General features: G+C 41.7%; 1 protein-coding gene across 1 annotated transcript; it reads right to left on the reverse strand.

Moving 5' to 3' along the window:
• Positions 1-29,047: 29,047 nt before the first annotated feature.
• Positions 29,048-33,620, reverse strand: LOC104626695 (the record flags this gene model as incomplete). Its single annotated transcript, XM_010294683.1, has 2 exons — positions 32,700-33,620; positions 29,048-29,117 (listed from the first exon to the last, which is right to left on the reverse strand). Coding segments are annotated over exons 1-2 (991 nt in total), but the record flags the coding sequence as incomplete, so codon positions are not given.
• Positions 33,621-54,064: the final 20,444 nt, after the last annotated feature.

Raw genomic sequence — 54,064 nt, forward strand, 5'->3', positions numbered from 1 at the left:
CATTCAACGGGATCTGGACAGACTGGAGAGTTGGGCAGAGGGGAACCTCATGAAATTTAACAAGGACAAGTGTACAGTTCTGCACCTGGGGAGGAACAACCCCATGCACCAGTACAGGTTAGGGGTTGACCTGCTGGAAAGCAGCTCCATGGAGAAGGACCTTGGAGTCGTGGTAGACAGTAAGTTCTCCATGGGACAGCAATGTGTCCTGGTGGCCAAGAGGGCCAATGGTATCCCGGGTTACACTAAGAGTGTGACCAGCAAGTTGAAAGGTTATCCTCCCCCTCTACTCTGTGCTGGTGAGGCCTCATCTAGAGTATTGTGTCCGGCTCTGGGCTCCCCAGTTCAAGAGAGACAGGGAAGGCTGGGAGGGCTATGAAGATGAGTAAGGGACTGGAACATCTCTCATGTGAGGAAAGGTTGAGGGAACTGGGACTGTTTAGCCTGGAGAAGAGAAGGCTGAGAGGGGACCTTATTAGTGTCTATAAATATCTGAAGGGTGACTGTCAGGAGGATGGAGCCAGTCTCTTTTCAGTAGTGCCCAGAGGTAGGACGAGGGGCAATGGGCACAAACTGCAGCCCAGGAAGTTCCACCCCAACATGAGGAAAAACTTCTTTACTGTGAGGATGACGAAGCACTGGAACAGGCTGCCTGGAAAGGTTGTGGAGTTTCCTCTCTGGAGACCTTCAAAACCCAACTAGATGCGTTCCTGTGCAACCTGCCCTAGGTGATCCTGTCTTGGCAGGGGTGTTGGACCAGATGATCTTCAGAGGTCCCTTCCAATCCCTGTCATCCTGTGATTCTGTGAAAATTGGTTCACAGATTTTAAAATTTCATAGAATCACAGAATGGTTTGGGTTGAAAGGGACCTTTAGAGGTCATCTAGTCCAACCACCCTGCAATGAGCAGGGGCATCTTCAACTAGATCAGGTTGCTCAGAGCCCACTCCAATCTGACTTGGAATGTTTCCAGGGATGGGGAATCTGCCACTTCTCTGGGCAACCTGTTCCTGTGTTTCACCGCCCTCGTTGTGAAAAATTTGTTTCTTACATCTAAGTCAGATCCAGTAATTTCCACCCGCTCACGGAATCTGAATTCAATGGCAAAAGAAATCATTTAAACACAGAATAGTTGTTGACTGTTAATATCTGGTGACTTATTTCCCGCCCTTCCCTCTGAACTTGCTCTCACTAACCAATTCCCTCTCCTCAGCAACTCACAGGCACCCTGACACCCCAGTTTCTCCCCACTCCGTTTCTGCCCCTTCATACTCTTCCCTTCCCACAGCCTGAACCTCAGACAGCATCTGCGTCTTCAAGTCTCCTTTCCTTCCCTTCCCGAAAGGGATTCAGTTTCCTCCTGGATTTCTGCTAGACTTGGAATTACACTGCCAGGTTAACACAAACTCCCTTTCCCCCACACACACTCCAGACTATGATCAAAGGTTAGAATAAAGTTCACTTTTGGTGGAGCACAGAGACACAAAACCAGGCAAAAATCAAGCTATTTGACCTACACATGCAGGTTTTTTGGCTTACGTAGAAAACAGGCACGAGCTCAGTATTTGTATAACTACCATCTTCAACATTGATTTCCCAAGACTGCTTTTGGTACCAAAGTATACATGGAGTAAACACAAAACAATTTAAATAATTTTGAGCAGTGACAACTGTAGTTGAGTCCTGCAACTCTGGAAGGCAAAAAAATATACAGAATATCAAATGTAAAAGATGTAAACATTTTTTTTCCTGGAAACTGTATCTCAAGCATACTTTGTCCAATTGACTCCCAATTTCAAAACATTCAATATTATCTCACATTCCCAAAATGGCACCAAATTCTGTTAAAAAAAATAATTTTTTTTTATTAATTTGTTTTTTAAAAACAACAAACCACAGAAAGTTTGTGGTGTTCAGAGCACCGTGCAAAGTAAATTTCTCTACAAAAACAGGTTCTCAAGCTGAACTGGAACTAAGCTGCATCTAACTGGAATAATCTCAGAGGAAGTACTTCCTCTGCTATCAAGTCATACTTTGTGTTAGCAGCCTCACAGCAGTGTAACATACTGCATTGCAAGTCACCACCTTCCAACAAAGCACTGCCCTGTGAAACACAGACTTCTGCTCCCTACGCATGTGTTACAGCCCTCACACTACCTACTTACTGCTGTGAATTGCTCCACTGCATGAAAATGAGAAGACCTTCCCTCACCTGGCACAGAAACCCAAGGAAGACAAACTGCCCCAAGGAGTCTTTACCTTTAAATATTTTCTAAGTCTTCTAAAACGGATTCTTACCCATTATGTTGCTGAGCAGTTACATTTTCACAAGTAGCATAGACCAGCTGCCCACCAGCAACCAAAGGTCCCAGGTATCCCTCTCAGATAATGACTCCATCAATACTGGAAGTGATATACTTTCATGGACCACTGTTCATTTAGACCCATCTGAAAAGTCAAAAAAAGCCAGGCAAGCAGGTTCTTATTCTAAAAATTACTTTGGTTTGCTGAGCTATTTCCCCTTTAGTGGCCTGCAAGTCTCTGTTATGGAAATGTAACATGCTTCCTTTGAAACAGTAGCTGCGTGTTCTGCTTGTGAGGAACAAAGCCTTGAAAAACTCAGATTTCCACCACAGCACAGTCATTTGTAAGTGATCAAGTCCATACAGTAGGACAATAGGGTGCAAAGCAAAGCTGCTGACTCAGGGGCACCACTTCTGCATCTATACCTACACATCATGACAGCGGTAGAGTCAACACACCAGCTGCATGTGCCCTCCAGACACAATGACAGTGGCAATTTTGACAGGCTTAATCTTGGATTTGCCCAGGGCAGGGAACAAATACAAGGCAGGTAGCTACCCACACTACATGAGGTATGGTCTGAAACAGAGGAAACGCTTAGGTGACTCACTCAAAAGTCCAATATCCTACAAACACAGTGTTTTGTAAGAGTACCTCAAAATTCTCTGTTTTCCCACCCTCACCCATCTACCAGCATTTGTACAGAATTTCTTGTAGAATTACCAACAGCTTAAAGAACATAGTAGGAAGAAAACACTAAAGAGTTGCTTGATTTCCCAGTAGGGCACTCACAAAACAATCTATCCACCTGCTTTGATTAGAAAGACTGAAGTGAACACATGAAAGGAATTAACATACAATACCTCACCTACATAGGCATATTTTCCTTATTACTGTTTCCCATAAGGCTCTTAAACCACTGAATGCTAACCAAAACATGATAGGATCCTGCAAATTTTAAGCATAATATTAGAAAAAAATACAGGAGTAGTTACAGGCATAATCAAGACAGCCCATCTAGGAAGAGTAACTTTTCTTAGTCCACAGTTTCTTTTTATGCATCTACACATACCTGTATTTTCAGGTAAAAAAAAGCAGTAGAGATAGATAGCATGGTTTCATGGAAAGAGTTCTGCCCATGGCTGTGCCAGGTGGCTTCAAGTCATGCTCTGCCTATTCTCTCATGAGCATCAATTCTACAGTGCTGCATTACACTATCACAAACGAATAACATTATTTCTTTCAGCTTCTGGGTCTCCTGTCTGTAAAAATGTAGGTAGTAACAATTGCTCCACAGGGGCTTCATTAGGCTTAATTAACATCTGTGTGAGATCTTCAGATAAAAGGATTGCTGTAATTACACAATCCAAACTACTTCTTGCATAAGAAACCTTGTATTATCCCTTTCATAATTCAACCTTTTCTTAAAAGTTAGTGCCCTTTCGTTTTTTTTACAGGACTCTGCTCCCTATAAAAGACTATTACCTCCTGGAGTCACCTCTTAATTTTCTAATTTCAAAAGCAGATAAAGCCCAGCCTCTGCCTCCTATTTGAGGAAAAGGAATCCTGGAGTTTTTTGGGTTTTTTTTTTTTAATCATTGTCTCCCTACCTTCCTCCCTTTCACACACACACTTTACTTTCTTCACATCTATGATATACTTTTCATCCTGGCTCTGCAGCTACCCCCAGCATCCCATGACAGAACTCATGGAAGTGTTTCAGGCGTAAGAATTACCCCCACAAGCATACAAGGCAGGGCTGCACAGGAGGACATCTGGCAGAAGTCAGTGGGGGGAAAAAAAACCAAAAGGCACTTGAAGCAAGCTCCACCACCCTTTAACTCCACTTGTGTCCCCATTCAGTGAAGCAGTTAGAAACAGGACAACATTCCATTGACCACCAAAGGCAGTCAGAGGCCCAGCTGGATTGCATTCGCATAGGAACAGCAGAGCCCAGCCAACGCAAGCCACTGCAAACAAGTCTGACCTCCTCCAGCACACAGATCCACAGAAAAGCCTCCCACATGTCCAAGTTGAGTGGAGCACAGCAGTGCCAAGGCACCTTCACTGGTCTCCTTGCTTCGTGCTACTATACTTGAAAATTTTAGATATGGGCTTACTGCCTTCTTTCTCCCTGAGCCCATGAAGGTGCACTGCCTCCAGCAGTCTCTCCACCTGCTCATCAGAGCCTCCTCAGGACAAAAATTAAAGCCACCAGACCAGTATCTGTGTTGACTGAGAGCCAGGTGATAATCAGAGCCAAGAGGAAAGGGGAAAGTAGAGGAGAGTGGGACTCTGATCTGATGAGACTTGGCCCACAGAGGCAAGGGCAGGAGCACCTGCTAGAAACTGAGCTCAGGGAGAGAGATCTGGCTGTTGCCACACTCTCCAGAAAAGGTTCAGAAAAGCAATTCCTCCAGAAAGGACACAGGATTTGCCATTTTAATATGACCCCACACACAAAAGACAGGGCATCTTTCAAGTGTGATCCTGTTGTAGTCCCCATAATTGCACCTCACCAGACATGACTTCTGCCTCCAGCCCTGCCACTGAGCTTTCTACACACCTCCTGCAAGCATGTAAAACAAATGTATTAAAGCCTACTCTCTTCTGTAGCATGTATTAACCACCAATGTAAACACTGCAAGAAAGAAATTTTTATTAGCATACAGCTTCACAGTAACTAATCTCTACCTTCTTCATGAGTTACAGTTAAATAGTATTGCTACAGTAGTGAATCTTCACTGGGTAAAAAACTGGATGGATGGCCAAGCCCAGGGAGTTGTGGCGAATAGAGTTAACTTGAGTTGGCAGCCAGTTACAAGCAGTGTTCCCCAGGGCTCAGTACTGGGGCCAGTTCTGTTTAATAGCTTTATCAAGGATCTAGACAAGAGGATCAAGTGCACCCTCAGCAAGTCTGCAGATGACACCAAGTTGGGCAGGAGCACTGATCTGCTTGAGGGCAGGAGGGCTCTGCAGAGGGATCGCGACAGGCTGGATCGATGGGCAGAGGTCAACTGTATGAGGTTTAACAAGGCCAAGTGCCAGGTCCTGAACTTGGGTCATAACAACCCCATACAACACTACAGGCTTGGGGGAGAGTGGCTGGAGAGCTGCCCAGAGGAAAAGAACCTGGGGGTGCTGGTTGACAGCCAGCTGAACATGAGCCGGCAGTGTGCCCAGGTGGCCAAGAAGGCCAACAGCATCCTGGCCTGTATCAGAACTAGTGTGGCCAGCAGGAGTAGGGAAGTGATCGTGCCCCTGTACTCAGCCCTGGTGAGGCCACACCACAAATACTGTGTTCAGTTTTGGGTCCCTCACTACAAGACAGCTATTGAGGTGCAAGAAGAGCAAAGCTGGTGAAGGGTCTAGAGCACAAGCATTATCAGAGGTGGCTGAGGGAACTGGGGTTTAGTCTGGAGAAGAGGAGGCTGAGGGGAGACCTTATCGCTCTCTACAACTACCTGAAAGTGGGGTGTAGTGAGGTAGGTGTCAGCCTCTTCTCCCAAGTAACAAAGAGATGCAAGAGGAAACAGCCTCAAGTTGCACTGGGGAGTTTTAGATTGGATAGTAGAAAAAAAATTTTTTTTTTACAAAAATGGTTGTCAAACATTGGAACAGGCTGCCCAGGGAAGTGGTTGAGTCACCATCCCTAGAGGTATTTAAAAGACATGTAGATGTGGCACTTCGGAACATGGTTTGGTGGTGGACTTGAAAGTGCTAGGTTAGCAGTTGGACTCTACGATCTTACAGGTCTTTTCCTTAAAGGATTCTACAATTCTTGCTATGAATTTCACTTCATGCCAATACACCCACACCACCTCAATAGTTTTACACAGATATGAAATGGTATCATAAATCTAGCAAAACAAACATTTCCATCCAGACTCCCACCTTGATTCTATCCAGTCTCATTATCCGATATCGATATAGTTTCAGTGGTATGTCTTGGAAGTGATGAGTAAGGATTAAATTAATGTGTCTAAACATCAACCTCTCTACATAATGTTTTTTTTCTTCCAGTTATCTCCTGCAAATGCATCAGAACATAGCTGCTTTCCCCTCCCACACTCATTCAGCTCCTTTTTACTTTACCTCAACTGGACAGCTTGAGAACAACTGTGGTAAAATATGTAGATGAGACAGATGGTATTTGCTGCTCTTTTATCAATCCTGCTGCTCAACAGTTTTAAAAAAGCCAAGAGAATTCATTACTTGAATAGTCTTAGATAGAACCTGGGTTCCATTACACAGCTTTGTCTTAACCACTGTGTACGTGAAATTATTCTACTTACAGGAAGCATCAGACCCTCCAACCAGGGCAGAAAGTGATACTAGATTATAACAAGACACCTGAAATAACAGACTTTTGTTCTTTGCATTTAAATTTCTCCTCAAAAACCACAATCCTCTCCCTGCTTTATTTCAACAGATTTGAAGAGCAGCTGTCCTCTGCACTTCCCAACTGGAGCAGTGGGATAGTTTAGCCTTCTTTTATGGTTGTCCTTACACTATCCACCCTTGTCCTCAGACATGCTCCTAGCTCCCCATTCCTCCTGACACCCAGAACTTCCCTCTTCCCAGAATTCTGACCAATACTTCTTTAATGTATGAATAAATAATCAAATAAGCTACATTTTTTATATATATATTTATATATAAAAGGAGATGTGTCTTCCTCACTGTATATTGAAAACTTTATCTGACTTTTATTCTTCTTCCATTTAGAAGCAAGGTTAAAATACAGAAAAACATTGTTATGTTATTATTGTTACAGAACAAAGAGGAAAAAGAGTTAAAACAATGGATTTGACTCTTAAATATCACTGTTTGACGACTGTTTTTCTAGAATCTCTGTTAATCAATGTTCAAATTGCAGTTTAGGGAGTGGTCGTTTCTAAGCAAGTTGTTCCTTAGTGATGGAAGATATGCAGATAACTTATGTTATTTACTAGAGGCTCCACATTTTCAACACATCTCTACCAAACAATAAGCTCCTGTCAAGTTAGCATTCCATCAAATCTGTCAGTTGCAACTCATTTGGTGCTACAGGACAAGCCAACACATTGCATAAAGGTCAAGTGGAAAAATGTCCCTTCCACTACATCAATGTCATAAATTGGTAAAGGTCACCCCATCCAATAACTGCTACTACAGAAAATAACTTTGTTGCAATCTACATGACAGGGGAGAAAACGCAGTTCAAGTCCATCTTTTTCCAAGATACAACAAACTAACATTACTGTCATTGTTTTTACAGCTTATACAGTCTACTGAGACCAGCTTTACCTATAAGCTCTACAGCTTTCATAAGTACATCAATTATAATACACAAAATTACACAAAGACAACTTTTCCATAAAAACATGAAAATTAAAATGTCAGCAGTTCTTGGTAGTAACACCTTACAACTCTGAAGTTCTAATCACGATAGGAGCTCAAAGGGCTTTACAGTCTTTAATTAAAACTCTGAAGACTCTGGTATGGCAAGTGATGATCTACCTATTTTACAGACAGCTCATGTGAAGTAGAGTGAAGTAGCTTGCCTACAGTTAAAATAGCAAGAAGCAAATATGATCATATAGCCTAACATAAAAACAACCAAAAGAAAATCTGTTGTACTTTTTTCTTTTATCTTCCTGTTCTTGCATAATAATTCATTCTCTCTCATCAAAACTTCTATCTATGTCTCCAAAAAACATCACTTCATTGTTTGGAACATCACAGTCTGTTGTAAAATGTAAAATTAATGTGTACAAATACAGAGGTTAGCATTAGGCCACTTTAATGCTGGAGCTGAAATAGTAAAGCTAAGTAAGGCTATAAGGATAACCTTACACAAACACATGACCCTCATCACCTGAGCAAGCTTGGGTTGTGTTGTGCAATGATGGAAGAGAAGGGGAAGGGAGACGTTCACATTCACCTCGTCTCACTACATCAATCCAAGAGATTCATATACAACTCAGAGTACTTGCAGTTTCCATTATTAATGAAAGATTAAAAATTGAACACTAGCGCTTAAGATTCAGATCAAGACAAGTTTGAAAGAAATTTTGCCGTTACTGGGAAGAATAGTAAAAAGATTTTACACACTGGACTCTAAAAGCAAAAAAAAACAAACACAAACCCAGGGCCCTTTCTCACCATGGTGTGCAATTAATGCTCTGATTGTAAGCACTGGAGTTCTGGATTTGTTGCAAAGATGCTTAAGTCTTACTACATTTCCCAGATGCTATCAGAATGTAACTAAAAACTCTGTGCATCCTAAGCAAGCTTTAGATTAAATCAAGAAGAAACAGCCTTTTGTTAAAGAAACAACACGTTAACCAGAGATGGCTACAACTCTGTCCCTAAGGTACAGAATAAACATTAACTACCTGAATGTCTCCAGAATGAGGCTAACAGAAATTATAACATTATCATTAACAACAGAATCAGGTCATCCTGCCAATAAGTACTATAAGTGATACAGCACAGATACCTGAAGCCACATACCTTTCTTTCAAAGCATTATTGCTCCATTGAAAAAGCAGCTCTGGCATAGTATAGTAATGTATAGCTCCTTTCATAAGTTTTCCCAGGGAAGGGGAGGCTGGAAGCTGGCCAAGGGACAGGGTGGCATTCTTCACTGACCTCTTCACTGCCACGTGCAAGAATGGGAGCAATGTTTGTTTTACCTTCTGGCACGTTTTCCAAGTGTGTCAAATTCAACTAGTTATTCAAAGATACCCAACAACAACAGTACCAAGACCTTAGAAAGCCATAACAGAATTGCAGGTTTCTTCAGTGATGAGCACTATGAATAATGGCAGCATCGCAATGTTAGGTACAAGCAGCTGCAGTAAAGCACATCCCAAAGAAAACAAAAATAGTCTCAAAAATATGTGTTTTCTAGCTGTTCAGTAACAGAGGACCAGAAATACTATTTTCAAGTCTTTTACTTTTAGGTTAACAAAGCACTGCGTTTGAAGAATGCCCCTGGAGATGTGGATGCTTTAACTGTAACTGCATTAACATACACACCTCACCCACCCCACCCCCTTCTGGAGAATGTTATTTATGTTTACTTAGAAACTTCATCAAATAAAGGCATTACTATGTAAATTAAATTTGCCCTTGGCCAGCTGTGTCCTACCTGAAGAGTGAAAGCTTAAAAATCCATATTTAATAATCTAAAGAATGTGATATCACTGAAGTCAGTGGGGTTCTCAGGTGTGCAGCCTATTTGCAGGCTGGAGTGGTTACACAGGCCTAAGTTGCAGAAAAAAAAGTTTTATTTTTTTCTTTATAAAGAACCAGAAAGAAAAGTTCACAGACAACACCTTATACCTTTCCTAGCACAATCCAGCAGCACATACATACATACAACACAAGATGGGCATATTACACCAGCAGAAGAAACAAAAGCAGGCTTGAAGTGACAAGAATTGCCAGACTAGATCAGACTCAGGTCCATCCACCACAGGATCCTGCCTGCAGCAATAACAACTGGATGTTTCAACATTTCAAAAGATGGAGAAAAAAGCCTACAGGGGCAGTCTGCCAGCCTCCAGAACACTGCACACACTTTTGGTGCCGGGAAATCCTACGGATCTCTTCAGCAGGCTCCAGGAATTACTAGGCTGCCATACCTTATGCTTAATGCAATTATGCTATAAGGAACATTAAGAAAGAAACCCTCAAACAAAATTCCATTGTGCTAAGTTTCCAAAACCTTTTCCAAAAATACTTTTTTAAAACAGATTTAAGCAGTCAGGTGCAATAGGTGCCAAATACATGAAAGAGTATAATAAAAAATGCAAAGTATTTACATAAAGTTTTAAAGAAAGTGTGAATGTTATTCTTTTGGAAAACTCCTGTAGCATATTTCCCTCTGTTCAACTACCTTTTCTCCTACATTATATTCCTGTTAGTGAGCTTTGCTGATGATCAAAAGCCTTTTTTATTTTTTGAAATAAATTCTACAGAAGTTCTCACTGACACTGCTAAATTTGCACTGTTATCATTCTAGTTTATATTTACCTTCTTCCTCCGCTTTTACTAGACAAGAGAACTAACATGAAACTCCCAAAAAAAGTTAGAAATAAAATCTTTTATAAGTAGCAAAAATACCTCTTGTCCAATTCAGACATTCCTGCTCACTCCATCCAGTTTCACAAATCTTTCTTTGGGAACCAAACAAACCACTGTTTGTCCTCACACTTAACCTGACCCTTTATTTCTAAGATAAGGGTTAAGGCATTTAGATATTAATATATCCTCCAGCACTACAGCTTCTTTTTCTTTCCTAGCTTAGCTTTATTTTCTTCACATACAAACAAGACTTTGGGTTATTTACCTAAATCCATTAACAATGAGCCCTAGCTGTGAAACAAATACAGATCTCCTCACGTTCTAGCAAAAAGGATTGGAATGGGATTAAAATCTTGTTGGTGGCTGGCCATGAGGCTCTCATCAGGGCAGGGTGTGAAGCTCACCCAGTGTAGTTAGGGCAAGGGGCAATTCCAGCTGAACCCCAGACCTGCAGGCTGCCAGCACACCTGCCGTCACATCAGGACTGAGGAAGCAATCAGACCACCAGCAGCTTTCACTCCAGGCAGCGACTTGGAAAAGAAGAAACAAAGATGTGCCTGAGCTTCAGGAACTAGGTCAGGAGAGATGTCCCACAATATCTCAATACTGGTGCTCCACTCCCAATACTAAAGGTAGCCTGGGAATTTCCTGGAGCTACTGAGGGCAGGAAGAGTGACTGCACGGGACTAACAGAAACAGCAGAGGAAGGAGAGAAAGGAACAGCAAAGCAAATGTTGCCAGCCAAAGTAGAAGGTATGGCAGAAAGCACAAAAGACAACTGCAGACAGTGGGCAGAGAGATTTCAAGAAACACAGTCTGAGGCGAGAGGTTAGGCTGGGAAATAACAGAAAGCAATAAGAAAGCTAGAAGCAGAGTATTTGAGGTCAAACATTTAATGCATCCTCCATCATTTCTTGGAACAAGAGAAAGCAAAAAAATATATGGTTCAATGTAAATATTTGCTTTAGAATAAAGAAATAAATCCTACTGTTCTTCCAAAACGGGAAGCTCTGACAAGACCAAGGACAAAAGGTATAGGCAAAGGGCAAGCCAGAAGCACAGCGCTGTTCTCTCACTCCCGACAGATCTGGACAGCAAAGAGGAAGCTTAACCCAGCCTCTTCGCATTACACCTCCCTACCAGAATTATTCTCCTGCAATCACACATAGAGGCCTGAAGCTTCAGGAAGGGACAGGGAACTTCATTAAGAGCCAAGGATGGCCCTGCAGAATCTGACCCAGACCATTCACAGCCAGCAGAAAAACAACATGCAGAACCACATACCACCATCACCCAAATCCTTTTTATTAGTTTCCAGAGGGCACAGATTCAAACCACCACCATCTAATTTTGATGCAAGCAGACACCCTGCATGAGGCTCCCTCCCATACTAAAGAGCACAATGGCTTGATCTCCAGCTCCTTTTATACAAGCACTGTTGTTCTTCAGGCTCCTGGGGAGCTGCTGCAAATAAAGGAATGCAGGGAAAGACCACTTGCTAAGGAAAGGTCAATAGCTTTTTCAGGCTGGTGAAAATTAACTCATTGAGAGAAAGAGACAAGGAAGATGCACCTTGCCATCATGCCCCTATCTTGTTTCAGATTACAGGGAGGCAGCAGAGTGACTATTTTGCACTGGCTCGTAGCCTGCAGCCCAGAGAACAGTTACAACCACAGAAATGCAGTACAGCGTCAGGCTGATAATATCCACTACTACCCCAACGCAACCACAATTAGCAGGTGAAGAGCAAATTCGAGCCACATTCACCAGATGACAGGCAAAGACAGGGGCAGTACAGGCTTCCAAAGCCTGCTGGCTGAATAAATACATACGGCGGCCACAGGAGGGGAAGAACCTGTATCTCAGGGGAAGAGACAAGAGACACTTACCAAGCACATTCCTAAAACACAAAGTGGAGGGAAGAAAAGTTACTAATAGGAGATATCCTAGTGTTGTAAGATGAGGGCATGGGAACAGAGGACATAAGAGGTGGAGACATAGGAAAGCAAGCTTCTTGGCTTACAGTTGCTGAAGTTCCTCACACCACCCCATGCACACAGGATACACTCCTCGTCATGCACAATTCCCATGCCTGAAAGACTGGAAATCTTATTTTTTAGAACAGCATCTGCTGGGGTTGAATTTTCATAGTAGGAGCCCCGGCAACTCTGCACAGCCAAGGTTAAGGCAGTAAAGAATAACCATTTGTTAGCCCTATTGCCAGAAAGGAACCTCAAGCCGCGTTATTTCTCAAACAAAACCACAGAGGAAAGAATCCACCTGGGGACAGCAGTTCTGACAGATCCATATTTCTCACTGGGGTTACCCTGGTAATTAACACTCTGTTTTTCATTACAGTCATTCACACAGATTTCAGTAGCAAGCAGGTGCCTATGCTTAGAAGTACCTGAGCAATAAGGACGAGGCTGTTTAAATATCACTTGAAAAACAAGCATGGCAAGAGCATCACCTGCACAAAGACCATGCACAGGCAGTAAGGCATTGAACACAACATAGTACTGCTATACATATCCCAAATCTACAGGAAGTAGACCAATTTGAAGCCACATTGGCCTCCTCACTGGTAGGAGGCAGGATAGTCATGAATTTCATGAGGGCTGGCAGTGTTGAAATACTCATTCATCTTTTTGACCTTACCCTGAGCTCCCAAGAACATTCTCTGACTAGAAATAAGCATCACTACAGCTTCATCCTAACCTTCAAAAGAGATCTGCAGCAGTTAATCAATCACAGCTAAACATAATATTAACATCAAGGAAGATCCAGTCTCTCTGGATCTCCTTCTACAAGTTGGCTTGGGTTGTTTCTTTAAACCCCTTTGCATAGAAGGGGTGATTGGTACTTTTTGTGACCTTTAGCTGGCCACGGTATCTTCCGTCTACTAAAGCTGAGATGATAGGTTTGTGCGCTATATATCACTTCAAAAAAGACCTCTAACTGTCAAGAGTCAATTGACCTGCAGATGAGAATCGGGGGCGGGGGGAATGTAGTATTTCACACGGTTTTCTTGATTTTTCCAAAGGTTACCCAGCATACTTTGGTATAGGTAGCCTTTCTGGTTGCCCACCAGGCCTGTATAAATGCTTTCTTTGCTTTCCCAAGGGTACTTCAAGAAATTCTGCACCACAGGTAACATTTCACAATATTTCTTTTAGGTAGGTATTGGAAATATTAGGAACAATGTGTACTGGTGCATTACATGACATCTTTAATATTAAAAATGGACTTTGGTAGTTTTAGTCACACATATAGCATACCTTTGTAACAGATGGGGGTAAAAAAGTTGTAATATAAAAAAGCAAGAGAAAGAAAATGTTCCTTAGAACTAATAGGCACCACCTATACATACTTAAACACCAACTCTTTAGATCTTCCTACAGACAAAGAAATATGAACCCCACAGGTATCTGCCTTAGTTAAAAAAAAAAAAAATGAAAAAGACCCACATATCTTGGCTAGGAACACCCTAGCTTTTGGGATCCCTGCTTCAGCAGTGGGGAAAGGTACACAAGCCACTGACCTGCCTGCAGCTGTTACAGAGAAAAGAAAAACTTGGGTAAGAGCAGAGAAGGCCAGGCAGCATGCTGAACTCCAGAGCAGGGAAACAGGAGCACAAAAGTTCACTTTTCTAAGAGAAGTAGAGGAAAGGCTGTCTCTTAGGAAAGGGAGAGCTGGGAAAGCTTTTAGGAGCAAGAAGGAGAAGATTCTCTGAAGAACTAATTTTCTATCCCTCCTAACTTCTGAAATAAAAATTGATTTTGTAGGCAACCATTCTGTTCATTATTAGTTGCCACTAACAGCATTCACTCTGAACAACAATTACAGGCACTTTGCAAGGAAGTTTCTATTAAGCAATTATACCCTACAAAATTAAAGTAGTAAAAAAAAGGGCTTCTAGACAAATTAAAACAGACACAGCACATGAGGCAGACTTGGCCTCTAACTCTAGAGAGACAGGAGACACAACGCTGTTGCTTATACACAAGGGAGGCCAGGAAACAATGGCTGACACCACTAATAGCACAGTCCCTACAGGAGCATACATGGAGGTACAAAAAACCTCTCACCACAGGCTTGTTGAAGTCAAAGTCCAAGTTTGCTTCCTTAAAGCTACAAGCCAGGGGATGCTTGTCCTCCAGCAGAATCAGGCCTGCTGCGTATGCCCCCCACATGACTCCAGCCCTTACACATCCTACACCTCCTGTAGCCATCACATAACTGAGCTCTGGCTTGGATAGGAACTAATTTTTTTTTTTCCTCATCCGCATAAAAGTGGCATTTTTCCTGACACTTCAGCAAGCAAAAAAAAGCTCAATTTCACATTTTTTTCACAGATTAATTTTTTTTCCTCTGTTCAACAAGTAAGTGTGCCACAGAAGAAGAAAGTCAGTCAAATACAGCTCAGCTGCCTGCACTGTTTTTGAGTAACTCTCATCCATTTACACTGGGGAGGCGTTAGCCCTTCACACACAGACACACGGCCTTGCCTCTCCTTACCTGATTTAAAAGGAAAGGGCTTTTATTTCCTTTTTTATTTTGCCCCAAGAGAAGTAACAGCAATGAAATAGTTTTGTTGAGCATGTAAAGGCTGCCCCTAAATACTCAGGCTGAATGGGTCAGTCACTACAACACCTATAGGTAAGCAGAGCCTAAGTATTTTGAAAGCAGGAAGAGGGAAGAGACACACTTGTTGCATACAGTAACATGCAGGTTCAACCAAAGTGGCACATAAATGAAAAAAAAATTAAGACATTTAATAATAGCACAAATACATGCATGGCACGGGGAACGAAGCTTAGTTGTTCCTCTGCCAGACTTCTTTCCTCCTTCTTATTTAGAACTGCATGATTGTTTTTGAGAATGTCCAAAAGAAAAAATGTAGGAGTCATTTAAATGAAATAACAGCATCCTACTGGACCCTGTGTATTCTTCATTACAAGTCCTGGGAGTTACAGGGGGGGACAAAAATGCAACTGAGACAGAAAATACAAAACTACACAAAAAACTCAGAAAACTTATCTACAGGCAGACAAGAACAGACTTGTGATGGCAGAATAATTAATATCAGAAAGCTACTCCAGTAGCAGTACTTCTATATGCACAGTGCTCTGAAACAGAATTAATTTTTATTCTAGAATAATTCTACTTCGGATTATAATTCTTTTTCTAAATATTTCTCATTCTTTCTCAGCATCTTCAATGTTTCTGTCTCTGGAAGACCTTGTCATTTTACACAACATTATGAATTTAATTTTTTGTTAAACACTGGTATATCTTGACTCTTCTCACCCTCGGTCCTGCAAGGCAGGTGACATAGCATGACTGGAATCTCTGTTCCAAACTCCTCGCTATTTTCTTGTTATTAGTTAGACAGCGCCACAATCATAGAATACTTTGGGTTCAAAGAAACCTTTAAAGGTCACCTAGTCCAACCCCCCTGCAGTGAGCAGGGACAGCTTCAATTAGATCAGGTTGCTCAGAGCCCCGTCCAACCTGACCTGGAATGTTTCCAGGGATGGGGCATCTACCACCTCCCTGGGCAACCTGTGCCAGCATTTCACCACCCTCATTGTGAAACATTTTTTCATTATATCTAGTCAAAATCTGCCACCGTTTAGTTTAAAGCCATGACCCCTTTTCCTATCGCAACAGGCCCTGCTAAAAAGTCTGTCCCCATCTTTCTTCTAAGCCCCCTTTAAGTACTGGAAGGCTGCAATAAGGTCTCCTTGGAGCCTCCTCTTCTCTGGGCTGAACAACCCCAACTCTTTCAGCCTGTCCTCATGGGAGAGGTGTTCCATCCCCCTGAACATTTTTGTGGCCTCCTCTGGACCCGCTCCAACAGGTCCAACCAGAATAACCAGCTATTGAAGCCTACCTGTGACTGGAGTGATTTCAGCTCTTGCTCACAAGTGTTTTCTCCAGCAAGGAAAGGTCACAATTAAAATATTTCAAACCAACACCCCTACACTTCAGTATGAATTTGTGTTTGATTTTAATTGCTGCTGTGCACTTAAAAGAGCTAAGCTTTTTTGTTTCATTCCTTTTGTTTCTTCTTTGAAAGGACAAGACAGCAGATTCTCTATGAACTTGGGCAACAAACATTTGGCCTATGAATATAGAAGATACTGTTTGTACACACTTTGAAAAGGTCAGGATCGGCATAGTGCCCTTAAGTCACCAGAGCTACTTTCTTAAATCTGTAAACACAAGATTTCAGCAGAATTACTGATGCACTATTGAGCTTTCTGCTTCCAGCTCACCAGTTTGACTCTTGCTCAGAGTAAGGATTGAGAAATCGTTCCCCCGAATGGTATTTGACAGATGAGGATTTTTCAGCAATAAACCCCACTAGTAGGCTTTACACGACATTCTGGTGTATAGCAGGGACCTTTTCTCACTCTATTTCTATACGCTCATCATTAAGAGTCATTTAATTTCAGCTGACTCCTACTGAGAAAGTTCTCACTGTTGCTCAGGATTCGGACTGAAAAGAACACAGCTTCAGCCCAGAGCAGAGCAGCAGCCAAAAATCATTCCGCTATAACACCAGAGTATTTGGCAGTACTAGGGGTCACCGACACCCTTAAGACTGAGCAGGTGACAATCAAAACACAAAGAGAAAAAAAAGAATTTTTTGTTAATACATTTGAATATCATTTTGGGGGCAGAACCACACCCTCAGCTATTTGAGCTCTAACAAATAGGAAGTCATGAACATCACTGTTTCTGTAGACTTGATTCATTGCAGTCTTAAAGCTCCTTGAACTCTTCTTTGCTTCCACAAAATCCAACCATACCAACAATTCCCTGCAACCCATCTTCATCCCATCCCTTCCTGAAGCCTACCTGGGATATCTCATAATATAGGCCTCATTTAGAGATGACAATAAGTTGCAACCTCCACCTAGTGCTGAGCTATATATAGGGCTTCGTGCAACCCCTAGATTTAAATTTAATGCTAAACTATGGTTCCTGGCTATAGAATTTCCTCTCCTCCTGCAATCCTAAGAGGTGCTCAAATCCTGCCATCTCTGCCAGCGCACACATGTCCACAGACCTATAGCTCTCACCTAGACCCCCCTCTCCTCTCTATTCTAACAAGGTCTTTCGTACTCAAGTCTACCCCAAGTTTGCTCAATGCCAGGCTCAACCAAAGTATGATCAAACCGCTCAGTGCAGTACCATGGCCAACAAATATTGACTGCAAAGACTGCATTGGCAGACCAATGGTTTGTATGGTTATTCTGAAGAAACCAACACAGTTTATGTTGTACCACAAGAGCCTACTACCTCTGCCATTTCTCTCCATTGTTTTAAAGCAATCATTTCATATCCTGCTCCCACAAGCTGCCATCAGCCTCACAAATGCTTTGTTACCTGCTCGCCATAGCCACTGCAATTTTTTTCCCTAAGAATTGATGTAATGGAAGAGGGAATGCATGCAGGGACTGAAATACACACAGTTCAAGTTCACAGGGACCATATACATGATATGGAAGATAGAGACACACAGCGGGAACATCAGTATGGTCAGCTGAAAAAAAGCGTTGGCTTTTTGGAAAGGATTACCATTTTTAAAAGTCTCAGCTGCTTCACCTGAGACTGAAGGCTTGTGCAAATCTTCTAATCAAACTATTCTCACTGCCTCCTTCTGAACAGTTACATTTTCATGACGTTTCTGAAATGATTCAGAACAAAGACAATTAAGGGTGAAGGACAGAAGAGAGCAATGGCTGGGCAGGCACACAGTCTCACAGCTGAAGCTGTATGTACAAAGTACAATAGTGGCACAACAGGACTTCAGGTTTGTCCCCTGTTACTCTCCTAACATGACTAGCTTTTATGACTACCACAAAGTACCAAGCTGACATTTTTAGAGAAGCAACTATCATTTTCACCATGAAGTCTCAATGGTAAGCACCGAGCCTACCGTTTTGTAAAGCAAAGCTGGAACTGTTTTTACCCCCCATCAATATATCTCTCTCACAATACCACACCATACACAACATTGCTTATAATGTATTTTATCATGACACCATGAAATTGGCAACACAAGGCTTGTCCTGCTAACTGGTCAGATAGGGCAACTAGTTAAGTTGAAACAATAAGACAAACTTCCAGGCACACAAGCTCTTCTTTGAGCTTATCTAATTATCATCAAAGATATTTCCCCTAGTGACAAACCTTGTCTGGAAGTCATAATGGCCCTGTAAAATACCACACTGAGAATCAGTGTATGTAACTCCAGGAAGCCAACACTTGTGTCCACAATGTTAGGCTAATTTTACCTGACTACTTCACAACACAACAGGAAGAAAATGAAGAAAAAGTTTCCCACATCATCTTTTGCACAATATAAATCCTAGCTCTAGGAAAAAAAAAAAAGGTTATAAAAACATTTATTCAAGAGTGCTTATTATGTATTGAAATTATATCGTTATGCATATCAAATTCAAGCCTCTGTCTCCTGTGTGTTTTCACTTAGCATGCCTCATGTATACTGGCTTTTCTGGATACATCAGTTAGTACCTCCTTGCAACATGCCTTTTGAAAGTTTGTTCAGCTAGAAGCAGAAACAGAAGACAAGATTGTCTGAAATTTAGATACTGTAATTCTAGATCTTAGGTCAGCTGCACCTATTCCAAGTTTAGGGTTGGACATTAGGACAGCATAGAAATACTTCAGGTACAGCACGCCATAAACAATCCAGTAGAGACTCTCACATTCATAAGTGGGTCTTCTTGTTGAGACCATTATCCCAGGTGCTCCAGTCTATACCACTCTTCCTGACACTTCAGTGCAGTGCAGCAAATACTCTGTATGGTACCACAGTACATACAAACCCAGTCTGGTTTTGCTCTTTACCCCTACTGACACAGTTCCTTAAGAAGCTGAACAAATCTTCGACAGCTTCTATCAACCAAAATGTTGTCATCTTTTCTCCAAGATGCTACTTCTTCAGCGAAATGTCACTAGCAAGGAGACATACAGGGGCACTCTAGAATGCCAGATTCACGCATGAATTAACAGCCACAAATAAGCCAAGTGAATAGCACGTTCTGCAACTGAATGGGCCGTACATCTTTACCCGTATTTGGTCCCACTATCATGTCTGAATTATGCCACTGATACACAGCACCTCATTTTGCTTTTTGTTCAACTTTGTCTTACATCAAACCAATCCAACTCACTTCACTTTTTCAGGCTTCAAAAATCTCAGTCAGCATGGAGATGTCCCAACCACTTCCTGTTCCTCAAATCAACAATTAACAGGAATCCTGACTAGCATTAGACTGGTAGGATGGTATCAACAGCAGAAGTTTAAAACTCACATTACCTGGCATCAGTTTGGATGCTCCCACTGCCAGCATTTCCTTCAGACTCTGTAACTCTTTGTCCAAAGCACATTATTGTGTAAGAGTGCCAGGAATTTGAAGTTTCCCCTCTTCCCCTTTTTGATTAACGCTCATAGCTACAACCCTGACACTGCCTAAGAGGACTAAAGACATCCATAAAACAGCACTTTTTACTACTTTTACCTTCCATGGGCTAAAGATAAGAAAGGAATGCACAAAAGCTTCCACGCGCCGAATGCAGGGTAGGGAAGCATCAGAGGGGGCAAACATGCCTACAGTATTACGAACATAACCAAGCACGGGCAGTTGGTCTGTGGACAGAGTGCGGACAGAGTGGATGGGAGGGAAACCTCAGGAGAAAGAAGTTAATTGACTTGAGACAATCCCACTTTGCAGAGGGGTTTGACAAGCAATGGAAGGTCCACAGAGTTCTCCAATAAAAGCATCCTACTAAGGAATTCGACCAGACACCACCCAGCAATCAGCAAGGATCATTATCAGTTCCCCACAGAGAACTCACACTGGAAGACTTTTCTGTTTGCTTTCCAATAGTAGTCACAGTCATTCGGCACCTTTTTAATCCCCAATTACACTGAGTTGCATTACCATGCCATCTAGAAGTTTCTGTCCGTGTCCAATCATTTATTAAGCAGACAATAATTAAAAAGAGCAGGTGTCCCCCCACACACACTCCCTTAAAATATTTATATCCTAAGTGTAAGACACAGCAAAATCAATTTCTAGTTGTTGGTTGAATTAATAGTCATGCTGTCTTCAGAGGTCACATTGCAAATGAAAGACAATTTTCTTATTTGGAGTTAATATTTCTAAAAAGCAAGGGAAAGATATGTCTGTCCTGAATGTAAAATTGGGCTGCATGATTTTGCAAGTGCAAAGTAAGCAGATGGGCTGGGTAGCAGGAGAGCCACGTCACTCACTCAGCGGGTACTGTCCAGATAGCACATCAACACTTCTCCCAAGTTACACCCATCAGATCTCTATGCTTCAAACTGCAATTCAGCAAGTAGGCTTTTAAATTATCCATAATTGCTTATTTTGTTCAGATTTTTTTGTTGCTTGTTTGTTTGTAAAAGACTAGCCAGGCTGTCTGGGAACAGCTTGGCTGCATCATGGACTGAGAAATAGAGCCCAACTATCATAGGAGGGGTAGCCTGCGGTGTCAGTTTTAGACAGCAGATGGCTGGGAGTTGAGAAAGCTTCCAAGCACATGGTATGCCAAAACTTCAGCAATTTACTTTTGTCAAGCGGCTTCCAGAAACACAAGATGTACCTGAACCCCTTCACACTGGCCAAGATTAAAATAAGAGAACATAGTAGAATCCCATAAAACAGTACCGCTTCCTAAAAATATTTAGGCTGCAAAGTAAGCAAGATACTGCATGACTACAGCAGCTTCTTCTCCACTGTTGGCTAAGATGCAGAAAACACAAATGCATTTTCAATTTGTGGACATAAGCCGATAGCAAAATTCTGATCTACCTCAAAGACACACCCTGACCTGATGGAAACTGAACTGGGCCAAAATGAGGGTTCGAATCAAAAATGTTTCAAACAGTTGTGTAGCCCATGCATCTTCAGCATGTAATAAGTAAACATAACAAGTGAAAGTACCCAGAAGTGTGCAATATACCAGGCCTCCCTCTCATGAAAACTGGCTGTTACTATATATATATTTTAATACTAAAACACAGACTGACATTTTTCCAGCTGTCTGCCTGACAGTAAAATAAGGAATTTCAGACCTCTGAATTGTGACTAGCTTAATTCCTGCCCCAGTTAGGTAATTAAAAAAGAAAAAAAAAATCAATAGCAACTGGATGAGCCTGACATAGCATAAAAAGAAATGGTGGTATTACTGCTGTTAGTAGACAGAAGCCAAGACCAAGCATTTGAATGACAGCATCTTAGTCCACAGTTTCAGCTAGCAAAAATAAATGGATATGGACAAAGAAGTCTTATCTTTTCATTTCAGACCAGTGTCTTAAACAGAGAAGCCCAGACAACGTAGAAGAAATGCAAGGCTTGCACTGTTTCTGTTTTGTTGCAAAGAAAATTAAGTCTAATTTATACCTCATAAGCACTTACTTTCCTTAACCACCCAATTAGTGGAGGTTATTCAAGTTTATCAGAAGACAGGATAAACAAGATCCATGCAAAAAAGATTGCGTTTTGAAAATTTGTACAAGCCCTTCCCCCCATCCTCTTAATAGCTTTACTGGAAAGTTATAAAGATGAAAATTGCAACTCAAAGAGACTTACCCCCAGATTTCAGGAAGCTTCTACAAGCTTATAACTGAACAAGGCTCTGACAACAGAGCACAACAGAAAGCCCTATTTGTCCCATCCACCCCAAAGAGGTGTTCACAAGTCCATGGGGTCTGATGGGATTCATCCCAGAGCACTAAAGTAGCTGGCAGATGCTATGGCAGGACCCCTCTCAATCATCTACCAAAGGTGTTGAGAGCCTGGGGAGGTCTCTGCTGACTGAAAGCTAGCTAATGTTATTCCAATCTACAAAAAGGGCATGAGGGAAGACCCAGGGAACTACAGACCTGTTAGTCTAACCTCAGTTCCTGGAAAAATTATGGAGAAGGTTTTACTGGATACTATTGAAAGGCATATAAAGAATAATACAATCATCAGACATAGTCAACATGGGTTCACAAAGGGCAAGTCCTGTTTAACTAATTTGATATCCTTCTATAATACGGTCACCCACCTTCCCACCCAGAGGAGGCAGTGGATGTAGTTCTTCTGGATTTTGCTAAAGCTTTTAATACTGTCCCTCATAGGATACTTTTGGACAAACTGTCCAACTGTAGGATAAGCAGGTTCACAGTATGCTGGGTGAAGAACTGACTGAAGAGCAGAGCTCAAAGGGTTGTAGTGAAAGGCAGTACATCTGGCTGGCAACCAGTCACCAGCAGTGTTCCTCAGGGTTCAATTCTAGGGCCAGTCCTGTTCAATATATATTTATCAACAACCTGGATGCAGGACTTGAATGCACCTTTAGCAAGTTTGCTGATGATACTAAACTGGGAGGTGCTGTTGACTCTCATGAGGGACAAGCTGCCTTGCAGAGGGATCCAGATAGGTTGGAGCATTGGGCAATGATTAATGGGATGAAATTTAACAAGTCTAAATGCCAGATTCCGCACCTGGAATGGAGTAACACTGGGCACAAGTATAAACTGGGAGAGGAGTGGCTGGAAAGCAGCCCTGCAGAAAAGGATCTGGAGGTGTCAGCTGGCAGCAGGCTCAAAATGAATCAGCAGCGTGCCCTGGCAGCCAAGAGGGCAAACCCCATCTTGGGGCGCATCAAACGCAGCATAACCAGCCAGTCAAAAGAGGCAATTATCCTGCTGTACTCAGCTTTGGTGCAGCATTACCTTGAATACTTTCTGCAGCTCTGGACCCCACAATTTAAGAAGGAATGTGAAGGTCCTTGAATGAGTCCAGAGGCGGGCAACAAAGCTGGTGAAAGGGCTGGAAGGACTTTGGGTTTATCAAGTTTGGAGAAAAGGAGGCTGAAGGGCAACCTCATTGCTCTCTACAGCTTCCTGAAGAGGGGACAGGGAGAAGAAATTGGCACCTCCCTCTCCATGCTACCCAGTGACAGAACATGTGGGAATAGTTCAAAGCTGCGCCAGGGGAGGTTTAGACTGGACATTAGGAAGCATTTCTTTACTGAGAGGGTTGTCAAACACTGGAACAGGCTTCCTGGAGAGATGGTCGATGTCCCAATCCTGTCAGTGTTTAAGAGGCATTTGGACAATGTCCTTAATAACACACTTCAACTTGGTCATCCCTGACTTGGTCAGGCAGTTGGACTAGATGATGGTTGCAGGTCTCTACCAGCTGAAATAGTTCATTCTATTCCCACATCAAGAGCCTGAAACTGCAACTTACAAGCTCCCAGTAAGTCTCCTGTGTCACAGAAACTCTGCCCCTCCAGCATCCACCACCTTTTATTTCATCAGTAGCCTCAGATATAGAGCCTCAGTCAATATATAGCTAGGTTTAAGAATTTTAATTCCACAGGTACATGCCATCCTGAAACTAGTACAATCCAAAGTAACATGTTCTTTCAGATTTATTTCCAGATATGGCTTCTCTCACAAATTCACCGTCCTTCCTCTGAAAGAAGCTAACTTGCCTTCATTTCTATGTCCTGTTATAGCAGCCATCTGTCAAGCAAGCATTTTAGTTCAAAATAATAGAAGTACAGTAAGGCAAGGATTCTATCCAGCCCTCATCTGCAAATAGCTCTTCCAGGGGAGAGAAAAAAAAAAAAAAAAGGAAAAAACCAAAGCACACCACCCACCTGCTTGAAGATCAAATTGGTTCAAATGTTTAAGAACTAGGACTAGAAATAGAACTTCAAATTGGAATTTTTTTTTTTGAACTGCAAAAAAGATATTTGGAAAGACCAAACAATATACACCTGGCTAGGAGTTTGGGGTTACTGCGTAGGATTAGAAATAGAACTTTAAATTGGAATTTTTTTTTTTTAACTGCTAAAAAGATATTTGGAAAGACCAAACAACTATACACCTGGCTAGGAGTTTGGGGTTACTGCATAATTCAGCATTTGCAAGTACCACCGTAAGACATAGCCAAGACCTTCCTCTAAATACCATTTAAAAAATGACATTTTCAACCCAGACTTTACTTAACATTACACTCTGTTGTTTTCTCTCTCTGCAGTTGCCTTAAAACAAATAGCTGGTTCAAGTGAGTAACAACATCTCTTCTAGTGTAAATGTACAGGAGGCTAACCACTACAAAGTGGAATTAAAAAAAAAAATTAAAAAAATCAGTAGTTCTGCAGAAGCTTATTTCTGAGTAACAAGATCACATGTGAACCAGCAGTGGATTTCAACAGCAAGACTCAGTCCTGACACTTAGTTACCAATCCATTTGCGCCTTGCACCAGGCAAGATTGAGGAGTTGAAGAAAAGAACAAGAAAAGGTTTTTTTAAATGTTTGGGCAATAGATTTGTACTGAGCAAAATACACGTGCTTGCAGTGGAAGCACAACTCCCACAGACACAAAAATATGCTGCTTTTTTTTTTTTACCTCCTGTATTCAGCAGTGTGTTTAACCTTGGAGCTGTCAAGCTCCATCATGAATAATGAGCCATGACAACACTCCCAAGTGATCCTTGGAGAACAGACCAATTTTAACTATATGCTACGCAAGGCAAAACACTGTTATCATATTCCCATGGTACTGTACCTGCTTTGAAAATATACAATAATGTGGCCATCAAGAGGAGACCACAAGTAAATACAGAAAAAATAAGCTACTCCCTGGTATTTCATCACCCGCAAACACAGAATGAGCAATAAAGTATGGAACAACCTAATAGTTCCTAGCTAAAATTAAGCCAGGACTGAGAAGGAGATTTGTCCCACTGATTGCATTTCACACAAACATTTCACAGCCGAGGAACATCTGCATTTGAAACAACCCATGGTTGCTACCTTGTGAAGAGAGAGCACCCTGCAGGTCTCGCAGCACCCTGCGTGGTGACCTCTCCCAGATGAGCGTAAAGATGGGACAGGAGGGCAGCACCTGCTGCCAGCAGCCCCCCAGTGCTCTCGGAACAAACACACTCCCCCCATACACACGGCACTGACAGAAAGTATAGGAAGAACCTGTGGTCCCTCGAATGACTGATCATAGGTGCCCTACACCAACACCCTAACTATGCCAAGGCAGGTCTTTAAGGCAGCACAGCACAGGTAAACAACGGCAGCAGCCATTTACGCCATGCACCTCCCAAGCTCGAGGGGAAGAAGACAGAACAAATAGATTAATCTGAAGAACAGAAAAACTCAGAAGAAACAAGCTGAAGATTTAAACAGGCATTCACTTCTCTCCTAAACAACAACGGAGGGCTGTGATTCCAAATACCCCTTTACAAAAAAAAAATCCACCACCTGTTCAGGAAATAAGTGCTAATTCATTAACATGCACCTGGAAAACACACATGTTCCCCAACAGATACAAGCAGCAAGCATCTGTTCTTTGTTTCTGCAAAGGGAAAACACAAATATATCCCTATTCCTGACCTGTTTGCAACAAGGTATTTGTTCTCGGCCTGTAGTGGGGAAAAACTTGCCTTTACTCCTGTGCCGTTTTCTCACCTCATTGCCACAACCAAAAATACAGAACATCACTTTCCCCTCTCTGTAGGGCACCACTTTACTTACACTTCAGTTTCAAAAGTTACTATACACTATGGGAGCTTTCAAAAAGCAGCAATGGCAGACAGTAGATGCTTGCCTTTAAGGGGTTAAGTTTGCAGTGTCAGACAGCAGAAACCAGTCCTGAGCACTTTGAGGAGTTTTAAGGGCTAACACATCTCCTTTCCACTGAACTGCTGTTAAAAAAAAAAAATGAGCCCTCTCCTGCAAGACTGGATGGCTTTTTTAGAGAGCCAAAGTCAGAAAATCTCTTGAGTTCTTGTCTAGGGTTGAAGTTGGAGAAGCACCTCTACCACCGATATGATAACATAGTTAGATATCACTACATGATAGTGTATTTATTGACAATTTAGTTTTCCATTCAGGGTACAGCCATCCATACCCCTCCTCTACCTGCTCTCCTTTCCCTCTACTCACCTCTTCCATGTACAGGACATTTTGCAGCTCCTCACATCATACTAGATCTCCCCTTCCTCTGCAGCGCTCTCATATCAGCAAGACTCATGCTACCACCACACACAGCACTACCACAATCTCCAGTTCAAAACAGTTCTGCTCTTAACACAGGACTCGCTCTATACTCAAAGAGGTCCCCCAGATTACTGGGACGGTAATTTTCTTTCAGCATTATAGTTAAAATGTCCTCAGCCCTCCGCATACACCGCTCCCTGAAAATATATTTCCATTTATGCCCTACATCACAGCTCTGCACATTTAGCAATTCCATTCCCTGCTAGCAATATTTGTCAATAAGATATCTTTAAAGAAGGATAATTACAGATTTCACTTGAACAGAAATTGGTACTGGGCCAATCTGTACGGTCTTTAATAAGCTTTCAAACTTTACTTCACACCAAACAAGACTTTGCTCTCCACCAGGAGCAGGGACATAGCTCTAAAAGCAAAGGTGGAAAGCTTGCCTCCGCAAGAGGAGGTAAGGTCACAGCTCCAATCCTTCTTGCAGTACTATACCTTCCCCTGAAGGTTCTTCTTCATACCTGGAGATATGCTGCCCATGTTTTGCAAAAGAAAAACTAAGGAAGTCAGGTCAGACATCATGAAAAAGTAGTCACAAAGAAAAAAAAAGGTTTGGCAGTTGTATCAGAAAAGGAACAAAGACCAGTATGACAGAAAGTGCGCCAAGGACTCAAAAATTAGGAATTGATAAAATTAAGGATGGTCACATATCACAAAGCAGCATGGCATTGTCTGAGAACATTTGTGTGAAGATGGATTTCAAAGAGATGGAAGAACACAAGGCAAAGTCTCTCAAGCACCTCAGTATCTAGTCCCATATCAGGACAAATGCTTTCTGTCTATAGACACCAGACTTAGCACAGAAAACATTAATCTTGTCTGTGGACACTCCTCTCCACTTTTGTACTGCTGCCACTTTTGTTCTCTGTAAGCTGTGCCCACACGACCTGGTGAAATCACATTTCAGCCAGATCATTTTCCTGAGGGGAATTAATGCAAGACTCTGCAAACCGCCCTCCACGCTACCTGCCTGATAACTAAGGTGGAAACTGAAAAGGGTAATTGATAAAATGATGGTCAACAGAAAGATGGTCCTGTTTTGAAGGTACAAGACTAGCACCCAGGAAAACTACACACGAGCTTTCTGTGCAAAGTTAGACAAATCGTCATTTTCCACTGTGGTCATCAACTACATGGCATCACATGTAGATGTCACACTTGATATACTAAAATACTGCTGTCAGAGTGGCTGACTGCCCAGAGAATCCCAGCTGGAATCTGTAGGAACCACATGTACTGAGTACACAGCTGCCAGGAAGTCTCCAACTGGGAACTTAACCCACAGGCACTTAAAAAAAGAAGAGTTATGAGTGTTACACATGTAAAGCACACACATCAATAATGTCTATTTGACAGAAATTAAACACATGAATATCCACAACATCCTCAGCTTTTAACATACCTAGAGGTTCTCCCCATTGGGAGATGCCACACTAAAAGAATGACTTGTGACAGTAGCAGAATTTTCTGCTATATATAAGCAAGCCTTTAAAAGGCACAAGTGGTTCTGTTGGCAAAAGGGCTACACACCTACTCCCTAGACACTATTAAAACACATTTTAATTACCTTGAGGGACAGCTTTGGGGGCAGGGAAACAGAGCCATGGTATAACTACAAAGCTTCACACATTAATTTTGAAAGGCAAACCACAAGCCTGACCACTCTCCAATCCCTAAAGACTGGGGTTAAAAAAGTGGCAGGAAAGGAACCATCTTTTTCCAGCCTTATTCTCTGAAGTACCCATGCAGATTTTACTGAAATGTTTGCAGGTCTTCCCAACCGAAGATAACTCTAGCGGGAAGAATTTAATCTAGAAGCTGAAGACTATCAAATATGAGTACCTGAACACAGACTACCATAACAGGAAACAGTAAGAAACCCAAGATGTATGTTAATAGATGCTCTAATTATTAACGTGCACACATTCAGAGTTTATCAGAAGCGCCAAGGCATTTGAAAAGAAAATCACTATTCAAATACAGATATTTGCCAGCAGCTGTATCACCATCATATTCTCTAGCTGGTTTTGATTCAACTTAGAGGACATCAAGTTAATCCCACAGGACAGTATCATTCACTTTTATAATAGCTACTGACCTCATTTCTGTGTTTGAGCCCTGCTGTAGTGTCATGACCAAATGTGGCAAGTAACAAATCACACTCTCTCAGCAGCCAGTGCCCATCCTTTCTCCTTTCAAAGCTTTCATTCATTTCTGCATTTTTTAAAGTCATGCTGTTTCAAAACAGCTGATCCAGATGGTGGATATTTGGATTTCAGCCTTCCCACATGGTGATGTGGCTCAAGAAGATTAAAAAAACAAAAAAACACTGTTGCTACCTGCTGCTGACCTACTTCTTTGTTTCCTGCATATGACAGAATAAACAATAGTTCATTGAACTCATCTTCCACGCCTAACCACCATTATGTAGCTAATATAAAATAAAGGGTAAGGAGGGAGAAGGAGAAAAAAAAAAAGCAGCATGATCCAGTGGGGAGGTAGGGGGGAGCAACTCTCACCTCTATCATAGTCGTCTTCCTCTATTGCTTTTTCCTGAAGCCTCTGAAGCTGTAAGATCAAGGATTTTATCTATGCAAAGAGAAAAAAGTTAACTATGAAGAAGTTGCATGTATAACTATTTAGTTTATTAACTTCTATATAATACAAACTCAACAGAGTACTACATAACTAGAATGGCCCAATTGTGAGAGTTAAGCACAATATTTCTTAAGGGGACAGACCTACTTGGAAGTCTACTGAACTGCAGCTACTTGAGCCAAGCATGGCTTTAGTCCAAACACATAGAGAATAACAAACAATATTTCTTGAAAAGCAAAAGAGATCATGTGATTATAGGATATTTTTCACACTTTGAATAGGTCAAAGGAAGGATTATTAGAGGATTCTGTCAGCACGACATCTACTTCTGATCACATTGTACTGAACAGTGTGTTCTTGAGCCCATTCTAACAATTTTTTGCGTCCGAGTTTTACACAGAACAAATCCAGAATTTCCATATACAAACCACATTTTCTTCTGTAAGTAAAAAGAAATACAGTACGAATATTTTGGAACAAGTATACTCATGTTACAGCACAGAAAACTGTGTTCATATCCAGCCAATGAAGTTTCATTAAAATATAATTTAGGCTCATCTACATAGTGTTAACAATTTGCATTTTCAGAAATGTTCACATTGCAAATGCTAGATGGGGAAAAGCAGCAAAACACCAAGAACGCCTATACTAGATACAGAGTGCCCTTTCACACCCAAAAAGAAACTCTTTCCATAATAAAGTTTTATTTCAAAAGTTACTGCTTCTCTTTCTTAACATGAAGGGTCTGGACCAAAGTTCTAAATTTGCTAAAAATTTGTAAGGCTAGGTGAGCATTCAGAGTCCCTTACAAGCTCTTACAAGTAGAAGAATTTGGTTAGAAGGTAGCTAGCCCTCTCCCCATTGCCATGCCAGCTACAGCCTAACATGGCTACAGTTACAAGACTGAAAAGTGTTTTCTTTTTGTTAAGTTTATACATAACCTGTACCAAACAAGCCATTACCATCACTGAAAAAGGTAAGACTAGAAAAAGCAGCAGCATATATTCTCATTGCCCAAAATCTAAAAGTGCTTGGGAAAGCATCTGCCAACAACAAGAAATTCCGTACTTCAGACATTCTGCATTTACAAGAGACTTTGCTCCTCCCTGAAACTCTTTCATATTTAAATCTCTACATTTAAACTCTACATTACAGAGAGAAAAATAGGTACAGCCAGTCAACAACTTAATAGAAACACTCAGTTATCATGACTACACAATCAACACACAAATCAGGCAAGACTGGTATCCCTTCTAAATAGAATATGTGAAAGTAGACTAGTCAGAAAAGAACTATAAAAAATAAAGCCAGAAAAGAATCAGAAAGTGCTTGATTAATACTAGGCTATAGGATGCCCCAGAAGAAAAACATAAAGCAATGCTATATATGCTCCCTTTTCCTCAAGGCTTTATCTTATTTTGTTTTTCACATCCTAAAACTCCAACCTTTTTTCTCTGAGGCTGGTGAGGAATGTGTAACATATTGAAGAGCCCTGAACCCTCACCATAAATTATTTTCTGCATTTTATGCCATACTTTTGATAGAGTTTTAAAGAAGCCTGCAGTAGGAATGATTTAAATGACACTTTTTTCATATATATGATGTATAACAGCCATCTATACCAAGAGTACAGCTTTGCTGCTCTTTGCAGTGTTTAACCCATCACGCACTCACAGTGGCAGGTCATTTAAAGTCTGCTTGGGTACCACAGCCCAAGCGTGCCCACAGCAAACTGACTGATGCTGTCACAGTAAAGTACTTTCTGTTTGCAGGCTGGTAATATGTTTAGAGCTCAACTCAAAGAGCTGCTTCAGCATGACATGTCCTATATCTGTACCATGTGATGACCACTTTGTTTTTTCTGTACTTATTAAAAAAATAATTTTAACTACTTCAGTATTGTCTCCTTTTCTTGACTGCGGTTGCCTTTGCTCCCTTCTGAAGATTTTGAGACTTGCTCATTATCATTACAACAGGAAGGCACTTCAAATTAAACATACATGACTGGCTAACCAAGGGCAAAGGTATCTGAGGGCACAAATCCCCAATTCTCCATTCAATGAATTACTGAATACAGAAATTAAAGATAGCAATGTTGGGGGTTTTTTTGTGCCTATCAAATAAGCATACTGAAAACAAGGAAAAATAATTTCCTATACTGATTATCTTATATAGTCCCAAATTTGCCGCAAATTAATTTCCCAAACCATCCCAGACTATGGGCACATTGTTGAATGAAGCATGAATGAGGCATGAAGCCAAAAAAAATGCTCCATGTCAAGCCTGTAAAAAAAGAGAACCTAGTTTGAGTCCTACATGCATCCTCCAGGAAGTAAGTATTAGAGAGCACCATAAATCCTTGTCAGATGTCATTGATAGTAAAGAAAGAGTACAAGTTTCTTGATCTCCTGTCTTACCCAGACAGCAGGGTTGTGCAAAGCCTCCCCAGAGCAGATTGTTTCATCAGGCTTAAAGACTATGCAGTGCATCTCAGGAGGTACACCTGAGCTGAGAAGTCACAAGAACCTGGGTTTCTGAAAGGCATCCCAGAAACTCAGGACACTAGTGAGAAAACAACAAAACACAAAACACTCACACACCCAAAAAAACCCTCAAGAAAACTACCCTACCAATCCCACAAAATAAGGCAAAAAAACCCACCACCCACTTAGTGCAACTTGAACAAATTTGTGAAATGTATCCTGTCCATTTTAATCTCTAGAATACTGCTTCCTGCATGCACAATAAAGCTGATATTTGGCTTCTTATCACAGGTAAGCTCAGAATGGCTTCCCTCTGATGCTCACCCTGCCATCCCAAAAACTGTGTAACAAAACCAACTGATCCTTCTTAAGGTTTCCCCACCCCTCTTCCACAAAGGCCACAGTGAATTAGACTGCCTGTATATGTGGAAGGTATACATGTGGGTATACACATGTGCAAAAAGAATGACTCCTGACTCAGTAGCCCAGTACTCCTCTGGGGTAGAAGAAAAAAAAAAAAAATAAAACTTTCAGTTCCCAGTTTAAGTTAGAGCAGGGACATGGCCCCCATTTTTCTTCATGCGTGGAGAGTACCCATCTATTAGATTACAGGCTATTCTCATACAGGTGCCTCACTCCAAGAAATCTTTGGCTAAATTTACACATTGCCAATTACAAAGTTTAGTGTTGTTAAATCATGGTGCTTCAAGAAAAGAGTTCTTACCACCCCCTAATTTTGTACTACATATAGTCCAAACTGCAGACAAAACAGCCACCTGTGAAAGAAAATGGTATTTGTTGAATTAAGAAACTGATGTGTGACACATTAGTAATGAGAGGATCACAGTTTCAGTAGAACATGGGAACTGGGTACTGCAACATCACCCTTTTTGTTTTTAAAGGGCCAAAAAGAAAAGAAAACCAGTTCTCTCACTTTTATCATGCAGACTGCTACTGTAACCCTCTACAAACAAATACCACAAAAGCCATTAATATCCCAACTCCTACATCAACTTTGACTTTGGCACTGTAAGGACAGATGTTTTGGGGACCAGGAGAAGGAATCAAAAGATGAAGAGAGATGACCAACCTTTAAGGTACTGCGGTTGCCAAGCAGGCAGTCCTGTAGCACTGGTTCATATTTTTTCATCAAAGTATCCCAGTTATGGTCACTAACAGTAAAGCTACTTTCATAGCCCGAGGTGACAGAAGAGCCAGCAGATGCTGCATCCGATGAATCTGTAGAATATGAAAATGTTGCATCTGTATCCGAGAGAGAGACAGTCTCACAGTCCTGTAGTTTATCATTTGCTGTGGTCTCATTTTCATACTCCAAATTCTCTCTGAGCCTGGAGAAGCAATGCAAAGCTCCCGAGTACTCACGAGTCTGCGCTGTCTCCTCTGGCTTCTGCAGATTTCCTGCGGTGCTGGGATGCAGAACGTACTCAGCTTCCTCGATGGTTGACTTGCCTTCAGCATCACCTACTCCAGAGAACGAGTTCAGGGAGAGCTGTATGAAACTGAAACTTGAACTAAAGCTACTGTGTGCGCCAATAGAACACGAAACAGTGTCTCTGTTTAGATATTCACAGTTGTTATTCACTTCTGTTTGATCCAAAGCATACATGGTTTGGGGGTCACTCACTTTAGCACCGTGGCTCTTCTGCCATGTACAGCATACAGCAGAAGCATCGCCTTTGCTTGTTGCTGTGGTAGCGTAAATTGGCATCACTGTGTTTTCTGACTGCGGACTCCTGTAACATGAAATATTTTTGCAGCTCCCTGCCATGCTTCCAGTAGTTCTCAACGTTGTTACCGCATCACTGGTAACTACAGCACTGTTTGCAACTCTGCAGTGTAAGAATTCAAAGCCCTTTTTGTGTTGTCTGCATAGAGAGCGTTTCTCAAAGTCTCCACAATGCTGCCTGCCATGTTTAAGCTCTTCTGGGCTGAACAGCTTGCAGGCACCGAGGGACTGAAACTCTATCTGTTGCTGAGCTTCTGGCCTCATGTATCCAGGTCTTTTTGCCAGTTTCTTTTTACGAAGAGAGCCTGCAGGCATTAACTGCTCCTGACCATCTGAGGAAAGGAGGGAGGGGGAAGGAAGAAAAAGTCATTAAAACGTTTCTGCAATTTTCTAGGCTTAACATATTGTAGCATCTGAAAATAATTGTTTCAGGAATGTCAAAGAGCACATCTGTTTCCATTTCAACAAAACAAGGACACTGACCATACTGCAGACAGAGGAGAAAAGCTGTTACCAGAGAACACTGTGTGTATTCGCCTACTTTCTGAAGAGCTTGCACCTGCTTTTAAGTGAACTCACCAACATAATCGCATCCATCAGGACACAAACCTGTGTAAGATGAACCACATCATCTTCCCTATTCATAACAACACTCTGCACACCTCTTCATTCTCAATTCACTTAGCACAGCAAAGCACTGACCTTGTTTAAGTCTCTCTGATCCAGAGTAATTTTCAGACTTACAAGCACATCTAGGATAGGACTGAATCTGCATCAAAAAAGAACAACCATATTCACGAAGAAATTTTGTGCATAACCTGTTGTTGCTCATGTCCAGTTTCTTGTGTTCATATCCATTTTTTATTAATACAAGCAAGGGTTTCAGATTCTGCTTCCAGAACAGATGTGACCCTGTAACACTCTATGGCTGCATATCCATCACTCTAATGAGATCTTTTGTAAGTTTTCATTGAGATTTACTGTATTACTTATTGTCCAAAACATGAAGTTAAAGGAAAAAGTTCTGCATGCAGGACTATCAGTCCTAGAAAACTAATGCCACCATATCCTTGCTAGCATTACTGCAATATTAGTATCATCAAGAAGGGGCCTCTGCTCAATAGTTCAATTTCCCCACATATACCTTACTACATGAAAATAATTTGACGCTTGCAGAGCACAATAGCAAGAACCAAGATAGCAAACACAAATAACACTAAAAGTGGGAGATTAGATTGTGGTATCTTGTCTTTGTTTTCTGTACATATCTATAAAAAACATTATGGGTAAAAGATTACATGGCGACTACTTTCAGTTTCTTACAGTTTTACTGCTAGTCAAAAGGTATTCCATTCTTCTGCCCTGCGTACAATCAATGGGAACATGAGCTCTGCACCATCATCTATTTTGTAACACAAAAACATATTGACCAGGCCCTATTTGCCAGAATCATCCTTCAAGGGGAGCTAGTGACTAGCTGAATTACACCCTTGATTAGCTACCCTCTACTCACAGAAACCAAGTCATTTGCCAGAATCTCCGGTGTTAGAAATATTCTCATCATCCACAAAACTCTTTCAAAAACACAAGTTTAAAAAAAATTTTCTTTACATGCAATATATGTAATATTCACCTCTAATCACAACCCTTTATCAGCTTTTACATTGAGAGATATGCACATAATCTAAACACCTCAGTAACTCCTAACACAAGTCTCATACACACCTCACTACAATGACATCCTATACAAAAATTTAAGCATTAGACCCGAAACTTCCCACAAGACTTTTCCCAACATTCACAACATTATCTCCAAATAACCTTCAATAAAATCAATTTATACGTTTTCCACATACTAGAATAGTGGCACAGCTCACCATGGGACTGCAGTTAAGCTTCTGTATTCTGCTTCCTGTCACCATAAATTAGAATACCCAGCTGTCTCTTACATTCTCCCTTGACAGAGGAAAAAGCATCACAGAAATCAGAAATAAAAAAAGGTCACGGAGTCTATCAGCCCATCTACTATAAAAAGACAGTGAAATGCTGTACTGGGAGTAATTTAATAGAAGTCTTAACAAACAGGAACCGCTAAAAATTGAACAAAAGGTTCTTTAGAATTTAATTCTTTTAGTTCATACACAAAATAGCAGCCTAAATTTGCCTCCAGCAGAAGAAATCAGTCATGCAGAAAAAAGTCATTCTAAGACTGGATATACTTCATCGCCATTTACAAAGGCTAGTCACAGGCCTCATTTGTAAAAATAGAAAAGGTTTGGTTTAATTAAAATCAGTTCAGAATTGATCTCACTAAATCACTATGAATTTCTGAAGCAGACATAATCACAACTCTTTAAACACCAAATTTAAACTAAGCTAACGTAAGTAAGGTTTACATTGGCCAAAGTGTTAGATATTTGCACCAAGTGAACTGGATGCTATTCTAAAGATTACTGGAATGGTACAATTCCAGTTTCCTGAACTAGTCCACACAAAACCCATGCATTTCTGCACTCCTCCCAACATTTGCAGGTAGCCCTCTAGACAGGTTTACCATTCAGCTCCTTTATGGACTCCAGGGCTTCCTCCTGGCAAGTCCAGCAGCCCAAGTCCCTCACCTGGCTACCAGAGTGCCAACACTGCCCAAATTATACCCAAGATTGTCATCCAAGCCACAAGCCACTCAAGGATGCTACAAGGAGAGGGCTGCAGGTCCTTTGCCCCAGCTTATCTGCACCTGAGCACAGGGCAGAGGAGGAGCAGACGGCCAGAGAGCTAGGACCAGCACCTCAACATGAACACCCACGCCTTCCCCAAAGGAAGGGGAGGGAGGAGGCAGCTGCAGCCAGACCCCCAACTCCAGTCGCAGTGCCCTTGGCCACCATGAAATCCAGCTAGGCTGTCACTATGGCTTCAGGTATACTGTCTGTACACCATTTACCCTTCTGTCACGTTCCTTTTCTGAAGATTAGGATTATTTCAGTTGTTTATCATCACATATCTGAAATTTAGTTACAAAGACTTTGTTTTCCTGCACAGCCTTCCAACCATATCTTGCTTTGTCTGCACATCAGTTACAGAAACTACACTGAACCAATTCATCTAGCTTGTTAAAAAAAAAAAAAGCCTCAATTTTTTCCTTATAATTCCCTTAGTTACAAGCATGTCAAATAACTCAGGGCTACTACAAGACTATCAAAATGGTACCTTGGAACACTGTGAAACAACTGAAGGTAATTAACAACAAATACATTACAGTGTGTCATGCACTGCATGAGACACGCACTTAGAAGAAGCAAAAAAGTCACAAATGGCAGAAACACCTTTCAATTGTAATATTACAAATCAACTTTAAAAAAAAAAAATGTATGTTACAATCCTAGAAGATGGTGCAATGTATATTCTAATGTCAGATTATGTGCAAACTGCTTCAAATCCAAATTATGAAAGCCCAGAAGTAACTTAACTGTAACAGCTCTTTCACCATAACAATCTTTCCTGATGGCCAACATTTCATAAAGACTAACAGCCCAGAGCCAGAGCACAGAGCGGTGGGGCTAAATCCATTGCTCTAAAGCACGGCATGACCAGCAACGCTGTTCACATCTTGCTTGCACCAGTAAGATGACAGAGAGGTGAAGCCAAAGAGCATTTCCTACTGATGGAAGCAGCACATTCTCTTGTACCTAGCCTCATGGCTAAGGGACAGCAGAACAGTCATCTGTTTCATTTTTGATAATCAGTCTTTTTTTTTAGCCACAAAAGTGGCAGTCCATTTTTTTGATCAAATGCCCTAGTAGCATCTGTGGACAGACAGGTGTAACTACCTTACATTTTTATAAAGTTCACTAGGACTTTACAGATCAGTATGGAAACCCTGAAGCAATACCTCCCCACCCTGCTTTAAACCCATAATGCAGAATGCTTGCAAGCTCATTAAGTTCTCCCTGAAAGTAACTGAGAAATTATACATGCAGTTTTAAAGAGAGTTCATCTATCTGAATACACCTATATTATGCACAGTTGATTATCGTAACAACAAGTTCACCTTCAGTGCATTTGTGGGTGGTAACTGTGGTGTGGAGGAAAAGATACTTGCTCATATTCAAAGCCAACTACCAAAGCATTGCTCCAAGCAAATTCTGTAATGCTGCTTCTGTTAAGGAAGCCTTAAACACCTGCATTAAACTGTACATGAACAAAGTAAGCCAGATGAAAATATTTATTATTTACAAACAGACACACAAATGTTTAACCTATCAGTAACAAAAATGAATCATTCAGAGGAATTAATCAATCTGACATGACAATAACCATTACTGTTCAGTTCCTATGTCATAAACATACGTAAAATGTTGCAGGTTCCTAATTATTTTGACTCATTTGCTGAATTTCAAAGATATCACAAAATATTCAAAATAAGATGGCACTGATCTCAATGCAGCCTATGTTAAAACAAATCGGCACCATCTCTTTACACAAGTAAGCTTTCAAAGAAAGTTACCTTTGAATACAGATTTTTATAACTCTTAAAAAGCAAAGCTCTCATTGAGCTTTTTCATCTTACTTATTGAATGTTAACTATAATTTGATTTATCTAGCATTTTATACAGTGTATCTATAGAAGACAAGCAACAGCTGAGCTATATCATATTTGATACCATTTACAAGTTATTTCCTCACCAAGGGTTCCCGTGATTTCTAAGATTGCAGGCTGGTTTCATTTATTCAACTGTTAAATTTCCCAAGATATCACATACAAAATATTCGCTGAAGTCATTAAATACATGTTAGTTCCTATTCTTCATTAAAAAAACACTTCAAAGAGTTGTGCATTTTAGAAGTCCAAGTGGCCTTCCTTAGCCAGTGTTGACGTAGTCCCATAATGCACATGTCATTGAGTTGTTATATTTGAGCCACTTACCTCCTTAATGCAACAACTCATTTTAAGCCATTTGACAAGACTGCAGCACCTCTCTCTAGAGTAAGTGTCATGTTAGCCGATTGATACCCATTTCAATGCGCCCATCAATTCCCCCCCCCCCCCCCCCAAAAAAAAGAAGTGTTTTAAATCTGGTTTTGCATATAACACTAAGAAAAACAAATCTATTAAAAAGTAAGCTAGTAAATATCAAACACTTCCCACGTCAGTAACAATCACCTATTTAGTCAAGGGGAATAAGAGAAGCACCCCTTTCCTTAATTAGTTATTATAATTGTGTTTGATACTATTAACACTTTAAAACACATCTGCATTCATCTTCACTGACTACACACAAAAGCAGGCTTTTTGTCTCAGGAAAGTGCCTTGCTGAATCAGGGCCTAAGCACCTGAATGTGACAAAAAAAGAACAGATATATGCCTTTCATGATCTTTTTAAATTTAAAAATATAGTAAGTATCCAGCTTGTACTGTGAAGGCCTATTTGATAGCTAATCAATGCCCTATGGCTGGCAACATGAGACCCCAGGCTGGGCTACTATAGAAAATTGCATTCCTCCAAGCTGAATGAAAGTTACACCACCCAAATTCTCTACTGTGGCATTACAAGGACACTCATTTTGTTGGCCAGAAAAGCAAGTGGACAGATTTGCTCTAGAAAGGCCAAGTGACTCTGTGCTCTCTCAGTAAAGCGGGACCACTTAGGTAGCATGATGCTGTCAAAAAAAGACATTTCTGCTCTTCTCATTTGTGTTTTCATGCAGTCAGCTACTGCTATAGAAGTCCCAAGCAAAAAAAAAAAAAAAAAAGCCAGGGAAGCCCAAGACCTCTGCGACAAACTTCAGCGTAATCCTGTTACAGACACACCTCACACATCTCGCTCTCCATCACTACATCTCACATTCAAAATTCATCTCTAGTTGACAGGCCTCAACCCAGTCTCCAAATCTCCTTATACAGCTCAATCCTATATTTCACCCAACCCACTGCCTAGGCTAGCTGGGCTAGACTCACCACCCAACATAAGTTACCTTTTTGGGCTCCCCAGTCATCACTTACCCTATGCCCAGCCGTGCAATCCATCCCATGGAGAACCTGATGGATAACGGAACACCCTTGGGAAGAACATAAGCAGGTCTGGAAAAACAAGGCAGCACCCGGCACCGAGCACCTTCAGGATGGTCAATAACAGAACGCACTTAACTTCCCCACAAATATCCAGCCCAATTTGTTTTAAACCTGTGAGTATAATTCTTCTTAATTTGTAGTTAAATAATTGAGAATTATTTATCTACTTTCCAGAGAGGCAGGAGGAGACACAAGTTGCAAGCCTACACAGAACACTCACAATAGAGAACCAATGCTTATTTTGGGAGTTTTGTGGGGGTTTTTTAAGGTTTATTGTTTCTCTTCCTGGGGAAAAAACCTTTTGTTCCCAGTTTCACTGAGAAAGTCACAGAATCATCAAGGTTGGAAAGAACCTCTAAGATCAAGTCCAACTGTCAACCTAACACCACCATGCCCACTAAACCATGTCCCAAAGTGCCACATCTACACATTTTTTGAACACGTCCGGTGATGGTGACTCCACCACCTCCCTGGGCAGCCTGTTCCAATGTTGGACCACCCTCTCAGTGAAGAAATTTTTCCTAATATCTAGTCTAAACCTCCCCTGGCGCAACTTGAGGCCACTTCCTCTCATCCTATCGCTGGTTACTTGGGAGAAGAGACCAACACTCACCTCACCACAACTCCCTTTCAGGTAGTTGTAGAGAGCGATAAGGTCTCCCCGCAGCCTCCTCTTCTCCAGACTAAACAGTTCCCTCAGCTGTTCCTCACTAAACTTGTTCTCCAGACCCCTCACCAGCTTCATTGCCCTTCTCCGGACACACTCCAGCAACTCAATGTCTTGTAGTGAGGGGCCCAAAACTGAACACAGTATTCGAGGTGCAGCCCCACCAGTGCCAAGTACAGGGGCACAATCACTTCCCTACTCCTGGCCACACTATTTCTGATCCAGGCCAGGATGCTGTTGGCCTTCTTGGGCACACTGCTGGCTCATATTCAGCCAGCTATCAACCAGCACGCCCAGATCCTTTTCCACAGAGCAGCTTTCCAACCACTGTTCCTTGTTTGAACTGTTGGTTGTTGTGATCCGAGTGCAGGACCTGGCACTCATATAAATGACCTCAGCCCATCAATCCAGCCTGTCAAGATCCCTCTGTAGACCCTTCCTACCCTCGAGCAGATCAACACTCCCGCCCAACTTGGTATCATCTGCAAACTTACTGAGGGAGCACTCAATCCTCTCATCCAAGTCTGCAGAGGCAGTCCGTGCAAATATCTCAAGTGGAGGGAACACTGTGGTTCCTCCAGTCAAGATCTGAAAACAGCTTTAAATATTACACAGAAATAGGGAAGTCAAGATTTTGCATAGAAAACCATGAAGTTTGGTTAGATCCTAAATTAATTTGCAAACGCCACTTAATGGGTTTGCAGTCATATCCCATAAAAGTATTTCACCAAACATGCATGTAATTATGAAATTAGTACACAGCAGTCCTTTTCAAGAATGGTCTATTTAACACACCACAATTCTCTTTCATCACTCTGTCTCTGGAGTGACAGTGTGGATTCCCACCACTTCTGCTCAGTCAGATCATCTACAGCAAGACTAATATAAAACTCATCAGGGGGGAGGGGAGAGAGGAATAAAAAAAAAATTAGAGTGAAGTGTGAGAGCACATTGACAGCAGTCAATTTCTAATTCAAGCACAGTTTGAGTGCTCCAGCTTGGAAATTTGAATTTTTAATTTCACCAAGAGAGTGGGTTCCAAATTAAGCATCTGATGCACAGTCAGTCTGAAACCAGAATTGAGTTTACTGAAATAGAAAGTAATTTTCTCCTAACAGCTCAGTAGTGATCACATATAAGGAAAATAAAACAACATGGCAGTTGCTATATTGTCAAGGGTGAGGGGTCAGAATACTTTTAGCTTTACAATTTAATATCAAAGTCCCAGGACAAATGCTCCTCCTTTGCCTATTGAAGGAAGTTTACCTTACAGCCCCAGTCAGGCTGTCAGGATGCAATGTCAATGCTGTCTAGGTAACAATAGAGATGGACTGGACCTCCAGATATCAGGAAAGCTGAGCAATAACTTCCCACAGAAAGCACACCACCTCAGAATGCAGCTTAAATATGAGACGCTGCAGAAGTCAGGCATGTACAAAGCTGCAGCTACAGCAATGCATGGGACATGGAGCCCATCTGCAGCAGAAGGCACACAAACAAGCAGCGCTGGTCCCTCATCCCGCTCCCCCAAGAAGAAAGTCTCATGGCTTTGCACAAACCCCTGCAACTCTTTATGCTCCCACAAAATTTTTTGTACTCCGGGTTTTGCTGCTCTTTGCAGTAGCAACTCTGCAGACTGTGCTTTTGCTGGCTGACCAGAAATCACCACTGAGTGGCAAGATGAATTTCTCAGCTGAGCCCACCAACCACAACCAAATCAACAACTTTGGTTAATGCAAGTCCTTCCCAAAGGCCAGCAGATTATTCAGCATCATCAGACTGTAGATGTTAGAACCTGCGAGGGGTCAACCCCTGTGCTCCTGTGGGCCAAGTGCGGTTCCCTTAGAGACCTACACTGGCAAGCGGGAAAGACGCACACAGCGTCCCTTTTGAGAGCTTTGGTGAGGATACGGCTTGCCCTTGGCAACCCTTACCCAAGGCTGTAGACAGACAAAACAGAAGTTGGAAGTTTGTTTTATTGGGCCTGAGAACACAGAAGTGAAGACATCAGATATATGCTTCTCCTCTAACATGGAGGAGAAAAGTAGATGTACAGGTGAAATTCTGAGATCATCTTATGAACAAGCTGTAGAAGCACTACAGCAGATATTCTGCTGCAACTGCAGCAGAATACTAACCACAGGCATGCAATGCCTCTCTTCTAGCACAAATCATAGCTCCTTCCAAATAAGGTGGGACAAAAGTCACTCTGCCTAGAGCAAGTCAGGTATCTAAAAAAAAATGAAACACACCACCAAAAAAAAAACCCACACAGCAACACGAAAAGCCCAGCAACAACAACAAAATTTTACATTTCAGGAAGGAATATAGTTTCTATCTAGAAGGTAAGTGCATTGAATTACAGAAAAATTGATGCCTTCTCCCCTACTGGAACAAGGTACAATTGATCTATGTCACACTCTTCCTGTGGTATCAACAGCAATTCACATTTAAGGAGGAGAATAGTAACACAGAAAAAGAGGAGAGAACGAGAAGTATACCACAGTCATGAAAAGTAGCCAAAGCTCTGCGCATCAACACGCTCAGACACCATACAGCTGTAAATCACCAAGATCCTCTTATATTTAGGCAAACACATTCAAGCAGGCATTTTCTAGCACTAAGCCTCAGTTTCCCAGACAAACAGAGAAAACTCTCCTCAGTGGTATCCAACAGCAATGCCACAAAGCCATGAGCGAGTCTGGACATAGATGTTTTTCACTGTTTCTGTGAAAAGCAACAAGGGCCTTTTTAGCAGATGTACCAGCACAGAGCTGTGATGGCAATTGATACAGAGAATGAGAAGACCTCAAGAAAGGACAGAAGAGCACACAAAGGCAGCACCCACCAGCACTCGACAGCTAGCAGTCCATACCTCCCCAAATAAGAGACCTTGCATTAGAGGCCAAAACTAGTATTGCCCACACATATCACCACCACAGATTGCAGGAACACCGTCTCTGGGAGAGGACTCCCGCAGTGACAACTCACAGGCAACCTCAGGGACCACCTACTCAGGAAAGGTCTATCTCCAGGCAGGAGCTGAGAGTTACCCTGTACACCTCACACCATGACCAGAGACCAAAGATACAACAGCACCAAAGCCCTGTCCCCACATACATTCAAAAGTCACAGCCGCTAGAGGCAGATGAGGATCAGGGGATACAGTCAAACAGCTGACAGCCAGACCTCAAGCTGAGGGAGGGCATCATCAACACTAACAGATCTACTTGAATTGTCATTCACTCATTTTGTCTCTGTCCCAATTCTGCACATGCTTTCCACCACTCCCATCCAAACCCTGCCTTCCTTTCCACCAACTTCCACTGCATTTCTCCTCTTGGTCCCCAATTAGTTCTCACAAACCAATTGCTCATTTCAGTTTCAAGTAAGTGAAGACAACAGTTGAACCAGAAATCCTTCCAAATGCTGCTCTGCACCTTTGACCAAACTCTGCATGGGTCACACAATGCTTAAGTGGGCTTAACGCTTAAGTCCAAGGCGATAATCATCCACAAAGCTCCCAAACAATGCTCAAAGCCACACAGAGATACTCTTCTTCAACCTCACTCCTCAATACCACTTTTTTGGTTTCTCCTTTTTGTCACAACCCCAACAAGCACAAGCCTCCCCCAGCCGCTTACCAGCATTCCCCTCACAACTGCAAACAAGTACATCAACTTACCTCCAAAAATCCTCCCTGCATGAGCTTCCAGGCCCTCCAGCTCCCCAGTCCCCTCAGGCCACCCCCCCTCTTCCCAGGGGATGGGCCTTCCTGCTTCACACTCCTCGTCAGCAGGGCTCAGAAGCTTCTAGGCTTCTCCAGGTGCATTTAAAGGGAGCCCAAACCCACTACAGCTGTGTCCACTGATTTCATTGCTCACCTCCAGGTGCTCAGCCTTTTGGCTGCCAGGACTTCAGCCAGTCCTCAGGGCTTTACCTCTTCCACAGCACACATGTAACCCAAACACCACTCTAAAGGCACGCTGTCTCCATTCACCCCCTTTGAGATCATCTCAAGGAAAACACACTTGTAAAGAGCTTCTTTCCCAAGACTGTAAATTACTGCTATTCATGTCTAGGAAATCAAGACAATTACCTGCCACAATTTACTCTGACAGTCTCCCTGGGCTAACATATATTAGCTAATAATACAGGTTGTACTTATTAACATATGCCTATGATGCTCAACAAAAGCACAGATTTTTGCCAGAGGTTTTTTTAACTTATTTCTGTCACATGTTATTTGTAATTCACTTAAGTATTCCTACCTAAGTATAAGGCCATAGGATCTGCCACCTTTCATTGAACCTTACCTGTCTGCTCTTATTTCCCAAGTAAATTAAAATACAGTATTAGTCTTCAAAGAAATTGTACCCTTTCATGAGATAGCTTACAGATGTTTCTTTGGCACCAAGGACTCTTGTGTGATACTGTAATGAAACAAAGTCATAAGAAAATACTTCAAGTTAAACAATAATAAGAGGTAAACACAAAAATCAGACTGACCTTTCAAAAATATCTTCTATATAAAAAGATTGTCTTGAATAAGCCAATGAAAAGAGTTTTTCAGGTCAACGTATTCTGGATTCAGCTTATTTTAAATGGATAAAAAAGGTGCAGATTGTATGATATGGTGTTAAACATGCACACCTGTAAAGATCTGCTTCAGTAACAAAAAGCTTGGCAGAGGAAAACTTTGAGCATCATTCAAATTAACTATCTATATTTATTCTGGAAGACAACTCATTATTTCCAGTACTTTTTTTTTTTTTAATGTATTACTTGCTATGGAACACCTGAATTCAGAATCCAGGATAAGCAGGGTCTTCTGCAAGGCAGCTGGTATTTGCCTATCCCTTTCAGTCGTGTGGGACAGGCCCCTGGGTAGTATTAGTGTCAGTAGTAGCAGGGGATTTCTTCCCCTGCTTATTTCAGGTTTAGGCATAGTATTCTTGACAATAACAGTGTTACTGCTATGAAGAAGTAGCAGACAGAACTGCTGTAGCTTCACTTCAAGGAAAGTAAAGCGTTTTAAGAGACATTTGATCTCATCAGTCCTGAGGCACAGCAATAATCTGATGCATTAGTTTGTGGTTAAAACAAACCACGTGAGAAGCTACTTGACTTACCCAAGTCACAATGTACACCCGAGACAGAACTAAGGACTTACACAGAACTTCTGAAAGGCAGCTAGCAAAAAAAGCATTTTCACTATGAGAATACACCTAAAGCTTTGCACCTTTAGAACTGCTGCCTTCGTTGAAAAGATTGGACATTTAAAAAAGCAGCATTTAGACAGAATTTTATGTTAATATTCTCAAAACTATCAAACCTCAGAGTCATGGGTCCCCCCAAGACAAATCCTGCCAATATTGCTATTCTGTGTGGGATTCCATACAGTTTCATTGGAGGCTTCAGGTTTAACTCTGAAGCAAGCATCATATTTAGATGACTCCTTAACTTAGCTATAATATGACTTGAGCCTGCCTACATTTTTGCACTCCAAATCTAAACAAGTCTATACTAATCCACAGATCTGATACAGGGAAGTATATATATAAACATCTGTGTCAAGTAAGTCCAGAAGGATAGTCCATAGACAGAAGTTCATTGACTAACCTCTTTAACTCCCAAGTGAAACTGTGCTACCTTTAAGCTGGAAGCCTTTTAAAAAATACTCTACTGACTAGCGGGAAAGGAAAACTCACAGGATTTTGAAGATACTTTCATAAGCTTCACAACCTGAAAAGCATCCTCTCCCTCCAACCCTCAGATAGCAGGAACATCTTACATGATCAGCCTTACAAAAACAAGGAGGTGCCAATAAAACTGTGAGAGATACTGAAAAGGCACATGGATTTTCATTTCTGTACAATAAAAGTGTCATAGTGCTTTACTGAAAAACATGAAATGTCTTAAATTACCTTAAAGTCTGAGTCTTAAGCATGGACTTCTGTACCAGAGAAAGACATGAAGACAGAACCAAGGATATCTTTAAGGTTAGAATGCCCTCTTTGGGTATAAAGATATATTTGCAGCACAGTAAATTTCAACAAATACAGTGCTATGTTATGCTATAGGAAGGAAAATAAATCAAAGGATGCCAAGTGCACTACTCAAACTTTTAAAGATGTTATAAATGGTATCTGATTACCCTCTGCTAGCAACAACGTTCCCAAGATGCTACATACCAATAGTGAGGATAACAGCAATCCATACACAGCAAGCGCGCAGGGGTAGGACAAGAAAAGAGATGGACTTAGTTTAAAACAACAGAGCTTCAGATTGGACACAAAGAAAAACTTTTTCACCCCGAGGGCAGTCAAGCAGTGGAGCAGGCTGCCCAGAGAGGCTGGGCAGTCCTTGGGGGTTTTCAAGACCTAACAGGATAAAGCCCTGAGCAACCTGGTCCAATGTCAGGCAGCCCTGCTTTGAGTACAGAGTTGGGCCAGAGGCCTCTTGAGATACCCTCCAACCCACACTATCCTATCATACATCTAAGCTTTAAATACAAGTCTCGGGATTTGCAGTGTTCCACTAGTTATCTATACACACAACAAAAGTTCAAGAATTTCATCTGTGAAGATAAATTGCTTTCTTGCAAAATTGGATGTATCTGATTTAACTCCACAAATGAGTCACAAGGAAGTTAGTAAACAATAGTTCTATCACATCCTGGAAGCTGGAAACAGCTGGCTTTCTATGAACAAAATTAAGAATAAAGTTCAGTATACTTGAAATAAATAGGCTCTCAACCAGTGTTTAAGCATCCGGCATCCACACACACATAGAGAAATCACCAGCTTCAATGATGGTCTGTGCCTTAAGCGAGACAGACACAGTAAGGCACAATAACATAGGAACTCCTATTGCTCCATAGCAGCAGATCTTCAGTACTTAGCTGGTGATTAAATGGTGCTCATGAGCATCACTTAAATGTCACTTTGATCTACCGCAGTTATTTCACAAAATGTTTATTACCAAGGCTTTTTGATTGGCTGTGCAAACATTGGAGAACATTTCTCAAGGCATTATTCAGTTCGCTATATTAAAAATTATTTTGATAGCTTTTCCTAGGCTGCCTGCCAATTGGAGGACAAGACGGAGCCATCTGCTTGACTGTAACTGTCTGAAGACACTTGCCTTACAAAAGCATAATGCCTTAAATGGTGTCAAGGGCATTACACACACAGCACACACACAAAAAGTCTAACATTACCTCTGAACAGCTGCAACAAAACCTGCCTCTTGCACAAATTTCCTGGCAAAGGAAGGAGTAAGACCACCTCTGCCCAGGGAATACTGCCTCTACCCTACCCAGTCCATGAAGTTGAGTAACAACATGGGCATGGAAAAAGGCAAATCTAAATACTCTGCCACACAGCTGTATCAGGCAGCCATAGCCGTGCCACAGATGTGTATGTTCTATACAACTGAGTGCACAAATACAATTATTTCTGTACCTCCTGTTCTCTTTCTTGGTTTTATTTAGAATTTGAGGGATTTCTGTAGCTGGTCTCTTCCTTCTTCCACTGCTTTGCAATGCTGATGTTTAAAATACACACACAGGCTGCTACACAGAATTCCTTAGAATAGCCTTAAGCTGACCTCTGCATTGTCTTTACCTGGTCTGTTCAGTTTATTATTACTATTATTATTATGCCCTACTTAGCTCCCTGCATTGTAATCCTCCTTTTAAAAGCTTCTCTCATATCTTATATCATGATTTTCAACTCATTAGAGATCATTTTTAGACAGCTAACATGTAAAATGATTGCTCCTGGAGAGACCTGGAAAAAAAGACAGCAACCCCATGTACTTCTCATACAGCTCACACTGAACAGTCATACTGGCCTTTCACTATTAAAACCACAGCCACTCTAAACTAGCTGCGGCCACACTTAACACCTAGGCTTCCAACTTAATGCCTAGGCAACACACACAGAATTCCACTAAGACCTGGCAGTGCAGAAAGTGGTAACATAAGCAGTGTGTGTCCAGATCCAGTAGAAAGGTCTGGACCCTCATCAAGAAACTCAGTGCCACCCCAAGCTCCACAGAAACACAGCAGAAGTGTTGCTATGCACCATTATCACTCATTATAACAAAGATAAATTATTTTTGAGTTACATGAAATTAGTTTGGAAAGTGAATGGAATGAACATGCACTGCCTATTCAACTCAGCAAAGGTGAAAATCCTTACCAGCCACGCTCTACGGGATAAACTGAAGGTCCTGAAGAACAACAGAGCAAGCCAGCAGATTTCACAAAGTGCAATCGGAAGTCCTACAGACTGTTCTTCCCAAAACAGTGACATGGGATATTAGTTCCCAGTCCTACCTCATACAGGGAAAAAAACTACAAATATACTTCTAAAAAACTAAGCATCGTAACTATACTCAAGGCAGGCAGAGACCACCTCCTCAGCTAACATGAAGTGGTTCCTAACTGGGCATTAGAGTAGATGATCCCAGGGAAAATTCTGTCATTGACAAAAGCTGGCACCGTAGCAGGAAAACTCCCAGTCTGCTAAAAGAACAAATACCCTACTGGTAGTGCTCAGTGCATACAAGGGAAGAAGCGGGACCTGATCTTTTCTTACCTTACAACCACCCGAGACCCCCTAACAAGCAGGATTTCCCCTGCCGCCCCATCTTCATTCTCACAGGAAGCAGCAAGCCAGCCTTGGTGCACTGCTCAGAGGGAACCATGAACTGGAGCAGCCCTTCTCACGGCCAAGTCTGTAAAAGACCCCGGCAGACGACAAGCATGGGAACACTACAGCAGCCGTCCTGCCACGACCACGTTCAGATTTCCCAGGGAAAGGGGAAACTCAATACCTATTGATTATTAACTAGTTTGACACGAAGGAGCAAAACCGCACAGAGGAACAGCTGCACGGGGCAGCCAGGCCCTTCTCATACAATTTCAACAGGAGGGTCTCAAGATTTTCACTGCTCTAAGCAAATAAGAATGTACTGCTGTCCTAACTGAGGGCTCTGGCAGGACAGGAGCAAAGTTTAGCATGGTGCCCTGCCAAAACAATGCTGCCCCACCATAGCAGCAGTGTAGCCTGGGACCATCCAGGGTGCCCAAGATCTTCTCATGCCCCCAAGACCCCACACCACTGCTGATGTGCAGACATAGGAACCCCTTCCTTGTCACTCCCTCTGCGGTCACAGCAACGACAAAGATTTTAAAATTATGGAAATTTAGCTACAGCAATGCAAAATACCACCAAACTCAGCAGTTGTCTGTCCCACTCTCCTGAGATTGGTGTGCCTATCACTCTTCAAGAGAGGACCTGGGAACACAAAACATCCACAGCTCAGCTCCCAGCCTGAGATGTTAGGGCAAATACCAACAGGTCAATGGACTGCTCTAGAAGTAGGAACCACCAAGCTCCAGCAAACAGCTGTGCTGCCCATTCCCCCCCCCATCACCTGGGTCTCCATGGGCCATTAGCAACAGGGAACACCTGGACCTTCACCCAGCACATGAAATTCAATCTTGTCCCTGCCTCAGTAACCATCCCTAGCTAAAACCCTAACAGAAGGGAAAGATTTTGTCCCCAAAGCCATGTTATCTAACAAAAGGAGAAAACTAAGCCCTTCCCGATACAATCAGCTTAGCCCTCACAACAAAATTTAGATATTTTACAGGGCTGAGACTGCATGGATTTACCACACTGAACAGGCTCGGTGATGTTCCTTCCTTGGAACCTCGGGGTGTTTCCCTGAAGTAAAACAGAAGGGGTTGGGGGGGAGGCAGGGAATAGGAACAACCAGACCATAAAAATTAGAGAACCATAATGTAAGAAAAAAAAACCCACAGCTATAACCTTTTGGCCTCATAAGTAGTCACCACCAGCACCATTCCAGGTGCCTGTGTATCTGCAGTAGTGATAAGCTATAAAACTAAGCTGATATGTCAGTGGAAAGGATGCTTACCATTGTATCATTAAAGACAAGAAACAAAATACTTTCAGTTTCCCACTAACACAGCAAGGAAGCAGCTTACTAGCAGGAAAAAAAAAACCTGTCCTTCCACTTCCCAACCTCTCTGGAGACCTTACAGTTTTCTAAAAAACAAAACAAAAAGACCCTAAGAATGGGTTCTCACAGTGTTCAAAACACACTTTTCAGACCCACAGGCCTGAGTGCCAATTTAAACTCAAAGTGCTGCCAGACAGATAAGCTGAGGTAGGGACTACTCTGCTCACCCCATCAATCAGCAAAGTCATAAAGCCATTGTCAAACTTCATTATCTACATCTATCTATTGACAACATGGCTATAATTTGGTTCTAATGTATTATTATGCAGAATTCAGCAATGTCTTGAAAAACTACAGAAATGCCGTGTGCCTCACCTTACACAGATCTGGAGACTTGCAAAACAACTCAAAGTCTGACGATAATCAACTCCCAGTTCCTGCCTCTCCCACCTCACTCTTAACTCAGTTTTACAATACTCACTATCAACCTCTTGACTTTTCACTCCACAGGTTGCCTCAAAGTTGCTCTAAGAGATTTTCCTCTGGAATGGTTTCCTGCCTCACTGACTCTCAGCCCAGCAAAAGAAACCTGTCTACAACTAGAGTCCACTAAACCCCTCCAACCAACCAACTCTTCTACCATGGCAGAAAACAGGGCAAATTCATACACATCACAGTCATTCTGCTCTTAGTTTCAAGCAGCCACTTCTTCCCACGCAGCTCTTTTCCAAAGAGATTTTATCATCTGAGCATACATACACTGCGTTTAGCAAATTACTGTTACATTTGCACTTCTGACTGGGGTGCTGTTTGATCTGATCTATGAATACAGGTAATGCATACACCTTTGAAAGGAAAGGAGCTAGCAAAGCACTATTAAGAAAATGCATTTTCCACTTTCCATCCCTAATTCTGATTACACAGCTGTTTATGTCGTAAATATTTACTTCTCAATATAAAATCTAAATTTTGGTTTTTTTATACTTGTTACAAGTAAACATTGACAGAAGGCAAAAAGAGCAGAGTAACTAGACAATTTACTCTGACATCAGGGTCACACAACTAACCCACCTATTTGTAAGGCAGCAAAGGAGGAAGGAAAGGGAGGAGGGAGTGAGAAAGGATAGAAACCTCCACCCACCATACTCATTAGGCAGCAGGGTCCTAATTAGTAATTTATCACACAGAGATAGTAAGAGGTGTGCTGGAAGGAAGCGTGGCTATAAGATGGACGGGCTGAAACAGAGAGCGCAGCATTGTACAGTATGTACAAAGGGGAGGCAGAATCCAAATTCTCTGTGCCCCAAAGGAATCGCACTGAACAAAGAAACCCTACTTGAGGCAAGCACATGATCTCCCCACTCTGTCCGCGGGCTTCAGATTAGTCATTAAGCCACTTTACATTCCTGGCATCAATAAATAGGGAAGTAACTCCACATCAATAGCTAATTCAATTTCCATACAGAAAACTCATGTTTAACACACACAGTAAGTCAATAGCGGATCTCAGCTTTCACAGCAGCAGCAGCTAGGAGGCTCGATAAAGAAAGCATTTTTCAGGTGAGCAGTTAAGGGAATCTGTGCCTATATGCTAAAAGAGAAGAAAAAAGAAAATTAAATGGAGTGTTAAATAGTTAACATTACACAGAATTAAGTAAGCATCTCCAAATAAGGATACTACCGTGCTTAACTCCGGCACAGTAGTCTTTGTTCGGTGCCAGAGGGCCAAGTTCTTCCTCGTGTGACTGCTGATTTACAAAGGCCACATTCATCCCAAATACATAAGGGTTTTGCAGGAGTCTTCCTTCAAGAATATTGAATAGTATTGCAACATACCCCAGGCTCTATCCTAATCTAAGTGACACAGTATGAAAGGGCTGCTCTCTGGAAAAAGACACAAGATACTAAGGATGAACTTGGAAATCGCTGTGGCAACTCCACGGGTTCCTTTCTGTTCACCTTTGATGCCGACACTCCAAAGGAGGTAAGAGAACCCCGTTCCACAGGAGTTGTTAGTATGTATTATGGCCGAAACCAGGAAAGGCCACAGCCTGTCTGCAGCTCAATTAGAAAGGTTTGCTTGAGGAAACCCGATGCTAAAATGAAAAAAATCATGGCTCCCAACGAGCGCTCGGGAGGTGTTACACACTCCAGTAAATCTCATGTGAAAGGTCTGGTGGTTCAGTAGCTGTCAGAGGCCCAAGTTATCGTGAGCAAAAAAAGCCTAACCCAGTGTGCCTAATTTGTGAACAAAGCCAGAATTAACCTTCAGGGTTTTCGCTTTTGTGAGTACAAAACATTGTTTGCAGTGCTTTCTATCTTCCTGTTCGTCACAATTAATTTATCCTGGTCCTAATAAATCCTCTTTGCTTACACAGCCCCACTACAATTCCAGCAGCGGCGGCTTAGGCCCAAGCTTTTGACTTCCCTTTACTGAAGGGAACAAAGGCTGATGTATCTAAATTTAAAGAGGGAGGAAGCCAGTGGCAATACAATACTTGCCTCTGACCACTCTTTGGAGTGCTGCTGTGCTGTAATCATCAGTATTGCATATGAGAACAGGTTATTTTCACTGCCCTATCTCAAAGAACTACACAGAAAATGGATAACTTCGATAGTATAAGCACAAGCATCTGGGGTTTGTTTACATTCCCTTGACCCACCATGACCACAACATTTTAAGTAACCACAAACCTCTAAACTCAGCTTTTTTCTTTTTAAGTCAAATATTTATTTTAAACATCTCTACTTTGCAGTTTCATAAGTGCCTAAAAGCCCTATCAATAGTAAAAATCTACCATAGCTTCAACTGGAAAACCACTGTCAATGCCTTCCTAGAAGGAACCACAATAACTTTAACTTCAGCAATGAGATGGGGGAATACCCATACAATGTAACTAAAGGGACTTAGTATTTAAACAACAAGAAGAGTTTAATAACATAGAACTTCTCCTACTTTTATGAGTTACTGTAAGGCCAATTGCAAATTAGCAATTAAATGAACAAATCCAAAAGGACAAAACCAGAGATAATGCATCCTAGTGTACTTTGTTAATTTCTTAGAAAATTCTCATTTACTTTTAATAGCGCTTGTTGGTATATGTTCCGCAGCATATTTTATAAAGGTCTTTATTACAAAAGCACTCTGCTGCAGAGCTCTTGAATTACTACTCAGAAGCATAGCAAAAAGTTACTCAAGCACTTGTACACAAAGGCTAGCGTGGATTACCGAAACATGAATGAGCTGGTTTCTATTGAACCGTTGGCAAGGTCAACTGAAGTGTTTGCAGAAAGTCTTGCTGGACTAATGGAGCTCGGAGAACCGCATATCCCAAACAACCCAAATGGCAACAGACACCCCCAGTAAGCAACACGCCCCTCTCACCCCAGCACTTCTAAGAAAGCTGAAGTGTTTTTTTCCAGAATCCCCCCACGGCTCCAGCCTTTTGCCAGCACCAGTGTCGGTAACAGGGGCAGCCCTAGCTTGGGCTGGCAGCTTTCTGATGGCTGCTGCTCCGAGGGAGGAGGAGGAGGAGGAGGAAGGCAGCTCATCCATACTAGAGGTCGTGGTCTTTTAAAACTCTGTTATGCATAAAAGTATACGCACAGCTTCTCTGTTAAGATGTCAGTTTCCTTTTTCCTCCTTTAAACCAAGTTAAGAGATACATATGGGTGACTTATACATAGATATATGGGTGACTTTTCTAAAAGCACTGTTACTTCCCTCTTCGCAGTTAGTTATTTGGTGTGGGGGGGGGGAGTATTATATTTCTATCAATATAACTAATTTCACACTGGCAGAGGTGAAATTAGAGACATTTTTTAATTAAAAAAAAATCATAATACTGTTATTTCAATGTTGTGACACAGTTTCCTAGACTACATTTACTGTGAAATATATGCTAACATCACTAGAGACTTAAAAAAAAAGTAAGTTACAAACCTCAAAACTTTCAAACTGGGAAATGAAAG

This window comes from Phaethon lepturus, unplaced genomic scaffold (genome assembly GCF_000687285.1).
Source record: "Phaethon lepturus isolate BGI_N335 unplaced genomic scaffold, ASM68728v1 scaffold949, whole genome shotgun sequence".
Taxonomy (NCBI): domain Eukaryota; kingdom Metazoa; phylum Chordata; class Aves; order Phaethontiformes; family Phaethontidae; genus Phaethon; species Phaethon lepturus.